Genomic DNA, 62,968 nt, shown 5'->3' with positions numbered 1-62,968 from the left:
TAATGTTTTGTTTAGCGCTCCAAATCAGCAGGCATATTCTACATTTTCCGTGAAACGCGAAAATACGCTTTTCTAAGCCGTGCTATTGGTGGCAACAATGAACCTTGCATACATGAACAGCGTGTACTGACTGCCGACTTTGTGGGTGATTTCGGAAACGAGTGTAGCCCATTTCACTGCCGACAAAAACTGTTCATCGGACAGACACAGTACCGAGCCATCCGACTTCACTGTGCCAGTCAGACTGTTAACTTTTTCGTGACAACATGGGGAGCCCAGCCAGCCGGGCCACGAGACGTCACTCTCGTGGTATTTTCTTCCGCGCCGCTTTTGGACTGGGGGAGCTTGTTCTCCATTGCACTCCAATCTTCTGTGCCACCACAGCCAAGTAAAAATATCTGTGGGACTTTTATTCGATCAGAACCCTACCATAAATTACCACCATTTTACCCAGAACAACCGGCAATTCGTTTGCTATCATCAAGTGTGTTCTGCGTAACTACAGCCTTCTCGACGACACGCTACTGAGTCATACAGGGGAGCACGCCGACATCATCAGCAACATCATTCAGACACCTCCAATTGTGGACAAATCCGACACGGCGAAGGCAGCGTTGCGTCAGCAGTTAGTCGGGACACCGGTGCAACAATTATGATTAGGCACCGTGACGCTTTCTCAGCTGAGGAGACGCCTAAGTAACTTAAGCAATTCGACCCTCACGCCAGACCATACACTGTGGACGCCGCACTCATCAAGTTACCGCCTCAGATACAGGTGGCCATGATCTCTGCATGAGAATGAAACTTATGTCTGGTTGACAGGCTTTTAACTGTGTTACAAAACTGACAGTACATGGATTTCTCCAAAAACAGTTACCACCTCCAACCTGCCAGGGATCACGCCACGACTTATGGCCGCAGGCAGCCAAGCCACACCGAGTGTACACGAATGCTGCCAACGATGACATCACCCGCGAGAGCAGGGATCTTCAGCCAGTCTAAACAAATATGTCCCCGGCCGTCAACGACATTCTGCACATGGGCAGGCAGACACAACCACGCACGCTTTGGTGACAAAATGTGCAACTCTGCAGCACTTCGTTATAACCCAAACGTGAAAAGTGATCCACAATAGCTGCCCCAGATCACTGCTCTGTTACAAATCACCTACATATGTGACATGTTGGCCAAACTAGTTTCGATCGGCTTACGTGCGACGGTGACATACTCTACGTGCAAGACAGTTCAAACGACAAATAATTTCTCATCGACATAGTGTCAAAAGTGAGTACCACACACCGTTAGAAACCACTGATGGAACGAAAAATGCCGACCATTCTACTTGGTGCTGTAAACGATTCCTCTACTGCAACTTATGGAACTCCCTCTCGAACTGTGGGCGCTGGGTTGAAGGACATGTTCCCGTGGCAGTTATTAGTTGCCGACGTCAGAGAGCAGATTTCCTCTGACACTTCCATCATTCTCCCGGCCTGGCACATGGAACTCAGCTACACCACAGCAGTGGAGAATCCCCGACCGGCGTCATCAGCACCCCACAACCTCCTTCAGTGGATACCAACACGCAGCCATCTCACCCCATTGTTTACACGTCAGACGAGTTTAACGCCATGTATTCCCACCTGCGACACCTCGTATGAGAGCAGTCACACCATTACATCACCAGCGTGAATGAGACAGCGACGCTGTGGCCGAGTGGTTCTAGGCGCTTCAGTCCGTAACCTACTACGATCGCAGGTTCGAATCCTGCCTCGGGCACGAATGTGTGTCATGTCTTTAGGTTATTTAGGTTTAAGTAGTTATAAGTCTAGGGGACTGATGACTTCAGACGTAAAGTCCGTTAGGTCCCATAGTGCTTAGAGCCATTTGAACTTTTTTTTGAGGCAGCGAGTGGCAAGACACCAGAAGCAGAAACGCAGACATCATCAAAGCAGCCTGCAAGACCTGAACCATTACCAACACATCTCGGCACTGTGAACCTTACACACACACACACACACACACACACACACACACACACACCGTATGTGACTCCCCCGCCTCTCAGGGCTTAAGTGCAATTTTACAACAAAGTACTATCTGATGTGTAATTGTATATAAGATTAATACCAAGCCAGGCTCCCAGGTTTGTCAAAAAGCGACACGACCAGCCCCAGACAGGCTTCATGTAGCCATACGGGCTATAAACAAACAGACTATTAAAAGTCGGAATCATCAGACAGTTCAGTAGTCCCTGGGCCTCACCCAGCCATCTTATCCCAAAAAAGAATGCCACATATAGATTGTGTGGCGATTACCAGGCTGTCAACGCCCGTACATTTGCAGATTATTCTAGGCTTCAGCCATACCTTAGAGGGGGCCACTGTTCAGTGTTTTAGACTGTAGAAAGGTTTACTCGCAGCTTGCTACGGACAAGGACGGCATAGTCAAGACAAGGATCATCAATCCATTTGGACTTTACGACTTTCTTCAAGTGCCCTACAGCCTTGTAAAATGTGACGTAGACTTGGTATTCGTAGACAACATCCTCGATGATAGCTTAGAATTTTCCACGGACCTCATGAACAAGAGGAGAATCCCAAACTCGTTTTCGAAACACTGAAGCATTTTGGCGTCATGATCAACGATGAAATTTGTCAGCTGCAGAAACCTAAGTTGCCGTTCTTGGTCATTGTGTTAGCAGTGACGGCAAGTGAGACCTTATGCGGATTCTGCAGGAGCAACAAGCATTTGATGAGGTTCAAGACAGTCTCTCTCGGACTACGACATAGGCTCAGCCCCTCTGTCGAGCACTTCTGACACGAGCGGTTCGGCTGTCGGAGAGGTGCCTCAGCAGGCGACAGCAAGTGCACAGCAACTGTTGTGTTCTTTCTCCATGAAACTGAAGAGTCTCAGTGCAATACGAGAGAGAACTGCTCACAGTGTTCGTATATTGATCATCATCTGTTGGCGGACTCCAGCTGCAACAGATCGAAAGACTGCTGCCAGTGGTGTTTTTGAAGTCGACATTATATTTCACAATTTACAACTCATGTCCAATATCTCCACAGTGCATACAACGTTGCTGCAGACTATTTCTCCCAAAATCAGTGCACTGTCGGTAGACACTGATTACAATCAGCTGGCCGAGATGTAACTAAAGAGCACAAAATTGCTCGACCTCCTACGCGACACCACACCTGACTTGCAAATCGAACACCACATCGATGCGAGTTTTGTGTCACGCGTTGCAGAATCGCCTTATCCGTCTCATTCCACTAATCATGCGGATGAGTATTTCCGACCGCTACAGGGGCTGTCACACCTGGGTACTCGTCTGACAACTAAACTATTCACGATCCATTTCGTATGGCTGAACATCAAACATTAGACCTAAGCTTGTGCAGCCTGCCGGCGCTCTTAGACAGGCAGGTCCAGGAAATAAAACCGGGTGCTATTCGAAACCCAAGGACCGCTTCCAGACCTCATCAGATGCCTCCCTGAATCAGGAGGCTTCCATTAGGTTCTTTCGGTCATTGGTCGTGTCACCCAATGGGTTGAACCACACTACTCTCTGACATCATGGCAGAATCCACGACGAGTTCATTTGTTCACTGGTGGATTTCCCATATGGGTTGTTCTGCCTTTATCATCGCTGGTTAAGGCCACCAATGGAGCTCTTCACCATTCTGTTATTAATAGTAGAAATTCTATTATTAAAAGTTGTAGTGACAGGAGGCAGTATTGTGTATGGTAAAATTAAGTATTAATGTATATTACATAATTTCTGTAAGAATCAATACAGTTGTATTTAAATTATAGGTAAGAGTCTATAATGGAATTGAATAAATAAATAAAATCTTCACCAATCTCTGCGAGTTGTGTAATGTTCAGCACTTCCTAACCACGCATCACCATCAAACCAATGGCTTCGTGTAGGGCTGGCACCGCACACTTAAAACAGTGCTCATATGTCACAGAGGTGATTGGACACAATCCCTCCGTGGATGCTCTTGGGGTTGCATTCAGTGTATAAGGAAGAGTTCTGCGACTATGCAGCAGGAAACCTATACAATGAACTTCTGACACTTCCGGCGGATTTGTATCTACAACACAACTGACAATGGATGGGGAACTTCCGATGCTCGTCTGCAGGGTCAAACAGCACATCGCACACCTCGTCTTACCACCCATGCTGACACACGGATCGCACAAAATCTTTGTTCATCAAGCCCTAAAAAAACTGCGACTATGTCATGCTGAGGTCTGAGACACCGTCAGTGTATCAGATACATGGAACAAGGGCGATCTGTAGTGCAACTCGATATGCAGCGATTTCAACAAGAGGAAATGATGATGAAACCAAACGACGGACTCATCGTCATTGAAGGACAGTAAGGGGAACGGCAGACCAATAAAGTTTCTCTACACAGACAAATCACTCGCAGCAAATAGTGTTCGAATGTGTGAGAATTCCTAAGGGACCAAACTGCTGAGGGGATCGGTCCCTAGACCTAAACACGACTTAAACTAACTTATGCTAAAAACCACACACACACACACACACACACACACACACACACACACACACACAAACACGCGCGCGCGCGCGCGGTTATCAGCTCATGGAGCCCTTACCATCATAGCTATAACAACATCCACTTCAGTACGCACGAACAGAGTTTGGTTAACTCCAACAACGACCCCTCGCCCACACAGCCAGGCACCCCACCTCAGCCACCCCTCTGCAGTGCAGACCAACTGTTAAGCTACAGCTACCGCATGGTCCACCTCCTCACCTAGCACATAAGCACTTGTATTCGGACGCGATTGGGACGTCTCTCCACCACCGCATCCAGAAACAGCCCAGCCGTGCCGTACGCAAGCAGCCAGCCATGTCTCGTCTGGTCAGGCGCACGCTCTCCACCGTGCATCGCGGTATCGTTAATAAAGTTTCCATTATCTGCCCTAATTTTGTATCTGCCTCTGAACCTCACTGTGGTCACCTGCCAGCAACGGAAACACGCAGGAGACATCCACTTAGTCAGCTGCTGAACTTGGAATACAGGAACCTCACAGCTTACAACCCTGTGGCCTGGAGTCGAATGGTTCAAATGGCTCTGAGCCCTATGGGACTTAACTTCTCAGGTCATCAGTCCCCTAGAACTTAGAACTACTTAAACCTAACTAACGTAAGGACATCACACATACCCGTGCCCGAGGCAGGATTCGAACCTGCGACCGTAGCAGTCGCGCGGCCTGGAGTCGTCTTCAGAGTCTTCACGGTACTGTCAAACTTCTTTGTTGCACGGAGTGTGGAGATCTGGTCAGTGAAAGTCTGAATCAAGCCTTTTAAACAATATTGATCGTCTATTACAGTACGACATTTCTTTGAAAATATGCTGCAAATAATTGTACTAATAATTTGTAAGATAGCTGTATTTTTTCAAATCAATTACAACTTTAAGCAAGCATTAATAAGGCAAGCTTTCCGTTTGGATACAATATCATCACTTCGTCCGGTTGGGAAGACTTCCTTCCATCCGACAGAGAATGTACCAGAACGATAAGCTTGAATTGAGGCGTTGTTGTTAGTGCATAATATGTAACTGCTATAAGCGAACTGAAATTGTTTTCAGAAATATTACATTATACGAGAGCACTTACAGGTTGTTATTTATTAGAACGAAAAACCAGTCCAAGTTCCAAGCTTTTACTTTTTATTCATTTGATGACCAGTTTCGGGCCAAGACACATTTTCAAATCAATATGACATAGTCGAAAATGGCATTTCTGAATGTGTCAAAAATATAAACTGAACGTTTACCATGCATACAAATAAGTTATTTAGTGCGGACTACATGCCACAGCCTAACGTTTATTAGACTACGGTACATACTTCGGTTAAGGATCGATTATGTTTTGGGTATACATTCGATATATATTTGAGACAGGCAAAGACAATGTTGTATCAAGATAGTCGGAATGTCAGACTGTGGTGGCATTGTCGGTAGTAATCGAATTGTTGCAAGTTAATGGTGCTGTTCATCGACAGACGTGCTCAGCTGCTGATATGTGGTATTATGATGAAGGCTGCCGCTTTGCGACGGAATTGACATTAACAGATGTATATGCTCCCTTGTATCGTGAAGCAGGAACATTCACAACAATGGCTTCTTTCATAAGGTACAAATAACAAATATGTAGCAAACGTTGTGTAACTGTTTATTTTTTTGCGGTAAAAAAAGCTTAGATGGCATCGCACACAGTCGTGTAACATGATAGTTATGCATTCTAAAATCAGGCCGCGAATGATATTGCCGCTGAGCGCCCAGAAAAAGAGCAAACACAGAATTTTGTAGCGGATTAAATTTTACGACAATATTTTGAACCTTACGTAAGTTAGAGTTTTATGCCTAGTGGGCTACATTATAATTGTACTCTTACAAGAATATATGGGTCGTCGAACTTCTTGGAAGTTCCGGAGAAGCTGTGGTATTATAGATCATAAAGCAAAGGCCATAAATGTGTTTGTGAACATTTTTTGTAGTCGTCAGTGGCATGTTTTCAGTGAGACACGTATGGACGATACTAGTAATTTAATGCATGTTTGTTTTTCATAATACGCGTATATGCAAAAATATTCTGTTCTTTTATTCGTAAGCCATAAAGTTTCGCCTTTGCAAGTTACGAAGTTTACTTAATAATGCTATAGTAGTCGCAGTGACAGAACAGGGGTAAACGTAATGTATTGCACTTCAGTCAGGACTCGGTGACCTATATTGCATTAGCCCCATCATGCGTGTTGTTGACATAGCACTTGAAGTAAAACTGCAATTTGTTCCTGTCTTCAACCTCTTCTTTAACAAATTCCCCTAATTTTTATAAAAACTTTCGTCACGTATATTAATAAACATTTCGTAGTTCTGTATTCATTTCTAATACTGCGGTATTACGTAATCACGAAACAGAACATCTGTTTCCTTTTCCATGTTGTTTTACATTTCTTGTCAATAAAATCGTCACGAATATTACAGAGGCCAGAGCTGTTCACCTCAGTTGCTTTGTGTATCATACCGTGTGTGAAAAAATTAATTTCCGTACTTATCTTAAAGAGTACTGCCATCGGTTTTTAGCCGCTTTACGCCAGCGTTACAGCAGAAGCCGATCAGCGGAAAAGACTACTTTCTTATTAGCAGATGCAAACGACTGCACAATGTAGGTATTTGGGAGCATACAATAGTCATTGGTGAGTTCAGTAAAGACTATTCTGGAGCAAATTGTAAGTTAGTTTGAGGGTTAAATTCCCGTTTATATTAAATAGTAGTGTAATATGTCTGTAGCTTTTGCTGCTTTTCAATTTCCTGTTGGTTGTGTTGAGAGTGACCTGAAGTCAGATGTCAACAGTAGGTCGAAAGGTGATAGTTTGTGAGTTGGCAAAATTATGAAATATGGATGCGAAACAGTAGTTATGGTAACGGACTGATTTAATGTGTGACATAGCCCAAGTTTTGTGTCCATTGTTAGCAATATGGTCTCCACATTTAAACTTTTATTTTTAAATGTCTAAAATTGCAAGACACTGCATAATTTGGAAATATTGTGTTTCATAATAGAGAATTTGCCATCAAATCTTTCAGTGTTTCATTTTTAAAAGTACAGTATGGGCCTATAGTGTTAACCAAATGTGAATCAACATTGGAGGGATGGGTGAGTTTTATGCATATTTTTGGTAACTTTGGCGTCTAACGCCTGTGTAAATAAGACAACCCACAATAAACAAATGTAGAAGATTCTGATAGGCTTTTCGTCAATGTAAATTGCACCTGTCCATGTTGTCGCAGCATGTTCAAAATAACTTTTGACTGTTCTGTATGGAGCAAGGGAAGGATAGCATCGTTGGCTGCAAGTGCCATTCATGTCCACAGAGGTTACTAATATATGAAACAGTGTGCTAGTCATGCTGTAATATCATTTAGATTCCTGAGTCTCCATTCTGTTAGTCTGACTATCGCGCATATATACTCTCAAGACACCAGCAACTACCAATACCACAACATAAATCTCAAAAACATTCACCACCACAACACTTAATCTTACCACCAAAAAAAAAAAAACGTAGAAAATCAAAATTGGAAACAAACACTTCCCTTGACCTGTTATCCTTACGATATCTCCACATATAGTCGTCCCTGGTCCAAGGTGCCTAACTTCAGTAAGCCTCACGACTTCAGCCAACTGGCCGAATAACTGAAGAAATTTTACTAGGGACAACACACTGTCCCCTATCATCGCCGACAACCGAAAACTGTTGACCTTGTCAGTCATATCCATATCTACCAAAGACATAAACAAAGCAATTTACCAAAATTCTCACAGGACAAACAGAAAAAAAACTACAATAATGTTGACATAACAAAAACCAAAATTGTTAACTCACTGAAAAATATTCCACTGAAAGCACAGTCACCACCAATACCATACACGTGCAATGCTACCACACAAATGAACCCCATATGCCACATAACGTGCTACTCATAAACACACTACCGGCAGGTGGAATCGGACGCTTCCGTTGACCCAAAAGATTTTTGTAGTCGGGAGTATTTCTTTCAAGAAAGTGATTTAACAGTCAGCATATGCACATTTTTTTTAACAGGATTAGAACTAGAACTTTTCTATGGCCACTGAACGTCACCATTCATCTTCCAAAATATTAAAAAGCCACCATGGCCCCAAATCTCATCTCCCCCTACACACCGTTGTATGGACGCCCCTGCTTAAATCCTTACATACATGTGCATCAGAAACTAATTGTAAATGTATACAATTATGTTGAGTGTGAGCATATTGTATAAAAAGGAAGGTGGCTAAACAGGTTGGGCTGTTAGCTGTTGGAAGCTGTGTAAAACTAAATTTAGAGACATTTAATCTGCTGTTTGGTTTTATTACTATTTGCACCTCAACAAAGGCCTCTGAGAGATAAGAACCAATACAGTGCATATGTGAGGTGTGCTTTTTATGTGGGTTAGATGGTTGATTTGGGAGAGGGGACTAAACAGCGAAGTCATCGCTCCCATCAGATTAGGAAAGGGTGGGGGAGGAATTTGCACATGCCACTCCAAAGGAACCACGCTGGAATTTGCCTGACTTGATATAGGGAAATAAGTTGTTGTTGTCTTCAGTCCTGAGACTGGTTTGATGCAGCTCTCCATGCTACTCGATCCTGTGCAAGCTGCTTCATCTCCCAGTACTTACTGCAACCTACATCCTTCTGAATCTGCTTAGTGTATTCATCTCTTGGCCTCCATCTACAATTTTTACCCTCCATGCTGCCCTCCAATGCTAAATTTGTGATCCCCTGATGCCTCAGAACATGTCCTACCAACCGATCCCTTCTTCTAGTCAAGTTGTGCCACAAACTCCTATTCTCCCCAATTCTATTCAATACCTCCTCATTAGTTTTGTTATCTACCCATCTAATCTTCAGCATTCTTCTGTAGCACCACATTTCGAAAGCTTCTATTCTCTTCTTGTCCAAACTATTTATCTTCCATGTTTCACTTCCATACATGGCTACACTCCATACGAATACTTTCAGAAATGACTTCCTGACACTTAAATCAATACTGGATGTTAACAAATTTCTCTTCTTCAGAAACGCTTTCCTTGCTATTGCCAGCCTACATTTTATATCCTCTCTACTTCGATCATCATCAGTTATTCTGCTCCCCAAATAGCAAAACTCCTTTACTACTTTAAGTGTCTCATTTCCTAATCTAATTCCCTCAGCATCACCCGACTTAATTCGACTACATTCCATGATTCTCGTTTTGCCTTTGTTGATGTTCATCTTATATCCTCCTTCCAAGACACTGTCCATTCCGTTCAACAACTCTTCCAAGCCTTTGCTGTCTCTGAGAGAATTACAATGTCATCGGCGAACCTCAATGTTTTTATTTCTTCTCCATGGACTATAATACCTACTCTGAATTTTTCTTTTGTTTCCTTTACTGCTTGGTGAATATACAGATTGAATGGCATCGGGGACTGGCTACAACCCTGTCTCACTCCATTCCCAACTGCTGCTTCCCTTTCATGCCCCTCGACTCTTACAACTGCCATCTCGTTTCTGTACAAATTGTAAATAGCCTTTCGCTCCCTGTATTTTACCCCTGCCACCTTTAGAATTTGAAAGAGAGTATTCCACTCAACATTGTCAAAAGCTTTCTCTAAGTCTACAAATGCTAGAAATGTAGGTTTGCCTTTCCTTAATCTATTTTCTAAGATAAGTCGTAGGGTCAGTATTGCCTCACATGTTCCAACATTTCTGCAGAATCCAAACTGATCTTCGCCAAGGTCGGCTTCTACCAGTTTTTCCATTCGTCTGTAAAGAATTCGCGTTAGTATTTTGCAACTGTGACTTATTAAACTGGTAGTTCGGTAATTTTCACATCTGTCAACACCTGCTTTCTTTGGGATTGGAATTATTATATTCTTCTTGAAGTCTGAGGGAGTTTCGCCTGTCTCATACATCTTGCTCACCAGATGGTAGACTTCTGTCAGGACTGGCCCTCCCAAGGCAGTCAGTAGTTCTAATGGAATGTTGTCTACTCCCGGGACCTTGTTTCGACTTAGATCTTTCAGTGCTCTGTCGAACTCTTCACGCAGTATCGTATCTCCCATGTGATCTTCATCTGCATCCTCTTCCATTTCCATAATACTGTCCTCAAGTACATCGTCCTTGTATAGACCCTCTATATACTCCTTCCACCTTTCTGCTCTCCCTTCTTTGCTTAGAACTGGGTTTCCATCTGAGCTCTTGATATTCATACAAGTGGCTCTTTTTTCTCCAAAGGTCTCTTTTAATTTTCCTGTAGGCAGTATCTATCTTACCCCTAGTAAGATAAGCCTCTACATCCTTACATTTGTCCTCCAGCCATCCCTGCTTAGTAATTTTGCACTTCCTGTCGATCTCATTTTTGAGACGTTTGTATTCCTTTTTGCCTGCTTCATTTACTGCGTTTTTATATTTTCTCCTTTCATCAATTAAATTCAATATGTCTTCTGTTACCCAAGGATTTCTGCCAGCCCTCGTCTTTTTACCTACTTCATCCTCTGCTGCCTTCACTACTTCATCCCTCAGAGCTACCCATTCTTCTTCTACTGTATTTATTTCCCCCATTCCTGTCAATTGTTCCCTTATCCTCTCCCTGAAACTCTGTACAACCTCTGGTTCTTTCAGCTTATCTGGGTCCCATCTCCTTAAATTACCACCTTTTTGCAGTTTCTTCAGTTTTAAACTACAGGTCATAACCAATAGATTGTGGTCAGAGTCCACATCTGACCCTGGAAATGTCTTACAATTTAAAACCTGGTTCCTAAATCTCTGTCTTACCATTATATGATCTATCTGATACCTTCTAGTATCTCCAGGATTCTTCCATGTATACAACCTTCTTTTATGATTCTTGAACCAAGTGTTAGCTATGATTAAGTTATGCTCTGTGCAAAATTCTACCAGACGGCTTCCTCTTTCATTTCTCTCCCCCAATCCATATTCACCCACTACGTTTCCTTCTCTTCCTTTTCCTACTCTTGAATTCCAGTCATCCATGACTCTTAAATTTTCGTCTCCCTTCACTACCTGAATAATTTCTTTTATCTCATCATAGATTTCATCAATTTCTTCATCATCTGCAGAGCTAGTTGGCATATAAACTTGTACTACTGTAGTAGGCATGGGCTTCGTGTCTATCTTGGCCACAATAATGCGTTCACTATGCTGTTTGTAATAGCTTACCCGTACTCCTATTTTCCTATTCATTATTAAACCTACTTCTGCATTACCCATATTTGATTTTGTATTTATAACCCTGTATTCACCTGACCAAAAGTCTTGTTCCTCCTGCCACCGAACCTTACTAATTCCCACTATATCTAACTTCAACCTATCCATTTCCCTTTTTAAATTTTCTGACCTAACTACCCAATTAAGGGATCTGACATTCCACGCTCCAATCCATAGAATGTCAAGGGAAAACCTAAATCAGGTTGGCCGGACCTGGGTTTGAACCGTCGTCCCCCAAAATGTGGGTCTAATGTGCTGACCACTGCGCCACTTCGCTCGATCTATGTGTGTGAACAGTTTGTAAACAAGTTGTTTAGTTTAGCATAGTGATGGGTAGATGATATTTAATAATGATAGACATGACAAGTTGCAAACTTTAAACAGAATGGACAAAATTGCTCACATATTTACCATAGATACAGAAAACACTATTTTTAAGTACTAATAATAACATTTGCAGTAATAACCAGACATTGTAGATACAGCAAAAATACAGAGAAAATTAATTTTTACTCAATAGTAAACATAATAACCAGCATAACATACAGTCTTACAGAAATACAGTCAGTAGGTAGATATAGTTGTATACAGGGTGTTTCCGTAAGACTGTGCAAAAATTACACATGACACAGTGGATGCTCCACTGAACAATTTGAGGTAGGCAACTGGAGGTAAGAGAAACCAGCTTAAGGAGATAATAGGAATAAAATCACATTACTGTGTACTTTTTTCATTTACATTAGCTACAGTTAACTGCAAATGTTATCACTGATCAATGGACATACCATTTGTACTATATCTTACAAAATGTGCTGAAACTGATAGCCATCAACCTCAATGCAAGAGTGATATTGGCGAGCAAGATTCTGATGTTCTGTGACAAATTTCCGTGGTATGAAACTTCCTGGCAGATGAAAACTGTGTGCCGGATTGAAACTCGATCTCGAGACCTTTGCTTTTCGCGGGCAAGTGCTGTACCAACTGAGCTATTTAAGCACGACTCACGCTCCGTCCTCACAGCTTTACTTCTGCCAGTACCTCGCCTCCATGGTATGTTTCAAATCACATCACAGACAGTAACAGTTGTGGCAACCAATTGCATCACCATATCCACTGGGGTGTCATACATGAGTAACTTTAGATATCCCCATAGGGAATTATCAAGGGGATTCAGGTCAGATGACCTCGCAGGTATCTCCCTTTCCAATCCAGTGACCAGGAAGTACAGCACCGAGATGGTTGTGGACATCCACACTGAAGTGAGGCGGTGCACCATTGTGTTTTATCCACGCCCTCTATTGAGGTCTCGTGAATAAACAGCACGATTTGGAGGAAATCTTGTTGATCAATCCATTGTTGGAGCAACCACTGCCACGACATTGGTGAAAAGTCAGTCACAAGCATTGCATGGAGTCGTTGTGGGTGATACGGGTGTAATTGTTGTTCGTGGAGTACCCGTCACATACTAGTATGTGCAGTGCTCATTTCACGTGCAATACAATAAATACTTGTTATGGGGTCTGCTGCAACACGTTCCAGCACCTCTTCAAAATTGGGTGAGTGAGTGGTCGTAATTTGCCAGGTCCCTCATTTCTTCTTTTCAATGAACCAGTATCCCGCATTCATCGATAGAGAGAAATAAATACTCGTCATGATGGATGGTGCTTGTTAGAACATTGTTACATGTACAGCCTTTCAGCAACGAGAGCATTGCAACGTACTTCCCCATACATAATGTGCACGTTAGTGAGTTCTTTGAAACTGTGCCAGTACTGCTCCCTCGTATTGTGCTCTATGTCTCTGGATCCCACTGAGTAATGAATAGGTCTGTTGTTGATTCATAGCATGTTTGTCATGGGACCATATAAATACAACGCAACAGAGCCACCGGACGGACAGGTAATGTAAATAAAACTTGTAACTCTTCAGGCTTTCCCGGTGAGATCTTGACATGTGGAATAATCGGGTCTACTGCCGGATGTTTGTGTCGCTCTGGCACAATATTTCAGCCACGTAACTCGTTGCCTTCTTCAGGTGCTGCCTGAGACTGCCGTATTGGAGGATCTTGTCCAGTATTTATGCCTAGAGGGTGCTGCGTGCTCTCTCTGCCGTCCGCACCCGCCTGACACTGCTTGTAATGTGTTGTCTCTTCCCCGGTGTTCCCTCGGACGTCCACGCCCGACTTGGTCGCCATCTGTGGCAGCTGTCTGAGGCCCATCCTGTGTCGGGCGTTCTGTTCGTGGTCCGCGCCCGCCTGGTGCTGCTCCTGAGGTTTTGGCCCTTTCCTGGTGCTCCCCCGGCACCAGGGACGGACGTCCGTGGGAGCACCAGGGAAGGGCCAAAACCTCAGGAGCAGCCCAGGCGAGTGCGGACCGCAAACAGAACGCCCAACACAGGATGGGCCTCAGACAGCTCCCACTGATGGCGACCAAGTTGGTCATGGACGTCCGAGGGAGCACCGGGGAAGAGACAACACATTACAAGCAGCGCCAGGCGGGCGCCGGCAGCAGAGAGAGCACGCAGCGCCCTCCAGGCATAAATACTGGACAAGATCCTCCAATACGGCAGTCTCAGGTAGCACCTGAAGAAGGCAATGAGTTACGTGGCTGAAATATTGTGCCAGAGCGACACAAACATCCGGCAGTAGACTCGATCGTTCCACATGTAAACAAAACTTGTTTCATGACTTCCTAGTAATCAAGCTCTCCTCCTCGTTTCCTAATAAAGAATGTACTTGTAAATAAACAGCACAGTATGTGTAAGCTTGTACACCTGGTAGTTGTAAATAAGCTGGAAAACAGTAATGCTAGACAAAGCGGTAGACAAGATTACTTCCCTATTTCTCTATGTCACGTTAGATTTTTGCACGCTCTTACAGAAACACCCTGTATGGGTGCCATAGTGCAAAAAAATATTTTCCTATTCCACTCATAGATGGAGTGAGGTAAAAATGGCTGTCTGTTTGCCTCCATATAAGCCCCAATGTCTCTCGTCTTAGCTTCATGGTCTTTGTGCGAAATGTACGTTGGTGGCAGTAGAATCATTGTGCAGTAAGCTTGAAATGCTGGCGCTCTAAATTTTCTCAGTAGTGTTTTGCAAAAAGAACATCATCTTCTCTCCAGGGATTCCCATTTTGTTTCAGAAAGCATCTCGAACCTTAGGGTAGCTAATCCGACAGCACACTTCTGAGTTGCCTCGATGTCATCCTTTAATCCAACCTTGTTGGGATTGTAATGCTCGAGCAGTACCCAAGAATTATTCACATGTGTTTTGTATGTGAGCTCCTTTGTAGGTGAGCTACACATTTATAAAATTCTTCCAATAAACCAAAGTCAACCATTTACCATCCCTACTGCTTACCTTATCTGGTCGTTCCATTTTATATCATTTTGCAACATAATGCTTAGATGCTTAATTGATGTGCTGATTCACCGTTATACTCCAATTAAAATGACTTTGTGATTGACATTTCAGCATTGCATTCGAGTGGTAGGGGCCAGCCGTCATCCTATTGTATTTGTATCTCATGTGGCACGTGTTCACTGTGTTGCTGTTTTGTAGGTAAATGCAGCACTAGCACCATGTCCCTTCTAATTCCATGCTAATATGTGGACAGGAACTTTTACATCTTAAGGAAATTTTATTATGTTCAGATTCAAAATGTGTTCAAGAGTTCTGCAGCAAATGATGTTAACTATATAGGTCTGTAATTTTGAGGCTCCGTTCTTTTATCCTTCCTCTACACAGGAATCACCTGTGCATTTTTCCAGTTGCTTGGGACTTCGTTCTGAGCAAGAGATTTCGATAAAAATCTAAGCGAGGAGCCAATGTCGGACAGTACTCCCTGTAAACCTGAATTGGGATTCCATCTGGACATGGAAAATTAATTGTTTGAGCTCTTTCTGTTACTTATCTGCCTAGGAATTATTATGTCCTCCATCAGGAAGTATGCATGACATTCAGATGACAGTATGTTTTTGTGATCCTGTGTGAATGATTTCTCAGATGTGAAATTTAAAGCTTCTGCTTTCATTTTATTTTCTTCTGTTCCTGCACCAGAGTGGTTGACATGTTGCTGGATAGAAATCTGTGACCTCCTTAGAGATTTTGCATAAGACAAGAATTTCATGTGGTTCTCTGCAAGAGCTTTCGCCGACGTACGACAGTGGGAGTTGTCGTACGCTTTGTGCATCTGTCTTTTTACAGATGCGTGAATTTCTCCCTAGTTTGGCTGTTGACATTTGCGTAATCTTGTTTGCACGGAGAGTGCAATAGTCGCTGCTTCTGCAGCATTTTCTTGTTAAACAACGGTGAGTCTTCCCCACCCTTAATCCACTACTCAGATAATACTACTTCTGAGTGCAATTTAAAATCAGTTTAAACTTTGCCCATAATTCCTATACATCCATCATATTGGACCTAAATGATATCCATTCATTGTCCAAGTAGAACGCAAACACCTGCTTATCTGCTCCTTCCAGCATAAATGTGCCCTAGCCTTCTTCACAGATTTATTAAATTTAGTAACCATCATCACTATGATAACATCATGATCTCTACTTTCTGTTTTTATATCGACACTGTCAATAAGGTCAGGCATGTTTGTAGTTCCAAACCAAATAATTCTGTTTTGTAATCTCATTTACACTAGAACATAGCATCAGGGATGCAGTTTTTACACTTATTGTATATGTATACTCTTCTTCTCTATTCTCTGTACTGCCAGTTCTGTTTCAAAATTTTCTGTTGTAAATATCTTTCTGCCTATCACATGTCCCCACTGTCTCTCTCTTCCAGGTACTTCACCGAGTCTGTACATACTAGTTGGTAAAGTTGTGTCATCTGCATATATGATCACCATTTCAGTTAATGTAATAGGCATATCATTTATGCACAAGACAAAGAGCAGATTGAAAACCCTACTTAAGTCTCTGGTTCAAATGCCCTGTGCACATGTAGCATAATGTAGTCTTCTTGTCAAGTGATGAATATCAGCCTGTCACACATGCTGCTCATCAGAAGGAACTAAAGTCTGCTTGATAGCTGGCTTCCTGGTTGAGTTTTACTGAAAAATCCCACTGGTGTGATATTTTATGTAGGTGTCAACTCTTTTCCTTTTTAAATAACAAGGTATTTTCTTCATTAAATTGTTGCTAAACATCTTGACTTTAAAGAATCTGTGTGCTGGTATTTTTATCTTGCTTTTAAAAATGATTGAAGTGAAAGAATAAATAAGTTTGTTAGGTGATGTACTTTTCTGAAATCTGAATTTCACATGTGTTAGTAACTTACTGTTCTGTAAGATTTGTTGTTGACAATATGTACTTGCTTGAAAGAACAGTTGCTTCCATTCATTGAACATGCAATTGTTAAATGATTTGTTTATGGAAGCCTATACTCATCTGTATTTCAGACTTCCCAACATAAAATGTTAACAGGCTTCCCACAAGAATTGAGTTTCATGAGAAACAGCACATTTAAATGTTAAATGTTTTCGCTTGACTTGCAGGTGGAATTGTTAGTGTACTGTGGTATTCTGCATTAATACAACTAAATTTAAAAAAGTATTTGAGGCATCTGGTATCAAAACAGACCAAGTCACTGAAGGCATATTTTTCAGTATGGATGAAAAACTGCTAGAGATAATACTCTTTTGCTGTTGTGTTCCAAATGGTCTAACACTTTAACTTTCATTGTTTTGTGAAATATGATCCATATTGAACCTTTCTCCATCTTGTCCTCTTCTTCTAGAACAAAATCGCAGTGACAGCACAAGTTTGAATAGTCAATGATTTTGGTGGTTCAAGGATAGCACATTGCAACTACACTCGATTCTGGTGGTCAATTACCACCACAGAACCCTCCCCCCCCCCCCCCACCGTCCCCTCCTAGTGCAGAGCATGGCGAGAGGTGGTGATGTAGGTTAGTATGACGCACTCTGTCTGTGGGGTCATCTAAATATGTCCCTGTGGTGGAAAGAGGGCCCACTGGTGTAGGTCCTGTTAATGATGAAGTCGTGTTGCCACGTCTGTCAGTGGAGCGAGTGGCTGAACCGAAATCGGGCAACCCAGTGGTGCAGGAGCGTGGCGCGCAGGAGAGGTTCTTGACGGGGAAGGATGACATGTCAACATGGAATGTGTCACCAGAGGGTGTCGGCCTGTCAGTGGGCTTACTGGGATGGGGGGAAGTTGATGGGAATCTTTCACACCCAACATCACACGTAACCTCCAAGCTGGGAGGAGGACATGAAGCCCTAGCGTCACACACACTGTCGGAGCAGGAAGGAGAGCTCGACTCATTAGGAGCACTGGGAGCAAGGGACCGTTCCGAAGCAGGATCAGGGGGGAGTTGTCCTCCAAGTTTGCATCATCGTCGTGCCGCCGAGCTGGTTTGAGATGTGAGACAGACACTGTTCGTCTTTTGCCACGGAGCAGAATGCGGCAAGCGGCATAGTACTTTATGTGGGCCCAAATATGGGGAGGTTGCACCATGTCGAGAACGTCACGTAGTCACAAACATGTAGGTCTTTGTGAATGAATACGCGATGGCCTGTGTGTGCCCTTGGCGATGGGAGCGTACCTGCACGATGAAGTGTCAGATGTGTTCTATTAACATCGGAGGTTTGGACTGCGCGGGAGTGTTGGAGTTCGGGTCATTCCATGTCAAAGACCTTGACACCAACCATGTCAGATTTTGATGAAACTTGGTACGATTACTTCTTTTATCGTCCTGAAAGCACTTGTAAAATTTTTTTGCTGTATCTCTTATAGTTTTTTTATAAATTTTTAAAATTTTTAGATTTTGCGTTGTTTCAGCAGTCGGAAATTGTAACTTAAACGTGTCCTCACAACTTAAAAAATTTGTATACTAAAGAATACTCAAGTTATCAGTATGAAATTTTGGAATAAGTTTGTGTATTATATCTAAATGTTAAAAAAAATTACCATAAAGATATATTAAAATCTTCCAAATGAAAAAAAAAATTTACAAGTTTTTTTTTTAGCTAACGGATGTTTAGTTTTACAAAAACTGCAATATCTAGAGTCTCAGACCTGATAGAAAGCTCAAATTTGTTTTAAAATACTCTTATTGTATAGGCTATTAGATGAAAGAAAAATTATGTTGGCTTTTTAACCTGTTTAATAGTTATCTAATTTTTAAAATAATATTAATTATATTTTAAAAATAAAAAATACCAAGTGACTTAGACACCGAAAATAAGTTTTTGCCTTCTTGGAGTAACAATGTACACTTGGATTTTGTTTTGTTAATCCTGTGTTTTGAAGTAAAAAATTATTACAGTGTTAAATAGTGCTTGGATAGTATTTTATTAAGTTTATTCGAACTCTCAGTAAGTACTGTTACTTAGTTTACAGAGATTCTTTTCCAATATCCTATAAAAGTAACCAGGACAGTAATCAGACCAAAAGTGAAATCAGTATGTCAGATATTCAAACCTGTAGTGTAGGGTTATTTAAAAAATCTGACTGTTTCCAAACAACCTACACACCTTCAAAAAAGTTACAACCGGTATCAGAATTGAGTGAGGAAGAAAAAGATTTGATCCACTTACGATCTGGAATTAATCTGTGTGAATTTAAGAATATATGTTCACACCACAGCTACTACTTTTTAAATGTTTTTGAAAAGTATCAAACAACATGTGTAGACCCACTAAAAAACACAAAAAGCCCATCAAAAAATCGTTGAGAAGTGTAGGCTTGGATCTTTCTAAACAATTACTGACAAAAAATATTAGCATAAAACCTGGACAAAAGCTTTGCTCAACATGCCGTAACTTTTGTGAGGAAAAATTAAAAGTTGAAGTCAATGAAAGTGAAACAGATGATGAAGTCATGGTTGAATTAGAATCATTGGAATCCAGAAATGAATCCCTTGTACAAACAAACATTGCTCTTGATTATTTAGGTTTAACACCGATAAAGCTTCATGGCTTGTCAGAACAAAGTAAAGGGTCTTATTTTAAAAGGAACGTTAGCAGTATTGAAAAGACTGCAAAAAAAGGCGGTTTCAAAAGCATTAAAATATGATGCACCAAGTTCTGATGATGACGAAGAAGATTAAATTGTGGTTGAGAAAGCAAAGGATTTTGATGTAATGATTTCTCTTATGAAAGAGAAGATTTCATCTGTTGGGAGTTCTAGAAAAATCCAGATTCTGACCTTGGCTCCAGATTCTTGGACTCGAAATAAAGTGATGAAAGAATTTAATGTAAATGAGTACATGGTGCGACAAGCGAGAAAGCTAAAATCTGAAAAGGGTATTTTGGAAACTCCTGGTCCAAAAAAAGGTAAAACTCTTTCTGAAAATACCCACAGTAAGACTTGTAACAGATTTTTATGAAAAGGATGAAAGTTCCAGAGTGCTACGTGGAACAAAAGACAAAGTAAGTGTTCAAAAAAATGTGTACATGCAAAAAAGACTCATTTTGTGTAACTTGAGAGAAATCTATTATTCTTTCCAATGGGAGAATCCCGAGGTAGAAGTAGGATTTTCAAAATTTTGTTTCTTGAGACCTAAATGGTGTATCCTTGCTGGTGCTGCAGGCACACACACTGTATGTGTATGCAGTATCCACCAGAATGTTAAACTATTACTGGATGCTGTGAAAATTGAAGAATCTTATAAAGACCTAATTAAGATGCTTGTGTGCAACACAGAAAACCAAAACTGCATGCTACATCATTGCAACAGCTGTCCTGCAAATACTGCACTAACAGAGTGCTTAACTGAAAAACTAAGTGAATATTATGATTTAGAAGAAGAAATTGTAATCAGTCAGTGGATTAACACAGACAGGGCAGAAATGATCAAACAGTCTATCAGTGTTGAAGACTACATTTCTTTATTGGTTAGGTCATTGGAAAAGCTCACCCCGCACTCGTTTATAGCAAAATCCCAATCAGCAGCCTTTAAAAGATTGAAAGAAGACCCACCACGCAAAACAGCAATTATTGTGATTGATTTCAGTGAAAATTATTCCTTTGTTATACAAAATGAGATCCAAAGTAACCACTGGAATAGAGGTGGTTGTACTCTACACCCAGTTGGAGTTTTCTAAGAAATGAGGAAAACGATGTTTTTGTTTCCAACCACTGCTTTATTAGTGATGACCAAGAACATGACACTGGTTTTGTTAACTTTGTACAAAAAGAAATTACAAAGTGCCTGTCATTACATCATACTGACATTGACTCAGTTCACTACTTTACAGATGGTTGTGCTGGGCAGTACAAAAATAGAAACAGTTTTAAAAATTTGACTGAACACTTGAGAGACTTTAATTTGAAGGCCCAACACTCTTTTTTTGCAACAAGTCATGGGAAGTCAATTTGTGATGGCCTAGGAGGAACTATTAAAAGACTTTTAAGGAAAGCCAGTCTACAGCTTTCAGACAAAGAACAAATAATGACAGCAATCGATGTGTATAAGGTTTGTGAAAAAAATATTGAAAACATTCATTTTCACTTTATTGACAGAAAAGAAGCTGATTTGCTACGGTTAAAACTAGAAAAACGTTTTTCAGCAACCCGAACCATTCCTGGAACAAGAAGTTTTCATAACTTCAAACCCCTTCCAACAAACAACCTTGAAATTAGAAGGACTACAGATAGTGTAAAACCCTCCTTAGTCTTTTCTTTCCATTCTTCTTCTGATTGGGTTCGTGTTGAACCATCCATAAATAGCTATGTGGCTGCAAATTATGATAGTAACTGGTACTTTGGACTGGTAAAAACAATATTCAATGATGAAGAAGATGCAGAAATTCTATTTCTACATCCTTCAGGACCCACTGCATCATTTTATTGGCCTGAAAGAGAAGATTCCTGCGTAGTGCCTTTGGAGCGCATAGTCTGTGTAGTAGACGCACCTCAATCAAGCGGCACTGGGAGAATGTATTACTTCAAAAAAGACTGTATCAAAAGAACTGAAAGCTCTTGGATGAAGTAGAAAAACAGTTTGAATCAGCATTAATGTTTATTAAAAAGACAAAATTATTCAAAAAAATCAATGTTTCAAGCAATCAGTTGGGTTATACATAAGTGTCGTAAGTAAACTATCTTTGTACATATTTCTAATGTAATCTACTGTCATTAATAAACATGTTAAAAAGCCATCATTATTTTTGTTTTATCAAGTAGCCTATATGTTTAAGAGTAAATTAAAACAAATTTGAGCATTCTATCAGGTCTGAGACTCTAGATATTGCAATTCTTATAAAACAAAAAATCCGTTAAAAAAAAAAAAAGAAAAAAATACATATATTTTTTTTTCATAGAAAATATTTATATATTTTAATAGTCATTTTTATCTTCAAATATGTATAATAAATAAACTTGCTGCAAAAATTCATGATGTTATCTAAAAGAGTTTTTAAGATAAGCAAATTTAAAATTTTGAATACAAATTAAATTGACCATTTCCGAAGTTTCAGAAAACACAAAACATAAAAACTTCAAAAATTTATAAAAAAAAATTGTAGGAGATACAGCAAAAAAAAAATTGCAAGTGTTGTCAGGATGGTATTAGAACCATTTGAGCCAAATTTCATGTAAATCTAAGGAGGTGGGTGTAAAATTTATTTTTTATTGGGTGATTTGATATGAAATGACCCGTTCTCGACAAATTGCTCCAGGACGACAAGATGCTCCCCGTACAATAAGTCCGCTGGGGAGGTTTTCAAATACTCTTTGTAGAACAAACGGACACCATGTAGGACATGGGAGAGCCTCTGACAGGACATGTAGCAGCACATCAGATGTGGCTTTTAACGTGTGGCGCCAGCGCTCAACCAACTCTTTGCTCTGCGGGTGGTAGGCTGTTATACTTACTTTGTTTGTACCACACAGGTCACACAGTTTGGAAAAAAAAAAGAACAATCTCAAATTGTCATCCCTGGTCCATTGTGACCGAAGACTGACAGCCAAACCATGTGATCCAGGAGGCAGTAAAGGCCAGTGCAACAGTCAGTTGTTATATGCATGATTGGAATGGTGTCGACTCACCAAGTAATGTGGTCATCAGTAGACAGGGTGTATTGAAAACCCTCTGAAGGGGGGAGCGGGCCATCCATGTCAAGGTGTACGTGACAGAATCTGCCTTTAGGAATGTCAAACTCTCCCAGTGATTGGTATCCATGGTGACCAACCTTATAGTGTTGACAGAGTACATATGCACGGGATCAGTTTTTGCAGTCCACCCCTAACCCCTGTCCACAGGAAATATGCCATTATTAGGCACGTGGTGGCCTGAATACTAGGGTGCCTGAGGGCATGAATAGCAGCAAATCTCTTATGATGGTGGAAGACGGCCAGAACTAGGGGGCGGGCCATACCTGTGGTAATGTCACAGAGGACCTGTAGGGAAGAACTCGGAAATTAGTGCGGCTCAATTGAGAGCAAGGTAGACTCACTGTGTAGTAATTGCTGTATCTCATCATCTGTCTCTTGCTGCGCCGCTAGCTCATAGAAGTCCCAGATAACAAGATTTTACAAACTCATGACATGTAGTTGGCAACAATGTTCTCTGCGCCCTTGATGTAATGGACATTGTTGGTGAATTGATGTGTTAGGTCCATGGAAATTGTTGGTGAATTGATGTGTTAGGTCCATGTGTCAGAAGTGTCGGGGGAAAATTGGCTGTCGGGCTACGCATTGCATTGGCCAGTGTCTTATGGTCCGTATATACAGGGTGGTCCATTGATCGTGACTGGGGCAAATATATCGCGAAATAATCGTCAAACGAAAAAACTACAAAGAACGAAACTCGTCTAGCTTGAAGGGGGAAACCAGATGGCGCTATGGTTGGCCCGCTAGATGGCGCTGCCACAGGTCAAACGGATATCAACTGCGTTTTTTAAAGAGGAACCCCCATTTTTTATTACATATTCGTGTAATACGTAAAGAAATATGAGTGTTTTAGTTGGACCACTTTTTTCCACGCAACCACTTCATTTCTTCTCGCGAAAGGTGTCCACCTCCCAGCATAAATGGTCCACTTTACAATGGCTGTATCACTCAGGTCTGCCATGATCAATATCGGGGTGTTGGAGACCGGGTACACGAGTGTGACAGTGTTTGAGAGTGTCGTTTTTGTCACTTTGCATGTCATCACATCATGGAACCTCGAGAAGTACATAAGTGTTCTTTCCTGCAAGTTTGTCCGTCAATGGTGCTTGCAGGGATGCAACATGCGGGATGTGTCATCAAAAAATTAAATGCTTAGGAAATGGCATAGATCATGGTAAGTCTCAGGCAGAAGTAGGTCACGGATAAAGGCAACTCATTCCGACATAGGGGGGATCTGTTCCACGGAGACAGTATAGCCTTGGAACGTCACACTAGCAGCTCGCATCTGTGATTTATCGTCACTGATTGTGAGCCCATTCTCGGCGAGTATATTAAGGACTCTTGACAAATGAGGTTCATGCTCCTCTGAGGTAGTTGATGAAATAAGAGTATCATTTAGGTATGCATGACGGTAAGGGAGCGAGAATACTATGGAATCATTAAAACTTTGCCAGGTCTGTGCAACTTTTTTAGATTGTACAGTTTGTAGCACTCATAGTGTCCTAAAGGGGTGATTATTGCACTCTAGAGGATCGTCCTTATGAATTGGGTTCTGTTGGTACACTTTCTGGCAATCTGTCACACTGAAAACTCGCACACCATAGTGCTGTTGGGCAAAATCCTGTATGTGCGGTATCGAACAGTTATCTAAGATTGTCCGGGTGTTCGGTTGTTGGTAGTCGCCACACAAACAAAATAAATCATCCTTCTAAGGAACTAAGTGGATTGGCTGAGGACCAGTTCTTGTAGGCGTATAGTAGGCATCACAACGATGGTGTCTGCAGAATTTGCACCACAGCTGTATCCCTGTGGTGCGGCTGCATCCTCTGCTGCCATAAATACGTATGTCAGTTCATCTGATGCGGTGACGATCAGCAGTTGTAGGTGCGCGTTCTCGGTTCGAAGTTCGTTGGTCTCATGGTGCTGAGTTGTTAGGGCGGCCATGAGTTCTGCAGTGAGGCAGGCACATTCAGTTGTAGCAGCAGCAGGGTGTAACAGTGTGTGGCAGGAGGCAGTGGGGTGGTAGCAAAGATCCCCTGGTATGCGGTTATCGGAAGTGTGGTGCAGAAGGGCTCCTGCTTCGAGGTCCGGTGAAAACCCAGAGTTGTGTAGGAAATCCGTGCCAATAACGAGGCAGTCGACACCGACGACCCAGAATGTCCAAGTGCAGCATAAGGCAGATGAGAGATGCAGTTGAAGTTCGGCCGAGCCCCTGACACAAATAGCGGAGTTGTCGGCTGCCTGGAGTTGCATAAAAGATGGTAAGGGTGCAGGTAGAGCACTCAACTTGGGAATGATGCAGGTGTCGGCACCCGTGTCTAAGAGGAAATTGAGTGTGTCGATCCTGCCGGCGTGATGGGGTCGGTAGTGGTTAGCAGTCAATGTGATCGGCGCCCTGAAGTGTTGGTCCGAGCCGTGGTGCCTATTCGGACTCGCGCTTCTCATTTGGGTGGTTGCAGGGCGCGTGACAAGAACACCTGGTATCCCGAAACATAATGTACCAACATAGTGAGTATGCTATGTGTGGCACCTGGCCCAGTGAGGTGTCAGCATGGGGTGAGGCAGTTTGCTGCAGCATGGGTGTTGGCGGGGCAGCTGGGCGAGAAGCGGCAGCAGGTACGGTGGTCTGGCTGTCAGGTTGCACCCTCGACCGCCAGTACGTGCCCCGCACCTGACCTCTGCCGGCCGGCCAATGAAATGGAGGAGTCGAGGGACAGCGCTGTGCTACCAATTTCCACTGTATGCGAAAAACCGCCGCACATGAGCTGACGATGTTTAATGATGCTGTGTGCCTGGTCCGGCAGGTGCAGCTTTTCTTCCAGGATGGCATTTTTGTGAGCCAACATATGTGGCTGAAGACCTGGCGGCAATTTTATGAGCCACAATGACCAGAGTACGTGGTCGGGGTGGTTGTCCGTGCCTACCTGAGCTCGTAAGTGGCGCCAAAGTTGAGAAGGTGTACAGTCCCCTAAACACATTTCGTGAATAATAGAGTGGATGGCTTCTGCAGGGGTCATGTTAAGTGCTTGATGATGTGGGTTTTTGCAGTTGCATATTTGTGCTGGCTTGGTGGTGTGAGCAATAGATCACTGACCAGATCCAGCTCGTCGTGTAGATGGCTCAACAAACAGATGAAGCGTGCATCGTCTCCCAACACGCCACAGATGTCCAGGCTATTATCCACCAGAACAAACCATGTTGTGGGGTTGTTCTTTCGAAGTTGTGGAAGAAAACGCGGTAGGTGAGGGCTTTGCGACAGCTGCGAATGCAATCGCAGGTTGATGCGTGAACGTAATGACATGCGAGTCTGGCAGGAGTACGTGCTCGTGTGTCGGGCTAGCAGGAAATATGTTTCCTTCAAATGTTGTGAGGCACTGTGGCGAAGGCAGTTCTTGTTTCACCTGCGATACGAAATCTGGGAACTGCCGCACGTTGAGACACGGTGCAGTCTGTGTGCACTACGGCTCGTGGACAGTATTGCTGGTTAGGTTACGTTGTGCATGCAGGGGAACACACGGATGTGAAAATGTCCTCATAACCGTCGATGTCCGAACCACCAGCAACTCGTCAGTGAAAGAGACTGTAGGCAAACTCGTGGCCACTTCCGGATCACACACCACGTGCCAGTTCATTAGCACTACCGCACACGAACGATACGAAATGAGAGTAGTGAAAACAGGTGCGTGGTCGTATTGAAGAAGTCCAGGGCCACCAGGATGGGGAACAGGTCACACAGTTGTCGTTTAAGAATCAGAACACCGCTTTGTATATAAAATCTATATTTGTTGAGAACACTGTATACAACACACTCTCAAGAGTCAAATGCCAAGTTAAGACTAAAGAACAAAACCACAGTGGCGGTACTAGTTTGAATAGTCGAAGATTTTGGGGTAGGTCAAGGATAGCAAATTGTCTTGACATTCAATTCTGATAGTTGATTACTGTCACACTCTTTTTTGAAAATCTTGTGAAGAAAGCAGTTGAATGGAAATAAAGTGACTTTGTAGTTATTCTTCTTTATAGCAGTAAAAAACAAAGTATTTCAACATAAATTGGATAATAACATATCAAGAAAAACACCAAAAAGCTGAGGAGAACACAAAATTGTATTTCTGTCACTAAAAGTTTATATTTCCTCCTTTATCACTGACTGTGGGTCCAGCGCGCGTGTGCGAACATAACTGCCCTCAGGCGCAAGGCATATCAGCACACTGGTGGCGAAAGCTCTCAAATATCCCTTATCTTACTTAAAGGATATCCCTTATCTCTGTTTATAATATTGTCAGACAGCCAGATTTCAATGGCTTCTTTCACTATGCAGTCCCAGTACTGCGATGCAGGGGCAACCACTTGTGTCTCATCATACAACATTTTCTGTCCCTTAGTAAGACAATGTTCTGCTACTGCAGATTTCTGTGCCTGAAATAAACAGGTGTTGTGATTTTTTTTTAATGCTCCACGCAACAATCCTGGACCATACGAATCGTTTGTCCAGTATAGGCTTTCCTGCAATGGCAGGAAATCTTATAGACCCTGGGCTTTCTCAAACCAAAATCATCTTTCACTGAGCCCAGCATAGCTCTGGTCTTAGCTGGTGGACAGAATACACTTTTCAATATTGAATTTTTTTTAAATTCTTCCTATTTTTGCAGATATGCTCCCTGCAAAATGTAAGGAACACCACAGATTTGCTTGTATCTTCTGTTGGTTGCTGCATAGGTCCAATCTGTAGAGCATGACAGATCTGATTGTCAGTATAACCATTCTGCTTGATCACAGCTGTTAAAAGATCCAGTTCTTGTGTCAAAACTATCTGCATCTGAGATGGCGTAAGCTCTTTTTACCAATGTATGTAGGACCCCATTGTGTTGGTACGACGGATGACAACTTACAGCATGAAGATACCAGCTCAGATGCATGGGATTACGATAAACACTATGTCCTAATGTCCCATCATACACAATGAGACGCAAGTGGCTGCACCTGTGTTGTGGTGTTGGGACTGTGGAGTGAAAGAAGCCATTGAAATCCAGCTATCTGGCAATATTATAAACAGAGATAAGGGATATCCTTTAAGTAAGAGTTGGAACCCTGTTCTGTTTTACTGTCCTTTTTTTGTCATCAAAAGCTGTCAGTAGTGTTTGATACTGATTATTGTTTTCATGACCTTTCACCACTGGTGCACTGTTGTGCCTTGTGCTTGAGGGCAGTTATGTTTGCGCACACACGGTGGACCCACAGTCGGTGTATAAAGGAGCCGCCGTGACGTGTTTGATTTCAGTTCTGACTAGTTAGTGTGACGGTCTACTCACCTGAAGATGGCGGTCAGGTGGACTGCCAAAATGTTGTGTCCAGACGACAATACGTTCCAAATGGAGACCCGACATGAATACAACCATTACAGAACTTCCAATTCAAAGTCTAGAAAACTCAGGCTCTAAAATGCAAATCTACATTCACAGGGATACTTTGAAAATCACACTTAAATGCCTGGCAGAGAGATCATCGAACCACTTTCACATTAATTCTCTATTATTCCACTCTTGAGCATCGTGCAGAGAGAGAGGGGGGGGGGAACCTATATCTTTCCATAAGCACTCTGATCTCCCTTTTTTATTATAGTGATTATTTCTTCCTATGTAGATAGGCGTCATCAAAATATTTTCCCATTCGAAGGAGAAAGTTGGTGATTGAAATTTAGTGTGAAGATCCCACTGCAGTGAGGAATCCCTTTGTTTTAATGTCGTCCAACCAAAATTCTGTATCATGTATGTGACACTCTTTCCCCTATTTCTTGATAATACAAAACATGCTGCTCTTCTTTGAACTTTTTTGATGCACTCTGTTAATCCTATGTGGTATGGATCCCACACCACGCAGCAGTACTCCAAAAAGAGGACAGACAAGTGTAGTGTAGGCAGTATTTTTAGTAGATCTGTTGCATCTTCTGTGTGTACTGCTTATAAAACCCAGTCTTTGGTTCACCTTTCCCACAGCATTTCTGTGTGTTCTTTCCACTGTAAGTTTTGTAACTTTTTCACAATTGTGATTCCCAGGTACTTAGTTGAATTTATGGCCTTTAGATTTTATTTATTTATCATGTAACTGAAGTTTAACAGATTCATTTTTGCACTCATTGGGATGACCTCACGCTTTTCATTATTTAGAGTCAGTTGCCAAGTTTTGCATCATACAGATTCAGTTTTGTCAAATATAGAGATGGTTTGGACCGTTGCTGTTATATAAATAAATTGTTGATGGTGTACAGCAACCAGCCACAAATTGGTTTCAGGCTACTTTATTCAAAAAGTACCATTACCAGTTTTGAATATTTTACAATTCATCAGACGGTTTTTTCATGCTTTCATCAGTGCAGATGAAAGCACGAAAAAACTGTCTTATGATAAATTGTAAAAAAATTCAAAATCAGTAGCAGTACTTTTTTAATGAAGTAACCTGAAACCAGAATGAGATTTTCACTCTGCAGCGGAGTGTGCGCTGATATGAAACTTCCTGGCAGATTAAAACTGTGTGCCCGACCGAGACTCGAACTCGGGACCTTTGCCTTTCGCGGGCAAGTGCTCTACCAACTGAGCTACCGAAGCACGACTCACGCCCGGTACTCACAGCTTTACTTCTGCCAGTACCTCGTCTCCTACCTTCCAAACTTTACAGAAGCTCTCCTGCGAACCTGCAGAACTAACACTCCTGAAAGAAAGGATATTGCGGAGACATGGCTTAGCCACAGCCTGGGGGATGTTTCCAGAATGAGATTTTCACTCTGCAGCGGAGTGTGCGCTGATATGAAACTTCCTGGCAGATTAAAACTGTGTGCCCGACCGAGACTCGAACTCGGGACCTTTGCCTTTCGCGGGCAAGTGCTCTACCAACTGAGCTACCGAAGCACGACTCACGCCCGGTACTCACAGCTTTACTTCTGCCAGTACCTCGTCTCCTACCTTCCAAACTTTACAGAAGCTCTCCTGCGAACCTGCAGAACTAACACTCCTGAAAGAAAGGATATTGCGGAGACATGGCTTAGCCACAGCCTGGGGGATGTTTCCAGAATGAGATTTTCACTCTGCAGCGGAGTGTGCGCTGATATGAAACTTCCTGGCAGATTAAAACTGTGTGCCCGACCGAGACTCGAACTCGGGACCTTTGCCTTTCGCGGGCAAGTGCTCTACCAACTGAGCTACCGAAGCACGACTCACGCCCGGTACTCACAGCTTTACTTCTGCCAGTACCTCGTCTCCTACCTTCCAAACTTTACAGAAGCTCTCCTGCGAACCTGGCAGAACTAACACTCCTGAAAGAAAGGTTCGCAGGAGAGCTTCTGTAAAGTTTGGAAGGTAGGAGACGAGGTACTGGCAGAAGTAAAGCTGTGAGTACCGGGCGTGAGTCGTGCTTCGGTAGCTCAGTTGGTAGAGCACTTGCCCGCGAAAGGCAAAGGTCCCGAGTTCGAGTCTCGGTCGGGCACACAGTTTTAATCTGCCAGGAAGTTTCAACCTGAAACCAGTTTGTGGTTGGTTGCCGTACACCATCAATGATTTGCTTTTCTAAATCATTTTGCAATTTGTTTTAATCTTACAATGACTTTAAATCTGTTCTACTGCTAGCTCTTCACTTGATAGTCGGCAGTATGGACGAAAACAAGAAAAAAAATTCCAGTAAACATGTGCTCTAATGTGTATACCTCAAGAGCTAGGAGCCCATCTTCAGCCAATTTTTTTCACAGTATCGAAGATGAAGTGCTGATAGCTCTTTAAGGTATGCCTTTTAGAACCCATTTTTACCAGATTTTTTGCTTCAAATGATTTTTCCTGTCATATACCTGAGAATTTACCATTTTTCCTGGGGCACCCTTTCGGGTTACTGGGCAGCAAATCGAAAGTCTTCAGAAATTTAAAAACAATATAAAAGAACACCTCAATAACCTCTCTTGCAGTATACTCAAATATTTTAAGTCGTGGATGTTTACTACACATAACTCCAGTGTTTTTATTAAACAAATCTTGACTTTGACAATATGTAGATAGCTAACAGTGGTCTGCTTGAAGTAAATGCATTATTTGAAGTATTAAGTAAATACAGCAGCTGAGTAACATAACAGAAGGAACAGGGTGTTTTTTTTTTCCAAAGTATCCCTTGTTCTTCTATTTAACATATACAAAGTAATCAGCACATAATTCCCAAAATTATCACTGTAGGTAGATTAAAATACTTTACAAGTATAGAAGACCACCTAGTCAGTCATCGACAGATATACAAAAAAAGAGTGAAAACTTTGCTACCTTTTGGAGACACACACACACACACACACACACACACACACACACACACAGAGAGAGAGAGAGAGAGAGAGAGAGAGAGAGAGAGAGAGAGAGAGAGAGAGAGCGCTAGGACTGAAATTCAGAGGGGGGGCTGTGGTGACAGGAGGGAGGGAGCCAGAGGGGATGGAGACAGGTAGCAGTGACATGTTGGGTGGAAGCAGGTGTCCTGTATGGAAATTTAGGTGGGACAGTTAAGAGGTAAACGGGCTAGGCATACGACACAAGGGCACTGTGCTTGATGACATGGCATTGTGGATTTCGAGAGGGTGAAAGGACAGAGGAATGGGAGACTGCTGGTTAGGGGTGTGAAGACAGTGTTAGCAGAGATTGAGGCCAAGGGAATTGGAGGAGCGAAGAATGTGTTGCGAGCATAACTTCCATCTACATAATTCCAAAAGAAGGTGCTGGAGGGAAATATACAAGTGGCACGGGTGGTGAGGTAGTCATTGAACTGGAGCAGCTTCTTGCACAACTGGGGGTTAAGCTCTGTTTTTGGCAACAGTTTGGTGGTGGCCATTCATTCTGCTGGACAGCTGGTTTGTTGTCATCTGCATGTAAAATACTGTGCAGAAATTTCAGCTGGTATGCAGCACAGCTGCTTACACAGTAGTCCAGCCTGTGATGCGGTAGGATAAGCCTCTTACAGGGGTGCTGTAGGATCTGCTGGGTGGGTGAATGTGGCAGGTCTCACACCTGCGTCTTCCACAGGATACGGCCACTGTGGCAATGTGTTAATAGTGGCTTAGGGACAGATCTGGATATGGTGTACGTTGCTTGGGCAATGGACTACCACTTTAGGAGAGGTGGAAAAGATCGTGGGCTGGATGTCCCTCATTTCCAAGCACTATGTTACATAGGCCAAGCCTTGCGAAGGAAGTGGTTCAGTTCCTCCAGCCCAGGGTGAAATTGGGTGTAGAGAAGGCATTCCTTTTCTATGTGATCCTTGGGGGTGGTTGTGAGGATTAGGATTTGTGGGCGGATACTGCATGGGAAATTTGTTTGTGTATCAGGTTTGGGGGTAGTGCCTGTCTGTGAAGGCCTTTGTGAGACCTTCAGCATATTGGGCAGGGAAATTCTCATCATTGTATATAGGCTGCCCACACGTGGTCAGGCTGTATGGGAGTGGTTTCTGGGTTTATAAGGGGTGGCAGCTGTCAGAATGCAAGTACTATTGGTGCTTAGTGGGAGTACTATTGGTGCTTAGTGGGACAGAAGTGTGGATGGAACCATCAGAGGGTCACTGTCCCAAAAGGTGGCACATTGGGTTGAGGAGGACCGGGTAAAGCAGGTGGGAGAGGTGCTGAGGTTGTGAAGGAATGAGGATAGAGTGCCTTGACCTTGGGTCTGTACTGTGAAGATATCATCCATGAATCTGGACAAGAGGTTTGGCATTTTTGGAGGCTAGCTTGTGTCTGTGTATGTGCAGATGGATATGTGTGGGTGTGTGCAAGTGTATACCTGTCCTTTTTTTCCCCCTAAGGTAAGTCTTTCCGCTCCCGGGATTGGAATGACTCCTTACCCTCTCCCTTAAAACCCACATCCTTTCGTCTTTCCCTCTCCTTCCCTCTTTCCTGACGAAGCAACCATTGGTTGCTAAAGCCAGAATTTTGTGTGTTTGTTTGTGTGTCTATCGACCTGCCAGCGCCTTTGTTTGGTAAGTATCATCATCTTTGTTTTTAGATATATTTTTCCCTTTCCCTGATGAGGTGACTTACCGAACGAAAGCGCTGGCAGGTCGATAGACACACAAACATACACACAAAATTCAAGCTTTCGCAACAAACTGTTGCCTCATCAGGAAAGAGGGAAGGAGAGGGAAAGACGGAAGGAAGTGGGTTTTAAGGGTGAGGGTAAGGAGTCATTCCAATCCCGGGAGTGGAAAAACTTACCATAGGGGGAAAAAAGGACAGGTATACACTCGCGCACACACACACATATCCATCCACACATACAGACACAAGCAGACTGTCCTTTTTTCCCCCTAAGGTAAGTCTTTCCGCTCCCGGGATTGGAATGACTCCTTACCCTCTCCCTTAAAACCCACTTCCTTTCGTCTTCCCCTCTCCTTCCCTCTTTCCTGATGAGGCAACAGTTTGTTGCGAAAGCTTGAATTTTGTGTGTGTGTTTGTGTTTGTTTGTGTGTCTATCGACCTGCCAGCGCTTTTGTTCGGTAAGTCACCTCATCTTTGTTTTTATATATAATTTTTCCCACGTGGAATGTTTCCTTCCATTATATATATATATATATATATATATATATATATATATATATATATATATATATATATAAAGATGATGTAACTTACCAGACGAAAGCGTTGGTATGTTGATAGACACACAAACAAACACACACCAAAGGTTGCTTCATCAGGAAAGAGGGAAGCTATGAAAGGATGTGGGTTTTAAGGGAGAGGGTAAGGAGTCATTCCAATCCCAGGAGCACATATACAGACACAAGCAGACATACGTAAAGGCAAAGAGTTTGGGCAGAGATGTTAGTCAAGGCGGAAGTACAGAGGCAAAGAATTTGTTGAATGACGGATGAGGTATGAGTGGCAGCAACTTGAAATTAGCGGAGGTTGAGGCCTGGTGGGTAACGGGAAGAGAGGATATATTGAAGGGCAAGTTCCCATCTCCGGAGTTCTGATAGGTTGCTGAGGATCTATCAGAACTCCGGACAAAGTTCAAAACCGTCGTACAATATGCGTTATATGTGTATATGCCAAGCAAGATCGTAAGAGATGGAAAAGAGCCACTGTGGTGCAACAACCGAGTTAGGAAACTGCTGCGGAAGCAAAGGGACCTTCACAGCAAACATAAACATAGCCAAAGCCTTACTGACATACAAAAATTACGCGAAGTGAAATGTAGTGTGATGAGGGCTATGCGAGAGGCGTTCAGTGAATTTGAAAGTAAAGATCAGTGTACTGACTTGGCAGAAAATCCTAAAAAATTTTGGTCTTTTGTCAAAGCGGTAGGTGGATCAAAACAAAATGTCCAGACACTCTGTGACCAAAATGGTACTGAAACAGAGGATGACAGACTAAAGGCCAAAATACTAAATGTCTTTTTCCAAAGCTGTTTCACAGAGGAAGACTGCACTGTAGTTCCTTCTCTAGATTGTCACACAGATGACAAAATGGTAGATATCGAAATAGATGACAGAGGGATAGAGAAACAATTAAAATCGCTCAAAAGAGGAAAGGCCGCTGGACCTGATGGATACCAGTTCGATTTTACACAGAGTACGCAAAGGAACTTGCCCCTCTTCTTGCAGCGGTGTACCGTAGGTCTATAGAAGAGCGTAGCATTCCAAAGGATTGGAAAAGGGCACAGGTCATCCCCGTTTTCAAGAAGGGACGTCGAACAGATGTGCAGAACTATAGACCTATATCTCTAATGTCGATCAGTTGTAGAATTTTGGAACACGTATTATGTTCGAGTATAATGACTTTTCTGGAGACTAGAAATCTACTCTGTAGGAATCAGCATGGGTTTCGAAAAAGACGGTTGTGTGAAACCCAGCTCGCGCTATTCGTCCACGAGACTCAGAGGGCCATAGACACGGGTTCCCAGGTAGATGCCGTGTTTCTTGACTTCCGCAAGGCGTTCGATACAGTTACCCACAGTCGTTTAATGAACAAAGTAAGAGCATATGAACTATCAGACCAATTGTGTGATTGGATTGAAGAGTTCCTAGATAAAAGAACGCAGCATGTCATTCTCAATGGAGAGAAGTCTTCCGAAGAGAGAGTGATTTCAGGTGTGCCGCAAGGGAGTGTCATAGGACCGTTGCTATTCACAATATACATAAATGACCTTGTAGATGACATCGGAAGTTCACTGAGGCTTTTTGCAGATGATGCTGTGGTGTATCGAGAGGTTGTAACAATGGAAAATAGTACTGAAATTCAGGATGATCTGCAGCGAATTGACGCATGGTGCAGGGAATGGCAATTCAATCTCAATGTAGACAAGTGTAATGTGCTGCGAGTACATAGGAAGATAGATCCCTTATCATTTAGCTACAAAATAGGTCAGCAACTGGAAGCAGTTTATTTCATAAATTATCTGGGAGTACACATTAGGAGTGATTTAAAATGGAGTGATCATATAAAGTTGATCGTCGGTAAAGCAGATGCCAGACTGAGATTCATTGGAAGAATCCTAAGGAAATGCAATCCGAAAACAAAGGCAGTGGGTTACAGTATGCTTGTTCGCCCACTACTTGAATACTGCTCAGCAGTGTGGGATCCATACCAGATAGGGTGGACAGAAGAGATAGAGAAGATCCAACGGAGATCAGCGCACTTCGTTACAGGATCGTTTAGTAATTGCGAAAGTGCTACCGAGATGATAGATAAACTCCAGTGGAAGTCTCTGCAGTAGAGACACTCAGTAGCTCGGTACGGGCTTTTGTTAAAGTTTCGAGAACATACCTTCACCGAAGAGTCGAGCAGTATATTGCTCCCTCCTACGTATATCTCGCGAAGAGACCATGAGGATAAAATCAGAGAGATTAGAGCCCACACAGAGGCATACCGACAGTCCTCCTTTCCACGAACAATACGAGACTGGAATAGAAGGGAGAACCGATAGAGTTACTCAGGGTACCCTCCGCCACACACCGTCAGGTGGCTTGCGGAGTATGGATGTAGATGTAGAGGGGAACTTGCCCTTCAATATATCCTCTCTTCCCGTTACCCACCAGTCCTCAACCTCCGCTAATTTCAAGTTGCCGCCGCTCATACCTCACCTGTCATTCAACAACTTCTTTGCCTCTGTACTTCTGCCTCGACTGACATCTCTGCCCAAACTCTTTGCCTTTACATATGTCTGCTTGTGTCTGTATATGTGCAGATGAAGTGTGTGTGTGTGTGTGTGTGTGTGTGTGTGTGTGTGTGTGTGCGGGCGCGCGCGCTCGAGTGTATACCCATCCCTTTTTCCCTCTAAGGTAAGTCTTTCCGCTCCCAGGATTGGAATGACTCCTTACCCTCTCCCTTAAAACCCACATCCTTTCGTCTTTCCACCTCATTTCCTCTTTCCTGATGAAGCAACCTTTGGTTGCGAAAGCTTGAATTTTGTGTGTGTGTGTTTGTGTTTGTTTTTGTGTCTATCCCTGCATTATCTGATCGAAAGTATTTGGACACTACTATGTGATGTCATTGTAGAAGCTCTCTTGTAGTTCTCGCCCCAGTGCCATTGGAAATAAAGTCCATGGTTAAGAAGTGGCACTGCATAGCAGGACCACAACATCAAGAGAAAACAAGCTGGTGACCAGGATTGTGACTAATTAAACCCAAACAGTTCAGATTTTCACAGTCTTTGACAAAAGGAATACCAGTTGGCTGTAGCAACCAGGTCGACAACAAATATTATTAACTTGTTAGAGTATGTTCTCAGCAAAATCACAAGAAGATAAATGGACTAAAGAGAAGATTTTCGGGTGAGCGCTTTTGGTAGCGACGGGTGCTGTCCATCCCTTCGCAATTGGCGGCAGTGGAGCTGACTACGGCAGTGGCTACATACCAACTGTCTGAGAGTTCATTACACACACACATACACACACACACACACACACACACACACACACTGACACACACACAATGGCACGAGCAGACTGCTACAGCTGGTACGGCAAATTAGGTTAGCTGCCTCCAAAATTTATGTATAGTTATTTAACCTGGAATAATTGACTGTGAACGACATTGAGTGATAGTGTAAATTCATTTACAAACAACAAAGGTTTTTTTTTCTTTTAATAAACCCTTTAAGTTTGCAGTAATTTAGATTACATGCCTATCACAACCAGAAGTAGGGATATTATGGTTTTAGCACCAATTCTAGATAAACGTAAAGCAGTAGATAAATAAGAGATGTCCAAAAAAGTGGAGCTGCTAGATGAACTATTGCATAACAGCAAACGTCAAGTGGATAAACTGCATGAACTATCTCAAAATAATAAAAAATTAGACAGTTTAGTCACAAAATAGATAAACTTTCCAAATTAGGGGAAATCTTAGCTAATTTACCTAAGGAGTTCGAAACAAAAATAGAGGAGCATAGTGATATACTTAGACAAGAAGTGAAAATACAGTTGAAAGATGTAAATGATAAGCTGGCACAATTAGAGAAATCATCTCTGAGCAATTATGAAACTATGCAGTTAAATCGCAGAGACTCAAGATAGGGTAGAATTCTTAGATCTAAATAAAAAAAACCTATTGAAATTTCTAGTGATCAGAGTAGGCTGTTCATTTACTTTGGAGAAGTGTCTAGAAGAAATGGTGGTAGAAGAAAAAGTAGATACCAACATTTCTATTTCTAATTCTGTAGACGATACTATTAATAATAAGAATGAGTTACAGAATTTATGGAAGGAGTTAGAAGACACTAAGCAGGAACTTCGAAGCAAAATTGCTATATCTGATTTAGGAGTCTCGTCAGAATTATTAGAACAATTACAGATGGGAAGGGATTTAGTTGCGCTAAGCAGTTTCCAAAGTTTAAGCCAAAAGGAGAAGTACATCCAACACATTTCTTAAGGGTATTTTCGCACACTGTGCCTCAGAAAAGGGATGATAAAAAAAATAATAATTTTGCACTAGGACTTTTACTAGCGGATGCAGCTAAATGGGGAACAGCTCATTCAGAGAAATTTAAATTGTGGGGAGATTTTTATAAAAAATTTAAGTCAAAACATTGATCCACAAGTTCACAAGAAAAATACACACTAGAATTATTAGGTCCTAAATATTATAATAGTTCGTGGGTACATAGAAGAAGTATATCAAGTGGCATCTGACTAGGCTGAAGTATTTAGAAAACGCACTAGATGAAAAACATTGGGTTCAAGTGCTGGTAGCGAGATTTCCCTGTTTCACACGTAAAAAAATATTATACAACAGGTGAGATACTACAGAACAATTCTTAACGTCTGTAGAAGGTTTGTATACCCTGAATAAAGAAAGAGGCAATTTCAATCCTGCAGAAAATCGGAATACAGGGAATAAAAATACAGGAAACGAGGAGGAACATTGCACATCTAAATTTTCCATGAGAAAAAAAGAGAGTAATATTTGTTGGATGGATAGGAGCCCAAATAATCATAGTAGGAAGAGAAATAACAGCGAAAGGAATAATTCACAGGTTTTTGCAACCAGTGATCCAAGCGCCATTGATACTACCATAAAACAGAATGCATCCTATGTCAAACAAAGTGCAGATACAAATAATTATCCAATGATGATATCGGGAAAAGGGAACATCGTGGGATGTGGAACAAGATCCAGGATGTAACTAAGCGATTGTAGGCCCATACACTGAAAAATTAAATACATTCACTAATATGCTACCTACTAGAGAATGGTTACTACATGAAGACCTTATAAAAGAGGAGGATCAATTAAAACCGATAATCAGAGGAAAGGTATTAGATATAGATCTTGATATTTATATAGACTCAGAAAGTGAAATTTTGTTAATTTCAAAGGAACACGTGCACACTCTTAGAAAGAAGAGTAGATGTCCCATGTTACCGGTGAATAGAGTATACATCGTAGGTACAGCGGGTAGTAAAGGAAAGCAAATTAAAGAAGAAACTCGGCTGCCTTTAGAGATTAGTGACATTGAATGTATGCAGACACTATTAGTAGTTCTGAATGTGAACCTCCCAGTACTGTTTGACATAGATTGGCTATTAAAATATAAAGTAAAATTTAACTTTGATGATAGTGTTATACGGGACCAAGGAGGGCTCTTATCACATTATACCGTTCAAAGTGAATACGTTGTTAATTAATAGGGGTTTATTACTAGTTGCCACTGCTCAGTTGGTGAAAGAAGAAGAAGAAACAGAAAATCTGGAAGGGTGTCAGGAAAAAATAAATATTAATTCTCAGAATTCTAACATATTAACTGAAGAGCAAATACAATGATTTGTATACAATCTTAATAAAATAGTGTATTTTTTGAAAAACCTGGAGTGGTTGGCAGTTGTGTTTGTTAATTGTAAAATTATATCGTGTAATGAAGGCAACCACGGGCCCTGTAATAAACTACTTAAAAGGATATTTTATAAATATAGGAAAACCGAATAGATTATTGACTGATATTGCATCACAATTTACGATGAACAAGTTTAAAGAACTTTTAGCTTGGGAAGGAGTTAAATATGTATGTATAATGAAGGACCACCCACAATCAAACCCGTGTGGAAGGGTTATAAGGTAAATCAGTCATTTATGTAGAACATACTGCTCTGACAAACATACAGTGTGGTCAGATGATTTCAGAGCTCCAAGTAATACTGAACGAACTACCTCTTAAGTCAACAGTATTGTCCTCTGTAGATGTATTAAAGAAGAATTTTATCAGAGATCCTCTGCTAAGGTTATTTAAATGACCATCATTAAGAAATATAGATTCTGAGGAAGCTATTAAGATAGTAAATGACAATTTGAATTGGCAGGCAGAATTAAGAGTACACAAATACAATGAAAGGGCACGAATATCATTATTTAATATAAGAGATTTAGTACTAATAAGAGTATTACCAAAGTTTAGATATGAAGAAACAGGCAAGTAAGTTTATCCCAAAATTACTGGACCTTTCAAGACGATAAGGACACTACATCCCACCACAGTATTTCTTATCGATCCCAAAATGTGAAAAAGGACTTTATAACATTGATACAATAAAAAATTTTAAGTCCTCAGGGAAATCCGCCCCTTTTGCAGATTTGACGAGGTGACCACTGCCAGGTTCCTTGTTAATTGTTTCATTTTTTTCCACTTAATTTTCTATGGGGTAATTTCTTCTTCTTTAACTATTCTATTGTCTTTCAACTTTTTCATAATATCTCGGAGAGATTTTGCCATCGTTAAGGGTGTCTGTTAAAAGGGTACAGACATACCTATATTTCGAATACGTAAGTATAACATAATCTTCGTAATTCATTGCAGGAAGGTAAATATTTACTATAAAATTGAAGAAAATACTAGAGTGCAATAAAATTAGGTATTTATTTCTACAGTTTTTATAAAAGTGACAAAAATATGTTGATATATTTTTTTCCTTGCACATAAACAGTAGGTTGGGTTTTATGTATGTTTTATAGGGGAAGTTAACTGCTGGAATGAGTAATATATTTTTCTAAGCACAGTAGTACCTTCTGGTGTTTGGTATATCTAGAATGACCAAGTACTCACACAGTTCTTAAGATCCACAGAGGTGATTTACGAAGACGTTAGGACAAATGACAACTACTAAATAACGAATAACTACCAGATGTCTACTTGCTGTCCTTTAGGGTAGTAAAGGTAATCTGTCTTTGGCGTCTATCATCTTTTTCTTCTTGATCGTAATGCACTTACGCTTATACTTCCTTCCTTCCTTCCTTTCTTTCTTCTCTATTAGGAGTATCGATTCTATCCTCCCTATGCATGTGTTACTATAGCTGTAACCCTTCTCTTATCCGGACCATATACTGGTAATGACACCCTGTTGTCACAGGCAAAGCTAAGAATCATGACAAAAATGACATTGCGACACAGACCTGTCACTTTTTACGCTCATGTCCGTATCCATTAAAACATTCATGTCCATATCCTTTATGTATGCACATTGTAAGCTAAGTTAGTCATGTGTATGTTCCCTTTTTCCTAGGTAAACCTACCCACTCATCCTCCACCCTATCTACAAATCTGGATACACTCCACCATCATGCTTACAATCATATGGCTAGTCTCTGACCATACAGCTTTTACCATTTCTAATATTGAAGATTTCTTCTCGGCCATAATTCTTTAATAACAGGGTTGGTTTAATTACCATGGGATGCCAAATTTACCCCACTATTTACCTTACGGAGTTACATGTTCGCCTTACATCTTATCTTACTTTCAACATTTAAAAATCTCGGAATTGTTCATTCAACGTGTATTCAAGAAGGAAAACCTTAAGGAATCTAAAGACTCTCCGTAAGTCCAGATGCTTTACTATTTTGGAGAATGCTTCCTTGTTTACATTTATTTTCTTTCTTAGTTTTGTATTTCTATATTTGCCGCAGTCTCATCTAAGTCTCTGGACAGATATATTGAACAAGCTGTACTGCCTGGTCCTGCTCAACCCAACAAGCCACCTTTCAAGACGTTGATCTCCACCTCAAAGATGGCTCCATCAATATCTCTGTCCCTATCAAACCTACTACCCACCAGTAATACCTCCACTTCGACAGCTGCCTGTCCATATGAGTGGCCACTGACAAATTGTGGCCGAGGAGCAACTGGACCACCCTGTTGCTGAGCACACCACCCAACAAAACATTCTTCATTTCAATGATTGCTTCACAGCTTGTGCCGTATGGATCCTTCCCACCAACACCAGCTTTTCTGAATTGCACAGGTGGGAACTCTCCCTGCAATATATTCTATGTTTCCATAACCTTCTAGCCTCGACCTTCATTAGTCATTGTCCACCAATCCAGCCCCTTCCCTGTTCCCACTCCAGGGCTACACAGCTCCCTTTCCACCAATGCATTCAGTCTTTTTACCTCTCTCCTTTTCCGCTATCCCCACCCTCCACCTCTCCCTTGCCCTCCGTCTAACCTCCCGAGTGAACCTAGCAGGCCCTAACATCTCTACACCTCGTCCCTGCAAGCTCCCCAGAAGCACTTCACTGTCCCACACCCTTACCCTTGCTATCTCTCCCCTCCCCGCACCAGCCTCCTCCTTACCACCACCCAGTTCCCTCTCCCAGCATGCACTGCTGCTGCTGCTTGCAGTGTGGCTTCAGCTGCCAGAGACTGCAGTCGTGTGTGTGTGTGTGTGTGTGTGTGTGTGTGTGTGTGTGTGTGTGTGTTGTTTTTTTTTTTTTTTTTACAAAGGCCTTGTTGGCTGAAAGCTTATATTGTGACAGTCTTTTTGTTGTGCCTATTTGCAACTCGGCATCTCTGTTATATGGTGAGTAGCAACTCTCCTTTTCATAATATTGTTCCATTCCTTCCTAGATTTTCCATTGTTTGATATAATTTAAAAAAATGGTTCACATCCTTCCTTCCTTCCTTGGATCCACCTGACCTAAGGTATACGTTCCTTCTTTCTTAGGTAAATCTATCCTCTCATTCCTACCAAATCAGTTCAGGTCCTTAAACTCTTGTTATTTGTGTGTTATACAAGTGCCTCTGACTAACTTAGCTTCTTTTTTAAGTAGTAAGTCTCTGAAAATAGGGAAATTCGAGCCTAATTAATGATCAGCAACACACCATCGAGTCTCCAAACCTGAATTTATCAAAAGTTGTTACAGTTCGGATGGTACTATACGACGATTTTGCTATTAAGAGTTCTAGGTATGCGTGTACCAAATATGACTAAATTCTGAAGTGGTCACCTTATCACCCCTTGTGAGATGAAACAGAATGACCGAAAGAGAATGAAAATTTTGCAAGTTTCAAAAGAAAGCCTTTGTCTGTTCAGCCAGCATAATTTAGGTGAACAGCTGCATGAGTGCTTGTGTATGTTTGTGTTTGGGTGCCCACACTTGTGCTCATCAAAGCAACGTTTCTATTCTCTTTTGCATGTGCCTATGGACAACTCAACACTTCTGCTGTTTGGTGAGAGGTATCCTTTACTCCCAAATTATTTATTTCTGTATCATTTATACAAGTGTTTGCAGTCCATAGAATATTACAAAAAAAGTGCTATTGCCTTATGTGACATGGATTATTTTTATGCTTATTTCTTGGTTATTTTTGAGAAGAGTACACAACTTGATAATGCAGGAAGAAGGCTTCAGGTTTTTGTGGTAGAAACGAACATGTCCAGGTTCCTCTCACAGTCTCACTTGACCACCTGGGGTCAGTCTGAGCGGCTTTAGAGTAGGTTCCCAGTTCCCCGGAAAGTCAGATGTGAAGATCATGCTCTACACTATGTCGGCAGATGTTAGCAGTTTTCTCCTTTGAAGGCAGCCTGCCATTAAGACACTGGAGGTCCCTGTCGTTCCGAATTCACCTCCCCGTGTGTGACTCTGCTCGGCCATCGTGACAAAAATTCATTGTCTTTCTCTCCATATTTTGTTAAGCGGTCAAATGTGTTTTACCCACCACCGTGGTTCTGCACAAAGGAATTGACCTACAAATGGAATGTGGCTTGTGGCTGATACTGACCTCTTGCATGTTAATGATGTCCTGTAATCGGAGAATGGGAAATTTGTGCAGGGTGCAGTCACATAAATAAATGAAAAATCTCATTGGTCACTTTGGCAGTGGTTGGGACTCCTCTCCTCCATGTACAGTTTTTAAAAAAGTGGACGGTCGCGTTTGAAAAAGCGTAATTTGAGGCACTTGTCAGGGTGATGCCGTCTGGGGCACTAATGGTCCTGAGGTCACTGGGCAGCCGTTTTCTGCTGCCGTCTCGGCCGTCCTTATCCAGTGCCGACTGGCGCCATTTGACACACACTTGCCAGTTTTGGTGTGTTTAAGTACAGCCCTTTTTCACAAAAGCATAATCTACTTTCTGAGCAGAGTAGCTCACAATTTCTCCAATTTTACTACACCAGAGACTCCTAAGATACGACTCGGCAAACAAATGGTAGTGAGATTGGGAGCTATTAATATCAATGGGGGCTACTCTGGGAAGAAGGTAGAGTTGGCAGAGGCTGCAAGTAAGATGGGGCTGGATGTTTCAGCTGTCTGTGACATTCGGGTAAGGGGTGAGAAAGAAGAGGAAGTGGGAGAATACAAGGTCTACCTGTCAGGAGTCAAAGCAGGAATAGCACAATGGTGTGTAGGGCTTTACATCAGGAAAGAAATGGAACCCAGCGTAGTTGCAATAAGGTATGTAAACGGTCGACTGACGTGGATAGATTTGACAGTGTCTAGCAAGAAAATTAGGATTGTGTCAGTATATTCGCATTGTGAAGGGACAGATCAAGATAAGATGGATAGTTTTTATGATGCACTCAGTGATGTAATTGTTAGAGTAAAGGACAAGGACAGTGTTCTGCTCATGGGTGATTTTAATGCCAGGATTGGAAATCGAACAGAAGGGTATGAAAAGGTTATGGGTAAATTTGGAGAGGATACGGAGGCCAACAGGAACGCAAAACAACTCTTGGATTTATGTGCCAGTATGGGCTTAGTAATCACAAACTCCTTTTTTTAAACATAAGAACATTCACCGGTATACTTGGGAAGGCAAGGGAACCAGATCTGTCATTGACTATATAATAACAGATAAGGAATTCAGGAAGGCTGTGAGGGACACACGTGTATTCAGGGGATTCTTTGATGACACTGATCATTGTTTAATCTGCAGCGAAATTGGTACTGTGAGGCCGAAAGTGCAGGAGGTCAGGTCCATATGTAGGAGGATAAGAGTGGAGAAACTTCAGGATAAGGAAATCAGGCACAAGTACATAACAGTGATCTCAGAAAGGTACCAGTTAGTTGAATGTAGTCAATTACAGTCATTGGAAAAGGAATGGACAAGGTACAGGGACACAGTACTAGAAGTGGCTAAAGAATGTCTTGGAACAGTAGTGTGTAAAAGTAGGATGAAGCAAACAGCTTGGTGGAATGACACAGTCAAGGCAGCCTGTAAAAGGAGAAAGAAGGCGTATCAAAAATGGCTACATACTAGAACTCAGGTAGACAGAGAAAGTTATGTTGAAGAAAGAAACAAAGCCAAACAGACAATTGCAGCATCCAAGAAGAAATCTTGGGAAGACTTTGGAAACAGGTTGGAGACTTTGGGTCAAGCTGCTGGAAAACCATTCTGGAGTGTAATTAGCAGTCTTCGAAAGGGAGGTAAGAAGGAAATGACAAGTATTTTGGACATGTCAGGAAAACTGCTTGTGAATCCTGTGGATTCCTTGGGCAGATGGAGGGAATATTTTGAAGAGTTGCTCAATGTAGGTGAAAATACGATCAGTAATGTTTCAGATTTCGATGTACAATGGGATAGAAATGAGGATGGAAATAGGATCACATTTGAGGAAGTGGTGAAAATGGTCAATAGATTGCAGTGCAATAAAGCAGCTGGGGTGGATGAAATTAAGTCGGAACTCATCAAATACAGTGGGATGTCAGGTCTTAAATGGCTACACAGGATATTTGAAATGGCCTGGGAGTCGGGACAGGTTCCATCAGACTGGGCAAAAGCAGTAATCACACCAATCTTTAAACATGGAAACGGAAAAGATTGTAACAACTACAGAGGTATCTCTTTAATCAGTGTTGTGGGTAAAATCTTCTCAGGTATTGTTGAAAGGAAAGTGCAAGTATTAGTTGAGGACCAATTGGATGAAAATCAATGTGGGTTTAGGCCTCTTAAACGATGCCAGGACCAGATCTTTAGCTTACGGCAAATAATGGAGAAGTGTTATGAATGGAACAGGGAATTGTATCTATGCTTTATAGATCTAGAAAAGGCATATGACCAGGTTCTTAGGAGGAAGTTATTGTCTGTTCTACGAGATTATGGAATAGGAGGCAAACTTTTGCAAGCAATTAAAGGTCTTTACACGGATAGTCAGGCAGCAGTTAGAGTTGATGGTAAATTGAGTTCATGGTTCAGAGTAGTTTCAGGGGTAAGACAAAGCTGCAACCTGTCTCCACTGTTGTTCATATTATATGTGGATCATATGTTGAAAACAATAGACTGGCTGGGTGAGATTAAGATGTGTGAACACAAAATAAGCAGTCTTGCATATGCGGATGACTTAGTTGCGATGGCAGATTCGATTGAAAGTCTGCAAAGTAATATTTCAGAGCTAGATCAGAAATGTAAGGACTATGGTATGAAGATTAGCATCTCCAAAACGAAAGTAATGTCAGTGGGAAAGAGATATAAATGGATTGAGTGCCAAATAGGAGGAACAAAGTTAGGACAAGTGGACAGTTTCAAGTACTTAGGATGCATATTCTCACAGGATGGCAACATAGTGAAAGAACTGGAAGCGAGGTGTAGCAAAGCTAATGCAGTGAGTGCTCAGCTACGATCTACTCTCTTCTGCAAGAAGGAAGTCAGTACCAAGACTAAGTTATCTATGCACCGTTCAATCTTTCGACCAACTTTGTTGTATGGGAGCGAAAGCTGGGTGGATTCAGGTTACCTTATCAACAAGGTTGAGGTTACGGATATGAAAGTAGCTAGGATGATTGCAGGTACTAGTAGATGGGAACAATGGCAGGAGGGTGTCCACAATGAGGAAGTCAAAGAAAAACTGGGAATGAACTCTATAGATGTAGCAGTCAGGGTGAACAGGCTTAGATGGTGGGGTCGTGTTACACGCATGGGAGAAGCAAGGTTACCCAAGAGACTCATGGGTTCAGCAGTAGAGGGTAGGAGGAGTCGGGGCAGACCAAGGAGAAGGTACCTGGATTCGGTTAAGAATGATTTTGAAGTAATAGGTTTAACATCAGAAGAGGCACCAATGTTAGCACGGAATAGGGGATCATGGAGGAATCTTATAAGGGGGACTATGCTCCAGACTGAACGCTGAAAGGCATAATCAGTCTTAAATGATGATGATGATAATGATGATGATGATGATGACGATGACGATGACAATGATACTACACAATTTGTGTTGCTCAATTGGTTGTATGTTTGTGTGGGTCATGTACCCATCAACTTTGCACTTGCAAGCTGCACAAATTAGGAAAGATTGTTGCATTTTCCCAGCAGTCTTCCAAGTAATTTAATTTGATACTTGCATGCAGTCTTAAGGAGATGTTTATAATTTCAGTCTAGAGAGCTTTGCACTCGGATATTGTTTTCTTTATGTTCTTATTTGCATAGGAACAAATTCTCCATCATTTAGCGACTGTGGGTTCAGTTATTTCAGTGAACAAATATCTGCTGTATTCAGATCTGATTTGAATTTCAGAACCTATGATTGCTCAGTCTCACAAAAAATTAAAGTGGCTTCCAACAACTGGCGAGAAAGATTTGGTTTTGTCACATCTGTACTGAAGAGGTATAATCTGATTATGGGTATCTCTCTACCCATTTCTACCCATTACTTATTAGTGCTTGTGAGTTCTGTGGTAGATATATAACTGTTGAATGTTCATCTCTTCTGATATTAATAGAACTAATGTGATTTATTATTATAAATAAACATCTGAAAGCTGTCCACATTCACAGCTGTAAGCATGCAATGTCTGAACAGTGAGTGAGTGCCTGTCGGGCAGTAAATTTGGTCAGGAGTGAAGCAGAGGCTGTTTCGATAACTTTCTCTCAGGAACAATGTGAAACATCTAACGAATACTTACACAGACAACATAGAGTTATTCAGTGCACCTTCAAAGTTAAAGACAAGCATGTACTTCTAGTAGTATCACATAAACTGAAAGCTTGAAAAGGCTTTTCCAGTAAATTTTGTCCTGGAAAGAGGAAAATTTATTCACTGCCACTGAAAGAAAAATAGGTCTCATATTGAACTTTTCAAGGGTGTTATTGGGTTATCATTGAAAATGCAGCGAACAGTGATACGTGATTTACTATTATACTACAATAAATAAAGACAACTCTTGCAAATATTTGAAAACTTGATTGTAGAATCTATCTACAGTCTTTTCAATGGTGTTTTTACTTTGGCAATGGATGCTTCAGTACACTGCTTAATGATATGTAACAGAAGTTAATAACATTCACAAATAGGTGTTCCGGCACATTGACATTGCAGTGGAGGTCCTTTGATAACAACTTGAGTCCCAGTGCTGTAGCTGTGCTTCAGGTGTATATTGACAAAGTAAACACATTGCTGAAATGTCAGTAATTAGGCAGGCTTAATTATTAAAATGTCCATTCTTTCCACTGTCTCAATTTTTGCAAGAACTACCACTACCATAAATTATCTGGGAGTACGCATTAGGAGTGATTTAAAATGGAATGATCATATAATGTTGATCGTCGGTAAAGCAGATGCCAGACTGAGATTCATTGGAAGAATCCTAAGGAAATGCAATCCGAAAACAAAGGAAGTAGGTTACAGTACGCTTGTTCGCCCACTGCTTGAATACTGCTCAGCAGTGTGGGATCCGTACCAGATAGGGTTGATAGAAGAGATAGAGAAGATCCAATGGAGAGCAGCGCGCTTCGTTACAGGATCATTTAGTAATCGCGAAAGCGTTACGGAGATGATAGATAAACTCCAGTGGAAGACTCTGCAGGAGAGACGCTCAGTAGCTCGGTACGGGCTTTTATTGAAGTTTCGAGAACATACCTTCACCGAAGAGTCAAGCAGTATATTGCTCCCTCCTACGTATATCTCGCGAAGAGACCATGAGGATAAAACCAGAGAGATTAGAGCCCACACAGAGGCATACCGACAGTCCTTCTTTCCACGAACAATACGAGACTGGAATAGAAGGGAGAACCGATAGAGGTACTGAAGGTACCCTCCGCCACACACCGTCAGGTGGCTTGCGGAGTATGGACGTAGATGTAGATGTAGATGTACAGCTTGCAGTGACACTTGTCTGTACTTTTCAAAAGCCAACGCGTGAGGCAGTGCTGTGTTGTCCACAGAGGGTGACCCAGACATGTGAGTGAGTGAGTGAGTGAGTGAGTGGAGCCTACCACAGGTCCCAGTGTGTTTAAGGCCAGGCGAGCTATGCTCAGTCTCGGTTCTCTACGTGTATTGCTACAGTTTTCTGGGTGCATAATTGGCTCCTGCTGAATATTACTTAAATACTGTGTTCAAGTTGTTTATGCTTCCATGTAATAAGTTGTGTTCGGTCTACTGTTCATGTTGTACTTATACCTAATTACAACATAGTTGATGACGAGTGTTGTCCTGTTCTCTGCACAAATTTCTGCCCTGGTTGGTCCTCCATTTACTCTCCCAGTGGCTGATAGTGTTACGGAGGTCATTTTATGTCAGTTAGTTGAACAGCAAGAATCATTCTGAATGGTATTACACAACACAATCACAAGGTGAGGATAATCAAACTCGGGTACTTCAGTCATTGGCTTCTGTTTTGTCTAGTCTGCATGCTCCTCAGTGTGTACCACCGGCTGTTTCACCCTCTGTGGCCCCTACGGCTTATCTACCTCCCTTTTCTACGTACAATGAGTCCGTCGAGGAATGGGATGCAAACGAGAAATGTTTGTGACAACACTTTCAAGCTTTTGGGATTACTAACGTTATTTTATGTTGTGCCTTGTTCCTTTCATGGATATCACCAAGAATATATCGAGTCCTACATCAACTTGCCCCTTTTCGATCTGACTTCTTTAATGTTGGACCAAATATGTGAAATTCTTTCAAAATACTGCTGTAAGTGCTCCCACATTATTGCATCCCAGGTTGAGTTTTAGTGCTATTGAGCACAGGTGGCTGTACTCCCACGGGTTAAGTTGTCATCATAATTTTGTGTCCGATGTCCATAAAGAGCCGAATGTGATTGGTTCGTGAGAGATACTTTCATTTGTTTAGCTCCGGATCTTGAGGTGCAAGAGCACGCCCTCCAGTGTGAAAATCCATCCTTCTCTGAGGTTTTAGCTGTGGCAGTCATTTGAGGTGTCAAGAGCTCCGGTAGACAAATTGAGACACGGTGTGAGGCATCAGCAATCCAGCCTGCGCCTCCATACCAGGCGTCAGATAGTTCGCAGGGGGAAGACGTGGTCCGTGCACGATCACACTGTAGAGGCGGCCGGCTTCGCTCCCAGCAGCAGCCACCCCGACAAACTAAATCAGCCAGTAAATAGCAGTGTATGCGTTCCACACTCCCATCCTGCCCTTACTGTTTCGTTAACTGTGAGCATCCAAACTGCCCCAAACACTTGGATACCTGTCTTAATTGCATCAAAAGAGGACCCATTGCGTCTGTTTGTAATGCAAAAATTCAGCACAATGATCCCGATGCGCATATGGGCTTTAACATTGTATCACCTAACGAGCTTGCCAGTGATGCTATGGTTTTTTGTAAGTTCTACACATGCAAGTGGATACAGGAGCTGTGGTAAACTTGATAAACTCACAAACTTATGTCGACTTGAGCTGCCCTCTGCTTCTCTCTGTGTCAAGAAAATAAGTAAATTACAATAAGCAGAGTATTACTATTCTTGGCCAATTCTCTGCCCCAGTGAGCTACAAGTCAGTAGTCCAGTCACGTAGATTTGTTGTTAGAGATAATGCACATATGGAGAATCTTTTTGGATTAGATGCTTTTAAGTTTTTTGGTTGTACCACTTCAGATGAAGTGAATTTAGTGTCTGAAGAAGTGCCGTATACACAGTTAGATGCATTATGTTCTGAGTTTTCCTCTTCATTCTCTCCTGGATTTGAGTTTGCCAACAGATTTCAAGCGCACATTACTGTGAAGCCTTCTGCTCGGCCTCTGTTTTTCCGGGACCTTCCATTTCCAGTGGCACTCGAGGAACAAGTGAAACATGAATTAAATCACCTCATGGAATCCGGCATTGTTCAGCCAGTTTCATGAAAAGAATGGTCTACCCCCTTAGTTATAGTAAAGAAACGGTCAGGCCAGTCCCACCTCTCTGCGATTATATAAAATTTCTGTGAGTGCACAATCTATAGTGGATAAATACCTGATACCGTGCCTGCAAGAATTCTGTGCAAAGTTATCAGATGCTAAATATTTCTCAACACTTGGCTTGTTAGATGCCTGGTTACAACTCCCTTTAGATACAGTCGCAACATATGTTAGTTGTCAATACCCCCGTGGACTGTACCAATACTTGTAGTAGCCTTTTGGAGTTGTCAGCACTCTCGCTATTTTTCAACATTTTTTTGGTACAACTTACAGCATCTGTGCCAGGTTTTGCAAACTATTTGTGAAGACTGAGCAACATTTACAAAATCTCCGTTCCCTTTTTTTCTGTTCTCCAAGTGTCCGGGTTGAAGTATAATGTAGAAAAATGTCCATTTTTTTCAACCTTGTATCATTTATTTTGAGTTTGTAGTTTCTCCCGAGGGTCTCAAAGCCGTGCATCAACATGTTTCTGCTATTGTGTCGCTTCCACACTTTATGTAAGTCAAAGAATGTAAGGTTTTTCTGGGCAAAGTTCCCTCCTACCATAAATTCTGTTATGTTCTGAATGACCAAAAACTACAGCCATACGACCTCAAAAGGATACAGTCACTGATGCCAGCCGATTTTACAGCACGCGATGATTTCTGTACGCAGTTCCTGTGCTGCTGCACCGACGACCTCCTAGTAGTTTCACAGTGCATTCTCTTCACAGATGGATGTAAATTTACTAGGAAATGTGTTCTCAATTTTCAAAATAACCATGTCTGGGCAGACAAAAACTCACATTGCTCAGGATTCCGACACAGATTTGGTATCAGTATGTTGGCTGGGGTATTGTAGATCGTTACGTTACAGGGCCATACATGCTTGCACTCAAGCTCAGGTATCCCATCTACTTGACATTCCTATAAGTATTGGGCAAGTTATTGGATGCTGTGCCATTGGATATCTATCAATATGTGTGGTTTTGTCATGATGACACATCTACTCACATTTCATGTTATGTGCTGAAACATCTGGACCAACAATTCGCACACAGATGAATAGGCCAAAGTGGCCCAATCGTGTGGCCTCAACGATCACCTGATTTGACTCCCCCCCCCCCCCCCCCCCCCCCTCCTGTAACGACAGAATAAGATACGGTGGCATGAGTCGTAGTTGCTGCAGGACGGATTGCAGAAACACCAACAACAGCAATTGAGAGATTCATACCTCATAAATTGGTAAGAGATGGAACTGATCCCCCATGGTACACAAAACAGGTCCAAACGCTGTTGCAGAGGCAACGGAAAAAGCATGCGAAGTTCAGAAGAACGCGAAATCCCGAAGATTGGCTAAAATTTACAGACGCGCAAAATTTGGCATGGACTTCAATGCAAGATGCCTTTAATAGGTTCCACAACGAAACATTGTCTCAAAATTTGGTAGAAAATCTGAAGAAATTCTGGTCGTATGTAAAGTACACAAGCGGCAAGACGCAGTCAATACCTTCGCTGCGCAGTGCTGATGGTACTGTTACCGACGACTGTGCCGCTAAAGCGGAGTTATTGAACGCAGTTTTCCGGAATTCCTTCCCCAGGGAAGACAAATGGAATATTCCAGAATTTGAAACACGAACAGCTGCTAGCATGAGTTTCTTAGAAGTAGATACCTTAGGGGTTGCAAAGCAACTCAAATTGCTTGATACGGGCAAGTCTTCAGGTCCAGATTGTATACCGATTAGGTTTCTTTCAGATTACACTGATACAATAGCTCCCCACTTAGCAATCATATACAACCACTCGCTCACCGATAGATCTGTACCTGCATATTGGAAAATTGCGCAGGTCGCACCAGTGTTTAAGAAGGGTAGTAGGAGTAATCCATCGAACTACTCACCTATATCATTGACGTCGGTTTGCAGTAGGGTTTTGGAGCATATACTGTAGTCAAACATTATGAATCATCCCGAAGGGAATGATCTATTGATACGTTATCAGCATGGTTTCAGAAAACATTGTTTTTGTGCAACGCAACTAGCTCTTTATTCGCACGAAGTAATAGCCGCTATCGACGGGATCTCAAGTTGATTCCGTATTTCTAGATTTCTGGAAAGCTTTTGACACCGTTCCTCACAAGCGACTTCTAATCAAGCTGCGGGCCTATGGGGTATCGTCTCAGTTGTGCAACAGGATTCGTGATTTCCTGTCAGGAAGGTCGCAGTTCGTAGTAATAGACGGCAAATCATCGAGTAAAACTGAAGTGATATCAGGTGTTCCCCAGGGAAGCATCCCGGGACCTCTGCTGTTCCTGATCTATATAAATGATCTGGGTGACAATCTGAGCAGTTCTCTTAGGTTGTTCACAGATGATGCTGTACCCCCCCAGGAGATCCACAACTCTTTTGTGGATACGTGCGTAGCGAGCACGGGACCCCGAGCTAATGTGGCCTTCCTTCCTTTCTGGGCTGCATACCTTCCCTTTCCGCATCCTTCCCCATCCCCCATCTTCGCCCCCCGCCCCCTCACCTCTGGCTCTTTCCTTCCCTTTCTCCCCCTCTGGGAGTATGATTTGTGCCTACGTCCGGAGACGAACGCTTGTAAATGTACCGCATTCTTCGCCTTCCTTGCTTGTATGTCTTCATACTTCCTTTGTCCTTATCTTTTCCTTACCTCTTCTCTTTACCCTTTTCTCCGCTGCGGCGTTTGAGACCTCTCTTCTTTCCTTTCCCTTTCTCTTTCTTCCTCCCTGTGTGTGTCTGAAAGCCGACCCACGCACTTCCATGCGTAGCCGGTGACGGGGTAACGCGTAATTCCCCGCCCCGGGTAGACAGGTAGGACACGTTCGTACCCCCTGGTAACAGCCCGTCCCAGGGAGGGGTGATTACCCGAGCTGATACCTTCCAAAAGTGCCGATTGGTCCCTCCGTCCGTTTGTCGGGAGGTGTGACCTGAGGTGTGAACAATCACCTAAGGCGGGATTGCCCTCAGAGAGGGCCCCCACAAGGGAGGAGCGCGCCATCGGAGACGCCGGTAATCATGGGGGATTCTTCCGCAATGGTTTCCTCACCTTCCACTATGTCTGCTCACAAACGTAAGTTCACTGAGTCTCAGCCACAGTCAGTTCTTCCATCGTTGCCACAGTTCCTTGTTGTTTCTCGGTCTGACGAAGGTCACGACTTCTCCACGGTCAACCCTTTCATTATTCAGAAAGGTGTCGACGCAATTGCAGGTCCTGTAAAGTCTTGTTCCAGATTACAGAATGGCACCCTGTTGTTAGAAACAGTCAGTGCCCTCCAGGCACAAAAATTGCTGCGTACCTCACTACTACACACCTTCCCTGTCCGGGTGGAACCGCACCGTACTTTAAATTCCTCGTGTGGAGTCGTTTATACATGCTCCCTCGATGGATTGTCTGACGAAGAAATTCAGCACTACCTGTCTGACCAGGGCGTAACGGCTGTTCATAGGGTTATGAAAAGGGTTGACACGAACATCATTCCAACCCGCACTGTCTTCTTGACATTTGACAAAGTTCAACTCACATCGAAAATCAAAGCAGGCTATGAGATAATCTCCGTTCGCCCTTACGTCCCAAACCCTACGCGGTGCTATCGGTGTCAGCGGTTCAATCACACCAGCCAGTCCTGTTCCAATCCAGCCAAATGTGTTACGTGTGGCAAGGATGCCCATGAGGGTGCTTGTCCACCTCCATCCCCTCGCTGCATCGACTGTATGGGTGACCACGCTGCTTCTTCTCGAGATTTTCCCGTTTTTAAGGACGAAAAGCTCATCCAGGAAATTAGAGTAAAGGAAAAGGTGTCGACCTTTGCTGCTCGAAAATTATTCGCCAGTAGACAGCCCACTGTGCCTCAGAAAGGAAAATACAGCACTGTCCTTGCTTCTCCTCGGCCAACAAAGGAGGCGGCCACGCAGACTTGCGACCTCACCTTTCGTGCTACGGTCGTCAGATCGGCCAGCGCAAAGATCGTCCGTTCAACCTCACCACTTTTGCCTGCCCACTCTCTGGCTCACCCATCGTCGAGTTCTGCTAAATCTCGAGCCCACAAGTCAGACACCAAGACTTCGAAAAAAGAGCATACTCGTGAACAGTTTTTACGTACGGCACCTTCCCAACCATCGGTTCCTCCTTCCTCTAAACATCATACTTCCAAGAAGGCTACAATGAAACCCAGTTCCTCTCCTTCTCCGCCAAGGCGTGTCCCATCTACAGCACCACCTGGCGGAAATCGCCCTCGGCCGTCTTCTGTGTCGCCGAGGCGCACTGCTGGCGGTCGATCAACCGGCCGATCGCTGGTGGCAGGAGCTGCTCCTGACCAACCTTCGGATCAGGATCTTCTGCCTTCAGCTGAATGCCATTCCATGCTGTCGGTCGGAAGCTCTGAGCAGTTGTTGAGTTGACAGCGACCTTGGTCACATTCCTCCATTTTCTGTTCACCCTATGTCCATTATCCACTGGAATGTCCGCGGTATTCGAGCCAATCGGGATGAATTGTCGATCCTCTTACGATCGTACTCGCCGGTCATCTTCTGTCTTCAGGAAACAAAGCTGCGTCCCCATGACCGCTTTGTTCTCCCTCATTTTCAGTCTGTCCGGTATGATCTCCCCTCTGTTGAAGGCACTCCAGCACATGGAGGACTCACGATTCTTCTCCATGAAACTCTCCATTATCACCCAATCCACTTCCTTCCAAGCTGTCGCCGTCCGTCTTTCCCCTTCCGGATACACATTCTCTCTTTGTACTGTATACATTCCATCGTCCACACCAATGGCACGAGCTGATCTCCTTCATCTTCTTGGTCAGCTTCCACCCCCACATTTGCTGGTTGGGGACGTCAATGCCCACCACCCGCTTTGGGGATCTCCACATCCTTGTCCACGTGGCTCACTATTGCTAGATGTCTTCCACCAAGCAGATCTAGTTTGTCTCAACACTGGGGTCCCTACATTTTTGTCTGCCTCCACGACAAATTTATCTCATTTGGATCTTGCGGTCGGTACTGTTCCACTAGCTCGGCGCTTCGAATGGTTCGCCCTTGATGATACACACTCGAGTGACCACTTTCCATGTGTCCTTAGACTGCAGCCTCAACTGCCCTACATGCGCCTGCGACGCTGGAAGTTTACCCAAGCCGATTGGACACTTTTTTCGTCTCTAGCGACATTCGATGACCGTCACTTTCCCAGCGTCGACGATGAGGTCACACATATTACCGACGTTATTCTTACAGCTGCGGAACATTCAATACCACGCACCTCCGAATTACCCCGGCGCCCCCCAGTTCCTTGGTGGAACGAGGCATGCCGTGATGCAATACGTGAGCGGCGACGTGCTCTCCGCGTTTTCCGCCACCATCCTACTTTGGCCAACTGTATCCGCTATAAGCAGTTCCGAGCGCGATGCCGTCGTGTCATCTGCGATAGCAAGAAGGCAAGCTGGAAATTCTTTATTAGCTCATTTAACACCTTCACTCCCTCCTCGGAAGTTTGGAGTCGGCTTCGACGGTTCTCAGGCGCGCCTAGTTTCTCCCCGGTCTCTGGGCTCACTGTCGCGCATGACACATTAGTGGACCCCGTCGCAATTTCTAACTCATTGGGTCAGCACTTAGCTGAGATTTCGAGCTCTACAAATTACCCGCCAGCGTTTCTCCCGAAGAAACGTGCAGCAGAAGTGCGACCTCTTGCTTTCTCCTCTCAAAATCGCGAAAGCTACTATACTGTTTACTCCTTGCGGGAACTCCAACATGCACTCTCTTCTTCTCGCTCCTCCGCCCCAGGACCGGATGGTATCCACATCCAAATGTTGCTGCATTTATCAACCCATAGTCTGCGTTACCTCCTTCGCCTTTATGATCGAATTTGGACCGACAGTACTTTTTGCAGACGATGGCAGGAAGCTATCGTCGTTCCTGTTCCGAAACCTGGAAAGGACAAACATCTCCCCTCTAGCTATTGCCCCATTTCTCTCACAAGTAGTGTCTGTAAGGTTTTGGAGCGTATGGTGAATTACCGTTTAGCGTGGTGGCTGGAATCCCGCAGTCTTTTAACACCTGCCCAATGCGGATTCCGAAAGCATCGTTCTGCAGTTGACCATCTTGTTGCTCTCTCCACTTACATCATGAACAATTTTCTCTGGAAACGCCAAACAGTAGCAATATTTTTTGATCTGGAGAGAGCATACGATACCTGTTGGAGGACAGGCATCCTCCACACACTGTTCTCTTGGGGCTTTCGAGGTCGGCTGCCCCTTTTTCTTCGCGAATTTATGGCAGAGCGCACATTTAGGGTGCGGGTGAACACTACTCTCTCCCGTACTTTCTCCCAAGAAAATGGGGTACCCCAGGGCTCCGTGCTGAGTGTTGTACTGTTTGCCATTGCCATCAATCCAATTATGGATTGTCTCCTTCCTGATGTCTCGGGCTCATTCTTTGTGGACGATTTTGCTATCTACTACAGCTCTAAACGGACCAGCCTTCTTGAACGACGTCTTCAAGGATGTCTCGATCGCCTCCACTCTTGGAGCATCGAAACCGGCTTCCATTTTTCTGCCAGTAAGACCGTTTGTGTTAATTTTTGGCGATGTAAGGAGTTTCTTCTGCCCTCCTTACATCTAGGTCCTGTCAACCCTCCGTTTTCAAATGTCGCTAAATTCTTGGGTCTTATGTTTGACAGAAAACTGTGCTGGTCCTCCCACGTTTCCTATCTTTCGGCTCGCTGTCTGCGATCCCTTAACACCCTCCGTGTCCTGAATGGTACCTCCTGGGGAGCGGACAGAGTGGTCCTTCTCCGCCTCTATCGCGCCCTAGTGCGCTCAAAATTGGACTATGGAAGCATAGTCTACTCCTCTGCTCAGCCGTCTATTCTTCGGCGTCTCGACTCTATCCACCACCGTGGATTACGTTTAGTGTCTGGAGCTTTTTACACCAGCCCTGTGGAAAGCCTTTATGCTGAGACTGCTGAACCTCCGCTGTCCAATCGGCGAGCAGTCCTTCTGAGTCGTTATGCTAGCCATCTGTCTTCCATGACTGCTAATCCAGCCCATGACATTTTTTTCGACGCCTCCTTTGATGTAGGGTATGCAGGCCGCCCCTCCTCCCTACTACCACCGGGAGTCTGCTTCCGTCAACTGCTCCATTCTCTTTCCTTCCGCTTTCCTAAAACCTTCTTGACAACTTGGGGTACAGCACCGCCTTGGCTCCGTCCCCGGATCTGCCTGCTCCGTGACCTTTGTTGATTTCCCAAGGATGGTACCCCTTCACCTGTTTATCGTCGGGCATGTGCTGCTCTATGTGCACAAATGACGGACGCCACATTTATTTACACCAACGGCTCGAAAACATCGTTAGGTGTAGGGAGTGCCTATATTGTTGGCGACACCTCAAATCACTTTCGGCTTCCCGACCAGTGTTCGGTTTATACTGCGGAGCTTTACACTGTTCTCCAGGCTGTCCACTACATTCGCCGCCATCAGCGGATACAGTACGTTATCTGTTCAGATTCTCTCAGCTCTCTCCTCAGTCTCCAAGCTCTTTATCCTGTGCACCCTCTGGTCCACCGGATTCAGGACTGTCTGCGCTTGCTCCACCTGGAGGGCGTCTCGGTGGCGTTCCTCTGGCTCCCGGGACACGTTGGTATCTGTAGATATGAGGCGGCCGATATTGCAGCCAAGGCTGCAGTCTCTCTTCCTCGGCCAGCTATTCAATCGATTCCCTTCACCGATCTACGGAGCGTTCTATGTCGACGTGTTGTTCATTTATGGCACACGCATTGGTCGACACTTACCCATAATAAATTGCGGGACATGAAAGCTCTTCCTTGCGCTTGGACCTCTTCCTCCCGAACGCGTCGTCGGGAGGAGGTAATTTTAACTAGACTCCGGATAGGGCACTGTCTTTTTAGCCATCGACATATTTTACGCGGCGATCCTCCCCCACTCTGTCCCCACTGCTCTCAGCTGTGGACGGTAAGACACCTTTTAATTGAGTGCCCCTATTTTAATCCGTTACGCTCCCGTCTACAGCTATCGCCTGAGATATCGTTGATTTTAGCAGATGACACGCGCTCAGCCAACCGCGTTCTCAAGTTTATTAGTGCCAGTGAAATGACGTCAGTCATTTGCAGCTTTTTTTGGGGACAACCAACCCCTTTCTGTAGTGGATTTTTAAGCCTTCCTTCTGCTTTTAGTTTCTCTAATTTTATGACTTTCGTTCCCATTGCTGCTGGTTTTCAATTTCGGTTTTTTACTGTTTCTTAAGTCACGGACCGGGCGCTAATGACCATAGAAGTTTTGCGCCCTTAAAAAAAGGATGATGCTGTAATTTACCGTCTAGTAAGGTCACCCGAAGACCAGTATCAGTTGCAAAGCGATTTAGAAAAGATTGCTGTATGGTGTGGCAGGTGGCAGTTGACACTAAATAACGAAAAGTGCGAGGTGATCCATGTAAGTTCCAAAAGAAATCGGTTGGAACACGATTACTCGATAAATAGTACAATTCTCAAGGCTGTCAATTCAACTAAGTACCTGGGTGTAAAAATTACGAACAACTTCAGTTGGAAAGGCCACATAGATAATATTGTGGGGAAGGCGAGCCAAAGGTTAAGTTTCATTGGCAGGACAGATGCAACAAGTCCACTAAAGAGACAGCTTACACTACACTCGTTCGTCCTCTGTTAGAATATTGCTGCGCAGTGTGGGATCCTTACGAGGTGGGATTGACAGAGGACATCAAAGGGGTGCAAAAAGGGGCAGCTTGTTTTGTATTGTCACGTAATAGGGGAGAGAGTGTGGCAGATATGATACACGAGTTGGGATGGAAGTCATTAAAGCAAAGACGTTTTTCGGCGCAGCGAGATCTATTTACGAAATTTCAGTCACCAACTTTTTCTTCCGAATGCAAAAATATTTTGTTGAGCCCAGCCTACCTAGGTAGGAATGATCATCAAAATAAAATAAGAGAAATTAGAGCTCGAACAGAAAGGTTTAGGTGTTCGTTTTTCCCATGCGCTGTTCGGGAGTGGAATGGTAATGAGATAGTATGATTGCGGTTTGATGAACCCTCTACCAAGCACTTAAATGTGAATTGCAGAGTAATCATGTAGATGCAGATGTAGATAAAGCATCTGTACCACATCGTCATTCATAGGTACAATGTGTGAACCGGACTTGGTAGTCTTCACGTCAAACCTTACCTGTAGTTGATGAGAATGTTAACCCTACTTTGAAAAGTACTTTGAACCATGGACCTTGCCGTTGGTGGGGAGGCTTGCGTGCCTCAACGATAATACAGATGGCCGTACCGTAGGTGCAACCACAACGGAGGGGTATCTGTTGAGAGGCCAGACAAACATGTGGTTCCTGAAGAGGGGCATCAGCCTTTTCAGTAGTTGCAGGGGCAACAGTCTGGATGATTGACTGATCTGGCCTTGTAACATTAACCAAAACGGCCTTGCTGTGCTGGTACTGCGAACGGCTGAAAGCAAGGGGAAACTACAGCCGTAATTTTTCCCGAGGACATGCAGCTTTACTGTATGATTAAATGATGATGGCGTCCTCTTGGGTAAAATATTCCGTAGGTAAAATAGTCCCCCATTCGGATCTCCGGGCGGGGACTACTCAAGAGGACGTCGTTATCAGGAGAAAGAAAACTGGCGTTCTACGGATCGGAGCGTGGAATGTCAGATCCCTTAATCGGACAGGTAGGTTAGAAAATTTAAAAAGGGAAATGGATAGGTTAAAGTTAGATATAGTGGGAATTAGTGAAGTTTGGTGGCAGGAGGAACAAGACTTTTGGTCAGGTGATTACAGGGTTATAAATACAAAATCAAATAGGGGTAATGCAGGAGTAGGTTTAATAATGAATAGGAAAATAGGAATGCGGGTAAGCTACTACAAACAGCATAGTGAACGCATTATTGTGGCCAAGATAGATACGAAGCCCACGCCTACTACAGTAGTACAAGTTTATATGCCAACTAGCTCTGCAGATGATGAAGAAATAGATGAAATGTATGATGAGATAAAAGAAATTATTCAGGTAGTGAAGGGAGACGAAAATTTAATAGTCATGGGTGACTGGAATTCGTCAGTAGGAAAAGGGAGAGAAGGAAACATAGTAGGTGAATATGGATTGGGGGGGAAGAAATGAAAGAGGAAGCCGCCTTGTAGAATTTTGCACAGAGCATAACTTAATCATAGCTAACACTTGGTTCAAGAATCGTAAAAGAAGGTTGTATACCTGGAAGAATCCTGGAGATACTAGTAGGTATCAGATAGATTATATAATGGTAAGACAGAGATTTAGGAACCAGGTTTTAAATTGTAAGACATTTCCAGGGGCAGATGTGGACTCTGACCACAATCTATTGGTTATGACCTTTAGATTAAAACTGAAGAAACTGCAAAAAGGTGGGAATTTAAGGAGATGGGACCTGGATAAACTGAAAGAACCAGAGATTGTACAGAGTTTCAGGGAGAGCATAAGGGAACAATTGACAGGAATGGGGGAAAGAAATACAGTAGAAGAAGAATGGGTAGCTTTGAGGGATGAAGTAGTGAAGGCAGCAGAGGATCAAGTAGGTAAAAAGGCGAGGGCTAGTAGAAATCCTTGGGTAACAGAAGAAATATTGAATTTAATTGATGAAAGGAGAAAATATAAAAATGCAGTAAATGAAGCAGGCAAAAAGGAATACAAACGTCTCAAAAATGAGATCGACAGGAAGTGCAAAATGGCTAAGCAGGGATGGCTAGAGGACAAATGTAAGGATGTAGAGGCTTGTCTCACTAGGGGTAAGATAGATACTGCCTACAGGAAAATTAAAGAGACCTTTGGAGGGAAGAGAACCACTTGTATGAATATCAAGAGCTCAGATGGAAACCCAGTTCTAAGCAAAGAAGGGAAGGCAGAAAGGTGGAAGGAGTATATAGAGGGTTTATACAAGGGCGATGTACTTGAGGACAATATTATGGAAATGGAAGAGGATGTAGATGAAGACGAAATGGGAGATAAGATACTGCTTGAAGAGTTTGACAGAGCACTGAAAGACCTGAGTCGAAACAAGGCCCCGGGTGTAGACAACATTCCATTATAACTACTGACGGCCTTGGGAGAGCCAGTCATGACAAAACTCTACCATCTGGTGAGCAAGATGTATGAGACAGGTGAAATACCCTCAGACTTCAAGAAGAATATAATAATTCCAATCCCAAAGAAAGCAGGTGTTGACAGATGTGAAAATTACCGAACTATCAGTTTAATAAGTCACAGCTGCAAAATACTAATGCGAATTCTTTACAGACGAATGGAAAAACTGGTAGAAACGGACCTCGGGGAAGATCAGTTTGGATTCCGTAGAAATGTTGGAACACGTGAGGCAATACTAACCTTACGACTTATCTTAGAAGAAAGATTAAGAAAAGGCAAACCTACGTTTCTAGCATTTGCAGACTTAGAGAAAGCTTTTGACAATGTTAACTGGAATATTCTCTTTCAAATTCTGAAGGTGGCAGGTGTAAAATACAGGGAGCGAAAGGCTATTTACAATTTGTACAGAAATCAGATGGCAGTTATAAGAGTCGAGGGGCATGAAAGGGAAGCAGTGGTTGGGAAAGGAGTGAGACAGGGTTGTAGCCTCTCCCCGATATTATTCAATCTGTATATTGAGCAAGCAGTAAAGGAAACAAAAGAAAAATTTGGAGTAGGTATTAAAATCCATGGAGAAGAAATAAAAACTTTGAGGTTCGCCGATGACATTGTAATTCTGTCAGAGACAGCAAAGGACTTGGAAGAGCAGTTGAACGGAATGGACAGTGTCTTGAAAGGAGGATATAAGATGAACATCAACAAAAGCAAAACGAGGATAATGGAATGTAGTCAAATTAAATCGGGTGATGCTGAGGGAATTAGATTAGGAAATGAGACACTTAAAGTAGTAAAGGAGTTTTGCTATTTGGGGAGTAAAATAACTGATGATGGTCGAAGTAGAGAGGATATAAAATGTAGACTGGCAATGGCAAGGAAATCGTTTCTGAAGAAGAGAAATTTGTTAACATCGAATATAGATTTAAGTGTCAGGAAGTCGTTTCTGAAAGTATTTGTATGGAGTGTAGCCATGTATGGAAGTGAAACATGGACGATAACTAGTTTGGACAAGAAGAGAATAGAAGCTTTCGAAATGTGGTGCTACAGAAGAATGC

General features: G+C 42.8%; 4 non-coding genes across 4 annotated transcripts; 1 reads left to right on the top strand and 3 right to left on the bottom strand.

Annotated features, from left to right (window-relative positions):
* Nucleotides 1-29,469: 29,469 nt before the first annotated feature.
* Trnas-cga lies at nucleotides 29,470-29,544 on the bottom strand. Its single transcript has one exon. It is a non-coding gene; the product is annotated as a tRNA-Ser (tRNA).
* A 225-nt stretch (nucleotides 29,545-29,769) lies between these two features.
* Trnas-cga lies at nucleotides 29,770-29,844 on the bottom strand. The gene has a single exon. It is a non-coding gene; the product is annotated as a tRNA-Ser (tRNA).
* Nucleotides 29,845-30,069: 225 nt separating this feature from the next.
* On the bottom strand, nucleotides 30,070-30,144 carry Trnas-cga. The gene has a single exon. It is a non-coding gene; the product is annotated as a tRNA-Ser (tRNA).
* Nucleotides 30,145-30,343: 199 nt separating this feature from the next.
* Trnas-cga lies at nucleotides 30,344-30,418 on the top strand. The gene has a single exon. It is a non-coding gene; the product is annotated as a tRNA-Ser (tRNA).
* The last annotated feature ends 32,550 nt before the right edge of the window (nucleotides 30,419-62,968 follow it).

The sequence above is a fragment of the Schistocerca piceifrons genome, chromosome 9, assembly GCF_021461385.2.
Source record: "Schistocerca piceifrons isolate TAMUIC-IGC-003096 chromosome 9, iqSchPice1.1, whole genome shotgun sequence".
NCBI classification, from domain to species: Eukaryota; Metazoa; Arthropoda; class Insecta; order Orthoptera; family Acrididae; genus Schistocerca; species Schistocerca piceifrons.
Note: the sequence above shows the minus strand (reverse complement) of the source record. Positions and strands in the feature narration are given on the sequence as shown.